This window comes from Rhododendron vialii, chromosome 3a (genome assembly GCF_030253575.1).
Source record: "Rhododendron vialii isolate Sample 1 chromosome 3a, ASM3025357v1".
Classification (NCBI taxonomy): domain Eukaryota; kingdom Viridiplantae; phylum Streptophyta; class Magnoliopsida; order Ericales; family Ericaceae; genus Rhododendron; species Rhododendron vialii.
In genome coordinates this window covers 2,508,748-2,580,375 of record NC_080559.1, presented here as the reverse complement: position 1 = coordinate 2,580,375, position 71,628 = coordinate 2,508,748, and the positions used below count along the sequence as shown (strand labels likewise).

At 37.1% G+C, this 71,628-nt stretch overlaps 5 protein-coding genes and 1 non-coding gene across 10 annotated transcripts in view; 1 reads left to right on the top strand and 5 right to left on the bottom strand.

The window, feature by feature from the left end:
* LOC131319030 (cytoplasmic tRNA 2-thiolation protein 2) overlaps positions 1-65 on the bottom strand; it is a 6,459-nt gene extending 6,394 nt beyond the window's left edge. Inside the window, exon 1 of one of the 2 annotated variants that reach the window (XM_058349129.1) lies at positions 1-65. This exon is cut by the window's left edge and continues 373 nt beyond it. The gene's annotated coding sequence lies outside the window, so the exon portion shown is untranslated. The other variant, XM_058349128.1, reaches the window with a different exon arrangement.
* A 563-nt stretch (positions 66-628) lies between these two features.
* On the bottom strand, positions 629-7,250 carry LOC131319027 (probable glycosyltransferase STELLO2). The gene is made up of 3 exons (XM_058349126.1): positions 5,240-7,250; positions 1,928-2,054; positions 629-1,328 (listed from the first exon to the last, which is right to left on the bottom strand). Exons 1-3 carry the CDS (start codon positions 6,955-6,957, stop codon positions 858-860), a joined length of 2,316 nt encoding a protein of 771 aa, XP_058205109.1. The 5' UTR covers positions 6,958-7,250; the 3' UTR covers positions 629-857.
* Positions 7,251-10,363: 3,113 nt separating this feature from the next.
* LOC131319377 (uncharacterized) lies at positions 10,364-13,732 on the top strand. The gene is made up of 5 exons (XM_058349603.1): positions 10,364-10,452; positions 10,539-10,707; positions 11,540-11,898; positions 12,931-12,997; positions 13,463-13,732. The coding sequence occupies exons 1-5, from the start codon at positions 10,364-10,366 to the stop codon at positions 13,469-13,471; spliced, it is 693 nt and encodes a 230-aa protein (XP_058205586.1). The 3' UTR covers positions 13,472-13,732.
* A 4,630-nt stretch (positions 13,733-18,362) lies between these two features.
* On the bottom strand, positions 18,363-37,207 carry LOC131319024 (insulin-degrading enzyme-like 1, peroxisomal). The gene is made up of 26 exons (XM_058349121.1): positions 36,963-37,207; positions 36,735-36,810; positions 35,908-35,975; positions 33,735-33,826; positions 33,580-33,653; positions 33,445-33,488; positions 31,972-32,023; positions 31,269-31,391; positions 31,065-31,177; positions 29,984-30,146; positions 28,232-28,324; positions 27,862-27,947; positions 27,250-27,336; positions 26,637-26,740; positions 26,333-26,435; positions 26,118-26,213; positions 25,844-26,033; positions 24,924-24,985; positions 24,380-24,484; positions 22,369-22,570; positions 22,090-22,298; positions 21,487-21,611; positions 21,351-21,402; positions 21,191-21,277; positions 20,498-20,620; positions 18,363-20,160 (listed from the first exon to the last, which is right to left on the bottom strand). Exons 1-26 carry the CDS (start codon positions 37,086-37,088, stop codon positions 19,909-19,911), a joined length of 2,907 nt encoding a protein of 968 aa, XP_058205104.1. The 5' UTR covers positions 37,089-37,207; the 3' UTR covers positions 18,363-19,908.
* A 6,432-nt stretch (positions 37,208-43,639) lies between these two features.
* On the bottom strand, positions 43,640-68,908 carry LOC131319023 (insulin-degrading enzyme-like 1, peroxisomal). Of its 4 annotated transcripts, XM_058349116.1 has the most exons (26): positions 68,580-68,908; positions 66,899-66,974; positions 63,782-63,849; positions 62,617-62,708; positions 62,451-62,524; positions 62,272-62,315; positions 59,721-59,772; positions 58,725-58,847; positions 58,529-58,641; positions 57,181-57,343; positions 55,888-55,980; positions 55,669-55,754; positions 54,427-54,513; positions 52,097-52,200; positions 49,949-50,051; positions 49,723-49,818; positions 49,199-49,388; positions 48,892-48,953; positions 48,003-48,107; positions 47,181-47,382; positions 46,877-47,085; positions 45,668-45,792; positions 45,546-45,597; positions 45,372-45,458; positions 44,364-44,486; positions 43,640-44,086 (listed from the first exon to the last, which is right to left on the bottom strand). In XM_058349116.1, the coding sequence occupies exons 1-26, from the start codon at positions 68,709-68,711 to the stop codon at positions 43,811-43,813; spliced, it is 2,937 nt and encodes a 978-aa protein (XP_058205099.1). In that variant the 5' UTR covers positions 68,712-68,908; the 3' UTR covers positions 43,640-43,810. The 4 variants fall into 4 exon arrangements, with proteins under 4 accessions (XP_058205099.1, XP_058205101.1, XP_058205100.1 ...); XM_058349118.1 differs by lacking the exon at positions 66,899-66,974 and having other exon boundaries at positions 68,580-68,720; XM_058349117.1 differs by lacking the exons at positions 66,899-66,974; positions 68,580-68,908 and adding an exon at positions 65,047-65,288.
* LOC131321462 (small nucleolar RNA snoR100) lies at positions 53,284-53,391 on the bottom strand. The gene has a single exon (XR_009198507.1). It is a non-coding gene; the product is annotated as a small nucleolar RNA snoR100 (small nucleolar RNA).
* Positions 68,909-71,628: the final 2,720 nt, after the last annotated feature.

The window sequence follows — 71,628 nt, the reverse complement described above, 5'->3', positions numbered from 1 at the left end:
TCTCTCACACACACACTAGGGTTTTGGACTGAAATACTCCCGTAGTAGATTTGACGAACTTCATTATGACCCCATGTTGTTTGGTTATATGCTGATTTACCCCCTCACAATTTGAAAAATAAAAACTGCCAATTGAATTTAATTCCATCTCTTTATCTATCACGTAATTTTTTTTATTTTTTTAACTGATAAGAGATTACAAGTATTTAATTTTACATCAAAGTATAAGTCCACAATCGCAATGAACTCTAAATAAGAGGGGACATAAGTACACAAAGAATCCCCATTTTTAGGAGTAGAAATAATCAAATTTTCATTTTGCCAATGATAAACCCTCTAAGCTCTCTTTCAACATATAAAGAGGTGGTCAATTGAGCTAAACTCAATTTAGTTAAGTACCTATTCTTGAACATATATTCATTCCTAGACTAGAATCATTTCAATCTCTAGAGAAGTTTATGCACATCCGATTGCCTACGCATACCCCCGACATTAGGAAACCCATAGGAAAGTTGTTTATTGCCTACCGAAAACACCCAATATTTGGATAAATGGGCAAGGATCAGTCAACAAACACCCAATTTCTCACTAGTACGAATATATCACCACTAAATGTACAAATTATCACAAGAGGAAAAAACTTACATTCCAGAAAACAGAAAGGAAAAATACAAAGACGAGATCGATTTTTCTCTATTTTTTCTTGCTTTTTTGTTTCTGTGGGAGTTGAAAATCTCCAACTAGTGAACAATTATACATGAAAAATCTACAAAAGAACCCCCACCCCACCTTCTAAAAGAATAGTACAAAAAAAATTGCAGAATCTGGTGTTAAAAAAGTTTATTTTCCCCCCCTTTTCAAACCAATTCCATTAGGAGAGGGTCACCCGCTGCCATAATTCTAACCAGCTTTATAAACTCTTGCTCGCTCGATACACCCCACGGGTGAACAGCAGGTACTTCAGGAGAATAGGAGGGCGTGGAATTCGTAGAAGGTTGGTCCGGCTTATAAATCATCGTGCCAAACACTGGGTCAAAATTCTGAGGCAAATCCATCGATAGGAAAATCATGGGTACAGCGACTTTCTGATGCATATCTAGATCGCCAACTAGATTTACGAGATCGATGAAATCGGAAACAAAGCGACGAGGAACATAGAACACCTCAGAACTGCATAATGTGGTGCTTGAAGGATCAGGCATAGATTCCTTGTAACTGACTTGGAAATGAACTGGCATTGAGTTCACAACTTTATTTACAAGTTCTGCTTGTTTTGTAAACCAATCAGAGTTGCCATCATCTCTCACAGGAGTCCAGGATTCGGGTACCTAAATGACATTGACTTGTCAGTGGGAGTAAGCATTAAGCATGAATTTGTTTCTGGCTTTATCTCAATCAATAGTAAGGCGCTGTTTGTTTTCATTTTTCACCATACTTGCAGCTTATTTATTTTAAAATCGGAATTCACAAGCTGATGTGAGTGTGCCTCAGAGACATAAGGTGTTTTGCTTCCACTTTTCAGCTTCTTTCAATCTCAAAATAGGCTCACAAAAGTAAACTTTCAAACATGGGTTTTGAATTTGTTTTTCAAGCCACAATCGATTTCACGTGAAAACATACACAGCTTGACATTAACAAAAGAGGGGAAAGAGGCAAAACTGACATGCCAAACACTAATCTCACTACACATCACTAAGGCTGTCTTTGGATCTTGAATTTATGTAAGGACTCATCGTCATCGAGTAAAAACAACAGGAAAGGGATTAGTGGGGCTACTGCTGTTTCTATTAACCCTTTGACTTTTCTTTTTCCTCAGCAAATCCCTCCACAAGTCACAGATCCAAACATAACCAAAAAATGAAATTGCCAAATATTTAGAAAGCACCTGGGTAACAGAGGGGAAAGATAATTTGTAAGTTTCTATTACCTTGTCAGTAATCCAAAGCTTAGTTTTGTCTGCCTGCAAAAGGTTCCAGTAATTAATAATCGTATCATCGTGAAGGAATAAAAACCCTTCCGCGCTGCTGTATCTATTAAATATGGATGGCAGCTGCCTGTAAACAAACAAGAGATGGACAATATCATCCACAATCATGGTGAGAGAAAACATGAAAAGGTTCTTCCAAAAAATTCAGATAACCATGAATAGCATGTCAACCAATATAACGATAACAGTTAAAATGTCACATTACACCTACCACTTTGCAATCACATGGCAAATGGAAATTAACACCTTAACAACTAGAGCTTACATCTAAGAGAAGGATCCTTCAGAAAAAGCAACAAAAAAAATGACATTACTCCAGCCTTGTTTGCAGATATTATAACGAAGAAAACGAAAGGAAAGAGAAGAAAACGAAAGGAAGAACTGAAGTAATCGCAGATCCTAAATAAACAAATGGGGAACGTCTAGGTTGGTAGCACATGGGGAAGGAGCCCAGATCCTAAATAAACGTCATCCAGGTTGGAAGTAAACTTTCGGGTTTCGCGGGGGAAGGGGAGGGGTAGGGTTAAATTACTTCTAGAAATCTTATGCAACCGAGTCCTAAATAAACAATACTATTGTTCCACTACGATATTATATACTCCTAGAACATAAACAAAGGAGGGTTCTTAGAGAAAGCTTCATGGGCTATTCCAATTGATTCATCTCTTATTTTTGTGGTTCTCGAAATGAAATGCATGAGTGTCATCTAAGAGAACTAAAACCCGTCTGTTCAAATCCAAAAAGCCAACCTGGGTAATATGCCATGTCGCAGCTTAACTGCGACCATTGTAGTTTCTCATGTTTGGGCAAACAAGGCACAATCAAGGTGATGGCAGTCAAAAAGCAGCTAGGTCAGCCGAACAGTGTGTGGCATGATATTACCATGTACTTGTTTATGGATGCCTCTTCAATCTAGGCTTGACCCCCAAAGCTCCGAAATACTGCAGTGGCTCTACTAAGACATTACATTTTGTGGTAGGTTTCAACCACACTGGGTTTCAGGTTTCACCTAGCCTCGTACCATATCAAAGGCAACCAACAAGATATTCTGGTAGAGAGCCTGATAAAGAGCACTACCACCACAAGACTTTAACCGACTCGATCTTAAGACACTCACCCTGGACCTGGAGTTGGGGAAAACACACTTAAACTGCTATGATCGACACATTTGCATAGTATCAAGTGCCAAAATGTCCTAAAGCATAAAGAATAATTTACCCCAACTTAAATCCCATAGTTTGTCTTCTGCTGTCATCACAACATGTTTTTCCAGTTTCATGCTCCCAACCCGAAATTGCACCGCTTGAAAAATAGTAGAAGAAGTTGGAGTGCACAACTAGCTTGGAAGCAGAAACGTGGGGAAACTATAGAGGCCTTACTAAAATCTTTTGAGAAAGGAATGACCAATAACAATTGAGACTCCCAACAAGCAGTCCACATGATGCAAAAGGAGACTCCTCCAACAGCCCAATAGAGCACTGATAGAAAATTCAAAGTTTCTCATCCGTAGGATGGCAAGCACAACCGAATACATATCCAGGCAGGCAAACCAGAGCACAGATCATTTAGGAAAGATGGGAGCAGAGCAAGTTGAGGAGCTGGTGGTGTGCGACAAATCCCCTCCCTTGGTCTGCCAATTTGTCTTTGAAGATGCCATGGGAGTCGGCGAACTCAGGGATTAGCATTGGGATTTTGACTTCGGTTTGTTTAGTCTTTGATCCCAGTATGAGGTACTATGATGAATATCTATCGGTTTAAAGCAGAAGGGTAATGACAGGACATATAGTGCCAATTCAAAAAGGTAATTACCCAGGTTTCAACGCTTAGAGCAAGGTCTAGGAGCCATCTATGTCAACAAATCGATGTCACCCAAGGAAACATTTCCTATCTTCGAAGCACACTATCAAGGGATTGACGAGAAAATTACCTAGTCCTCAACCTAATTCAGCCCTCATCTTTCTTGGTCCAGGGAGTAGCTAAATTTAAACAAAACTAGGTCCTCATATACATGAGCAAAGTATAAATAATTACGAGGATCCTGAAGGACCTAGTCTAAGTTTGTTGATCATCGAATCCAGTTGTCTTCTCCAAGCAAGAAGGTAACCTATTTTTTGTTTTGAAAGGTAATCAAAGTGTTTAGGGTGTTAATTAAACCCAACACAAACCACTCTTATTTATATTAAAGGATAACTCATTACAAAGCTTAGCTAACCAATGTGGGACAAATAATCATATTTTAAAACTATTGTTCTTTCTTTCTGCTTCTTGACCGAAACACAATCAATGACCTTCAGATTATAAAGAACACAAGCTATGAGAATCGCCTGAAGTTCGAATCCTGGAAGATAGGTATCAAAAAGTCCCAAACCTAGCATTTTCCTTAAGTTCGAATCTTGGTATCCCCCAGGGCACGAAAACCACAAAGTAGGTATGCATTCAATCGTGTAGTACAGGAGTTTCAAAGCTTTAAGGTTCCAGTGTAATGCAGATGAAGATGTTGTGAGGGCACTAATTGCCCAAAAGGACAAGGTTTTAGGATATGGCCCAAGAATGTATATCGAGCTAGTAGACATCCTCTCTTGTGTGGACCCCATTTTACACGTGAACATGCAAACATTAATACATAGAAAGAAATCAAAACTCTGATACCATATTATCCTAAAAGATCAAGCAGAGGAAACGAGCTCAACAACAAATCCTTAGCTATCCAAGGGAGTCAATAGCCCCTATTTATTGCAACCCTCAACTTCCATCCTACATCTTGGCTCTAACCTCCAATAGCTTTATACCACAGTATCCTTAATGATCACAGAGGCTGAACCATGTCACAAACTCGGCAGTCGGTGCAGTTACAATTGTGCGCTAAAACTTGTACCAATCATCTATGTAGCTAAAATATATTGACAGTACATTCCAGAGAGTAAAAGAGCGTATTTACTTCACTAGTCTTATTAGGTCCATAAATTTAAACATTGTGATCTAAACTTGAAAAAAATGAACCCGGTAAATAAATATGATGCCTCAAAATAGCTACCACTATATTACCCTACACTGAAATCTATCCATATCCTATATCACCATTCATGTCAGACATAATCTCACAACATTGTATCTAACCAACTTCCTGCTCCTTGGCTACCCAAAGTGATAAACTCAACAGATATTCAGCAGTCAATCAGAGATCATAGCCAAGACTCGAATTACATTGCATAATCATGAGAACGCATAAGGAAAAAGAAGTGATAAACTTACTTGTATAGATAGTCCAAGCGGCCTTCTTCGACAACAAGATCCTCATTCTTCTGCACCGCCAAGATAATAACAGTCTTGAATATCCTTCCATAAAGCAATCTCCATTCCAAAGCAGTCCGTTCAACAGGCCCACTGCAAAACATTATAAGCACCACATTCCCAAAAGTCTTCCTCCACCGGATCAAATTTCCAATCTCATAATTCACTGTACCAATTTCCTCAACCCCGAGATGAACAGAGGGCAATTTCTGAGGAACAAACTCTTTCCTATCCCCATGACCAATAGTAGCCCTTGGTCGGTCCAATTCAAGTGTCATTAACCTAGGTTGTTGATACCGAACAGCAAGCAAGTCCTGAAGCCATGCCGCAGTAAATTTCACATCTTTCTCACTCCAAAAACCTTCCTCCGCCATTGCATAACTTAACTCCAAAATTTTCTCAAACAACAATCTATGCTTCCCCGATCTCCACGAAACCAAGAATTTTGTTAGACGACCTACATTCACATGAAGATCTTTCTCTTCTGAAAATGGGTACCCTTCAATTCTATCGTATCTATGAACTGTGGGAGGATAAACAACAACAAAACCACCAATTTCCCACAAAAGCCTTTGTCCCCAATAGCCCCTCAATACATCCGAAGCCATGGTACTAACTGAAACAGGCAACATCAAAGCCCAAAATGCAGACGAATGGTAAAGCGTATTGAAAGAATTAACAGGCACCATCATACCTTGTGGCAATGCCACTTTTTGAGCACGTTCATCGAACCTAATATCGAATGCTTCCAAACCAGACTTCCTGGTAAAATAAAACACCGAATCAACATCCGGAAGCCCGTTCGAAATCCCCTGCTGTATAAACTGCTTCCCACCAAACACCTCCGTGTAGTAATCCTCGTGCCCAATTTCACCCACATTTTCCAACGGCATTCCCCTAGGCCAAACGGACCTCTGCCCGAAATGAACATACGGGTTGACAACGGTCCGGTTAGGGTTTTCATGACTATACTGCAAAATAACCTCTTGCCTAGCCCCCTCCCCAACCAATTCCACATCAAAGTGTTTCCCAATATCATTATCTATCACATCCCCGCGATCATCGGCATCAAAGATCTTCTTCGCACCGTGCTGGATCGCAAACAAATACCCAACTGTCTTTCTAACGTACGAGTCATAAGGCAAGAAATCAACAACCCTAAACCCTAACTGAGCCTGCTGTTCTAGAGACAGAAATATAGTACCTTTCAAACTCCAATCCGACGGCGTTTTGGAGTTCCCAATTGCAAGCACTTGCCATCCTTTGATTTTCACGAGGTTCTTAAGTGAATCGGAGGGGTAATCCGATACGGAGACGACCACCCACTTCTCGGATCGGAAATTGGCGTAAGGGGTAGTTTTGTCAACAATGGGCTCGATCGAGTTCCAGTTGATTTTGGGGAAGTGGATGGTTTCGAGCTGCTGGGACTGGGACTCGAAGCAGAGGAGCGCGGCCGTGTCGCCGACGTTGCGGAGGAAGAAGAGGGCGGCGACGGTGGCGATCAGGAGGAGGATGGTGACGATCTTGTAGAGGTTCTCGGATGCCCATGTGGAGAAATCGAGCGATTTGGATTCGGAGAATCGATTCGGGTGGACTGTGGGCAAGGCTCTGTTGCTGCTGTTGCTGTTGTTGTTGTGGGTTTTGGGGGATTTTGGGTTTGGACGATCTTGGACCAACATTGAATCAACACGAGTACTGGTAAAACTATACACGAATGCTGCTGTCCCTTTTCTCTCCCTCTCTCTCTCTCTCTCTCTTCACTCTGAAGTTGACTCTCTCGGTTTCTGGGTTTTCTGGCTATCGCTCCGAAGAGAAAAACGTGTGGTCTCTCACTCTAGAACTCTCTCTATTTCTCTCTCATCGAAGACATAACCACACTTGCAAGTTGCAACAGACTTGGGAGATCAGATGGTGGTTGCCGACAGACAGATGGTGACTGTGTGTTTCTTAAGCTTCAATGTAACTGCTTGTAGTTTGGTGTTGCGGGGACCCCATATTGTTTTTGCACCTTTTTTTTCCCTTTTTTTTATTTCACGTTAATTTATGAAAACGCTAGTATATATATGTAAAGCGAGTTAATTTATATTTTAATAATTGCAGATTAATATAAAACAAGAAAAAGGTTGCGGGATGTTCAAAAAAGTGCAAAAAAAAAAAATTCTGTCAATATACGGAGAAATTATCGAACTTGAGTATGTTCAATGGTATTTATTTCTCATCAAATTATATTACTAAATGTGGCGATTTTTATCTCGAAAAATATTTTAATGCGAGAGAAAATTTGACGAGCGCTTTTTTCTCTTTGTAGTTGGAAAACAATAAGTTTTTGTGAATTTTTAGGAATTTTTTGTAATATTGTATACCATACATGCCTATTCAAAAAAACATTTATATCATACATGCGTTTAGTACTATAATACAGTATATAAAAAGATTTCGTTGGGTGGAGAAGGCCAGAATGGCAATGGTTGTGACTTGTGACTAAAGAACAGTATTACAGTAGATTGATTTTTCATTTTTTCTTGCTTTAATTAAACAAGAGGAGATTGGACAGATTAACTAATCATTTTTATATGCGGTTGCGTAGGAAATTGCAGGTAAGCTGTGATGTGTGAGTCTGTTGAGAGAAAGCTGTAAGGAAGAATGTAGTATTATGTCACGTGCCCGATGTGGACTGGGGATTCTGTCAAGCACTCTTATCAAGCGGGTGTTGTGCGGTTAATCCGACTATTTATCTTGATACTGATGGTTTGAATTGAATCTGAGCACATACAGATATAAACAGCCCATTGTTCGACCAAGATCTGAGTCATCAATTGTCGAGATGAACGGCTGGATCGACCGTTCGACACCCGCTTATTTCCAACTATGAATAGGCAAACAAATGGACTTGGAGAACAGCATGCTCTTCTGTAACATTAGCACGGACTTATCTCGGACTAAAAATTGTGATCTGATTTGGTTCATTTAATTTGGTTCATTGCTTTTTTACACATACGAAAGAAATCATATTGATTGGGCATCAAGAACCACCTGAACATTTTGAGACAAATGTGTAACCATTTTGTTACTGATGTTTGCGATCATGGTGATTTTTGGTGGACATGACAAAATTAACGAGCCGAACAAAATAATTGATTGGGACCACTTTTCTAAGGCACAGAATAGTTTGCTATGCGCGCTCATAGCAGGCTCATCGTCTGGGCAGGAGTGTGCCTGGGTACTTCTTATTTAGTGTCGATGTCTTTTGTGTTATTCTCAAATATCTTTTCAAATACTAGTATATTGTTATGCTAACAACCAGTTATGTTTATTGAGTGTAAATTCCAACCATCAATTGTGAGTCCCACCGTGCATATATTATAGTAATATGAACCGTTCATCTTGTAGGACTCGCAAAATAGTACATCTTTACAAAAAATTAATTTTATCGGACATGGATAAGTGTATATAAAAAAGGGAAATGATAAAGGATATATTTGTAGTATGTGGTTTCCACTATGCATTGCGGGCTCTGTTGTGTATTTTTTTTCAGTAATGTGAACCGTTCATCTTGCAGGACCCGCATACTAGTACATTCATACAAAAAATCATATTTATCGGATACCGATAGGTATATTAAAAATTAAATCTTAATTTATAAAATAAACGGCTATAGATAGTTTAACTTTAACTTATCTACAGTTGATTTTTTAAACCAAACTTCAATTTTTTAAAGTCTTTATCTTAATTCTCAAAGTGATGAAGGTTAATCCCGGTTCTAATGTTTTCTTCATCTTAATTCTCAATGATGAAGGTTATTATTTTGGGTGAAAAAACGTTTAACATAAATACTGTTAAGAGTTCTTTTATATCTTATCTTATTCATTAAAAAGCAAGTAAAATATCGTTATATACTTAATGAATCTCCTTCCAAAAGCTTTTGGAGCCGCCACTAAATCTAATATTCAATCTTGCATGGCTCATCAAAAAACTAGTATAGGCCCAAGTGGAGTCCAAAAATCGAGATCAAACTCGACTCATTTAATATCGAGAGGTGTTCGAGCCGCTTCACTTTACTAAACAAATTAGTACTATGAACTGGTCTGGTCTCTACAAACGAGTCGGACTTTTACAAATGAGACGAGTTACAACTAATTCGAGCTTGACTCTTTTACTAACGAGCCGAACTCAAATCGACCCGAGCCTCAAGCTACCCACAAACAGTTTTGGTTCATTTGCACTTTGCAGCAACGAATTGAAGACACAATTTCAATTCTCTAAATAGGGTGAGAAAATAATCAAATTGCGAATCCGGTCTGAACCAGTTTAAATCCAGGAACCTTGTTTTAACAGTATTTTTGCAGTAGCCAGTAGTTTGGCCTCGTTTTAAAAAGGGAGAAAAAAATAAATTGAATATTTTAATGTCTTTTTGGTGACTCTTAATGGAATTAGACTCGTTTCGCTAAGAAAAATAAGTACTGTATTATATATTGTGAAAGAATGACGTGTCTTATAAAGCAAAAAATAAGTATTTAAAAAATAAGAACCTTAGCAGAACGGAGCCTATTTAAACACATATTTTGATTAGATTATTTTTCTGCCATTTTTTAGTCCTTTAAATGGTTTTTCCAAATGCCATTAAAAAAATACATCAAAAAAAATAAACGGTTAAACATAATAAATGATCCGTGGTTCGAGGACGGAACCGAGCCGAAGTTAAATGTTTGTATTGGTCTGATTTTACCAGTTTCATCCATCGATCGATTAGGTTCTCAAACTGATTTGATCCTTGATCTACCAAATAAACCGATCCAATTCGATCCATGCTCACCCCCATCGATCTCTAAAATGTTTGTTAGGACTAAAATCCTACCCAATCCAACTTTTTTACACTTCGAAAAGCACAGCATTACCATTGACCTCACAGCAGAGAAGTCCCACTCTCTAACCTCCACTCCGGAGAAACCGTTAAGCCAATACACCCCCCTCCGCGGCACCACCCCACGGTGCTTCATCGCGTGAGCGACACTCAAACAATTTCAAATTTTCGCAATTCGTTTTCGATCATCCCGCCAATTCTCAAAAAAACTGTTTCGAAAAACAATGGAATCGTTTCCATCTCTGCTCGAGCGCACAGTAGCCTCAGCTCTCCTCCTCCTCTCCACCCCACCACCCTCTCTCTCTCCTCCGACGTAATTTTATTTCACACTCTACACCTCACAGTCGAGATTCAAATCAGTTTCGTTTAAGAAATGCTTGTTTTGCTGAATTTTTGTAGCGGTGAAAGCAATTTGAGTGTGGATTCGGAGAAGAGCAGCTTGGCGTTGAGTGCTTCGAGGTCGAGTTCTTCGACGGTGACTAACGACGACGGTTCTTCGGTGGAGGCTCGGGCTCGTCCGCTCTGCATGATCGCTGCCGTTGCTCGGTGTCATGACATGAACCTCAAGGTGAAATCCGATTACGATTCGCTTGTTGATTTTGAATTGATATGAAGCTCTGGCGTACTGCATTTTGAAATTGATTTGATGAATATATTCAGCTAGACTAGAAGTAATTCAAATTCCCTCCGTTATTCCTTGCATGTAAGCCTCTGATGAATTTGATGTGATTTGATGATCTGTTTGGATATGATCAGTGATTCAGGATACATAACTTGAATATATCTGTTTGTAATAGGAATTTCTGCTGATGAAGAAAACTCAATGTGATTCCATTGTGATGCAAAAGTTAACTCTCTGTTTTAAATGATCTTCGTTTTTGTTTTTGCGATGTAACTGGTTAGTTTATGATTTGAGGCTCTGTTACATTCCTGTCGATAAATGGCGATCGACGTGATTCATATCCCTCTGTTTTCCAGTTTAATTGCAAGGCTGTGACTAGTTTGATGTGATTTGACGATCTGACTCATTGCGTTTCGAATTTAGAGCTTCATTTTGATGAATGAAGCTCAATGTTACTCGTAGTTTCACTTTGTTTCGTTAACTGACTCTCGATGATTTTAATTAACTCTCACAGTCGATCTTATCTCGAGTTTGATTTATACTTGAAGAAGCACTCCGCTGTGTTTGTTTTGTATAGTAGGAGGAGTTCAGTATCTGCTTTGATGCACTCTGTTCAGTTTCTATCAGGAACCGATTTGATGAAGTTCAAAAGTACTCCAACAGATAATGTAGAGATGAAATATTGAGGCCTTTCTCGTTTTTAATAGTAACACAGATTTCGCTAACTGTTTCGTTTATGAGGACTCTGAATCATTTACGTAAATTCATATACGCGCAGGTGGTGCGAAAGAGTCGATCGAAGAAAATCTGGAGATGCGACACCAGAAAACTGATCTCCATCGGAAAACCAATAGGAGTTTCATCGGAACGGGGATCTGAGACGACGTCGTCGTGTCTGTCGAGCAGCTCGAGCGCCGTTTCCACCGGGCGTAGCAGAGGAGGAGGTTGGAAGAAGGAGGGGGCTTCGTTGGCTGGGAATTCGAAAACGGAGCTGCCAAGGGTAGTCAAGCCGGGTATACTGCGCCGCCGAGCCGAAGCCATCAAACGGCTCTTGTCAAATGGATGCACTCCCACTTCTGAAGTGAGGATTCGTCAGCTGCTAGGCGATAGCCCTGACACCAGCAAAGCCTTGAGAATGTGAGATCTCTCTCTCTCTCAAATTAGAAAAAAGTTAGATGATCTCAACCGTTGATTAGATCAAAGGACACCACAAATATGTGTGATCCAAGTTCTGTGATCCTTATTGTAGTGGATTCACCTCACAGTCAAATGGATCCAGCAGTTGGATCCTAAATACAAGTTTGCGAGAACACTAGATAGGCCTTCTTAAGTGGGTTTTAACCAGTGTCACATGGTGCTTCAAAATCTTTTTTATAACACAATTATGTTTACTCTACCATAAATTATATGAACCTTATATTAGCGTGTAATAGATAAGAGTTATAGAGCAACACTTGACGGTGCTATAAAGCTAGCAAAGCCTAGAGAAAGTGAGATCTCTCCAGCTATAGGCACAATTGGAGGCCCACAAATTCGAACAATGATAAGTAAAAAGATGGTTACCGATTCCATATTGTTTATGTACTGTCTAAATCTAAAGTAAATCTCGCATTTGGATCCTAAGTTGACAGGACCAATAGAAAACTAAAGAGTAGCGGCTAAATAAGCAATACTAATCAAACCGCGATCAATTAAACTACGATTTACGAGAAAAAAGTGTGTAATAATATAAACTCTTTCTACCCGCGAGTGACCAATTAGAAATTCATGGGAACTTAAGTAAATGTGAATTTCTCATGGTGAAAATGTGCACTTCCGTATTTGTGTCCCCTAGCATTTTTGCTCTCTCTCTCTCTCTCTCTCCCAAGACCACTGATCTCTCCCTAGCTAAGATTAGAGAAGCTTTTTTTTTTTTTTTTTGAAGAGATTAGAGAAGCTTAGGTACTCTTAACTGTTGATCATACCAAAGGGCCCCACAGATATGGGCCATATGGCAGATTCAAAATTATATTGAGTGATCGTTAGTGCAGTGGATTCACCTCAGATGAAGTCATGGAGCTTAATAACAGTTGGATCAGAATACTAGGTTGTTGGAAAAGCTGGGGTTAATGGTGATGATTTATGGATTGAGTTGTCTGGTTTGATAACAATGTGAGCTTTTTTTTTCAGGTTGTTGAAGCATGAAGAGATCAAGAGGTCGGGGGCAGGTGGTCGAAGTGACCCCTATCTTTACATGGTAATGTTATAACTACGAAGATTTATTTGATTTAGTTATCATGCAATTCGACTTTATTTTTCGTTTAGTGAAAAAGGGTCTCTTAAGCGCCATAAAATAACATGGAAGTGATGAAAAGATATACTCGCACAAAAAGTGAAAAGAAAATATCATTAAGATTAATTAGAATGTCGGTCAAATCAAAACTGAAAACGAGAATCATCTCCAGGATTAGTTTGATCAAATTTTTTGTTGTACTTTCCGTACGTCTCTACGAATGACTGCATTCGGAGTGATACATGATGTCGGCAAATGCAGAAAAGTAATTGTTTATCTATTCTAGGATATAGATATTGTACATAATTGCACATGATACTCTTAAAATGTCAAAATGTTTGATAGGGCAATCGAGTATTTCTTTTTAATTTCTCTATTTATTTTAACCGTGTATTACTATGCTTAATTGTTTAATTTTATTTGCTGCAGATAGCATGAACAGTAACAACAAGGCATCATACATACTCAAAGGCGTAGTTATCCCAGTATCTCCTATGGAAAATTTTGGCTTTGATCTCAACAAGGTAATTGTCTGATTATAAATAGGATTGCTTGATCAGTATGTAACTCGGTATAGAGCTTTAGCCTTGTTCAATTTTCTTCTGAATTTTTTTTTGTGGCCGTGAAAAGAAAGGATCACAACATTTATACTGCAAAACTTTACCCGTAACATAGGGTTCGATGTCACAATTAATTGTTCTTAATACAAGAATATTATCACAAAAAATTTCAGTCTTTTAGAATGTTTGTACGATTGTAAACCATTATCTTGCTTATACTTTCTTCGTAAATGTGCTTGCACCACTCCACTACCACTAGCATGTCATCGGGATCATCAAATATATCGGTTAATATCTATGGAAAATGATAATGTTAAAACTATTACGAAAAAAACTTTCAATATAGATGAGTGCATTAGAAATGGTGCTAAGCGAACGGACTGTTGGATTAGAGACTGAAGGGGGAGGATTCAATTCAAATTTGCATCTTCTTGTTTTTTTCCAAACGATAACATATGGTATTATAATTCTTCCGAAAACATTATTACATCAAGAATGAGACTCGTTCCTAAGTAAGGGACTAAATAACCACGACTGTGGGGAACTAGTCCAAAGACTAGACCCCAAACCCGTCAAAACTCTACGCTAACTCCTGAGCTATTGTATTACAAGACCTCCGAACAATATGCAGTTATTATTACGACTAGTTATAAATGCTTTTTTGTTTACAAAAAATCCAATGTCCAAATGTCGGGGTAATTAATTAGGCTTAGATTGCTGTGTACTGTGAAATATTTAGCCTGATTTCATTAGTTGGTTAACGGCTTTCCCCAAGTTGGCTTTGCTTTGGTTGGAAGTAGGCGCGGATTTACCACGAGGCCGGGAGGCACGTAATCCCATTAACTTTTGAATAAGGAAAATTTTAAAATAGGTTATTCCGGGCCGGTCCTATGTGGTGGATTATGTCCGATTAGATCCTTGCGCATAAAAGCGCACAAGTATTTTTCCTATCAGAAAAACTACGTGCACAGCAGCTTGTACACAACAGCTGTGCACAGATTCCATTTTCTCCCGGCTCGGGTCGCACAAAGATGATCGGAGCCGCTCATGTTGTTCTAAATATGTCATTTAAGATTTCTGTAAAAAATGAGCTTCGTTCGATATCGTGAGAAGCGTTAACAAAACACCCAAAATCACTTCAAAACCTAAATTCTGAAGTGATTTTAACCATATTTTTTAATATATAAACTGAACGTTGAAAAATTAAGTGTTCCAAATTTTAATCCGTTTGAATGGGTGAGAATATTTTATTTATCTGATCATTTAATTTTAAAGGGTCATAGTTAAATTTTGACTCTAGGGCTCTCGTTGGTTAGTCCTAAGAGATATTTGATTCTACGACTTTCTTAGGGTTAAACAACGAGAGCCCTATAATCAAAATTTAATTATGACCCTTTGGAATTAAATGATAAAAAAATAAAATCTTCTCATCCATTTAAACGGATGGAAATTTGAAATACTTAATTTTAGAGAAAAGGCTGTGTCTAGTGGGACAGGAGAGAAGAAAACGCTTGTCAGTAGACATTTAAGTGGGAGGCACCTGCGGATAAAAAAAAAAAAAACAAAGGTGGGAGGCAACACCTGTCATTGCCCTTGGGGCATCGAATAATTTCTCCTCTCCTTACTCTCTCACCGCTGACCTCTCACTTATGTCAGAATTACTCTCCCTCTCTCCTCTCTCCTTCTAATCTTAAAACTTCAAATCTCATAAATGTTTATAACTTTTTTTGCACACATTTATTTTTTATAAAATTTATATTTTTAAAATCTATTCGAAGAACTCTAAATAATGAGACTAATATTGGATATAAACTTAAGAAAATGTATTTTTTTTAATTTTATTCAAAGCCAATAGTGTTTATTTAACATTAACAATGATAAAATTAATAATTAGCAATCTAAATGCACAACCAAACATTTTTATTTAATTATTAATTGTGTAAAAATTAATAATTAATAGTCTAATCTAATAATTAATGGTGTTAAAATTAACAATTTAAATAGTGTTAATTAACAGTATTAAGTTAACAAATAACAATGTAAATTTACAACTAACGGTGTAAGTGCACAAGTAAGAGTTTCTAATTAACCATTCACAATGTATAAAAACAAAAAAGAGACTACTCCTAAAAAAAATTACTTTTACACATAATTTCACATTCAATATTGTTATGTTTGATACATCTCGCTGAATAAAATATATTAACTTTATAAAAAAAATACTAAAAAATGGTTACAAACATTGTAGTAGTAGGAGTATAAGATTTTGAATAAAAAAAATAAAGAGAGGAAAGAGAGTGGGAATGACACAAGAGAAAGGAGGGGAGAGAGATGCCCTGTTGGCCTCTCCCATGATGACGTATGAGAGAAGGATACTACTCTCACTTTAAAAGCTGGGTGTGTGGGTTAAAATGGGCAGAGAACGACGCATGAGACAAAAGCTGGGAGTGCCAGTTGTGCGCAGTGCACACATGGGGTGGGAAAAACTTCTTTGAGCAAGGATCCACCCAGCCATAAATTAAAAAAGTAGGACCGGCTGGACAATATTCTATTTTAAAATCAGTCCAATGGACTGACAACAGTAGGTATGTGAATGTATATTAAAGAATGTAAAAAATAAATATAAATATATATTTTTCTTGCCTTCTAGTGTGTTTATTGTCAACTCAGTAGGCTGGCAATAATAAGACCGTATCAATAATAACTAAATGTAAATAATGAGTACATGCACCAACGGATTATTAGTAAACTAGCATATATTCGTACCTTTCACATCCTGCAAGCTTATTTGAGTTTGGTAGAAGTTTCATGTTTAGTAGGTAAATTAGTTATTGCGTTCTCTCCATCAAGCCTCAGATTTTTTATCTTCTTAATAAAATTTTCCTTAATTTTCCCTAATTTCATCTCTTGAAAACGAATTCTATAGAATCCGAAAGGGTCTTACGGGGCCACTTGAGTTGCATTTTTCAAAAATATTGACATGCCAATCAATTTTGTTTTACTTATTTTATTTGTTTATGATTTCTTAGCTAACTCAAAAGGTTATTAATCCAAAGATTACCATAAGATTAATGTGCGTGCATATGTTACTAGTAATATGTATTATTGGTGGAATATGTAAATAATTCATATATATTCTGTATATTGAGAAATTATTCAATTCTCGTATAGAACACTGTCATGTGGTGCGTAATGTGCGTTGAGCCCAAATTTCTTCACCACCACATATCATTGTGAGATTTATAATTTTAATCTTAGGCCCATAAAGCAACACAAGAACTTTTTCAAGGCATTTGACCGCACAAAAATTATTAAGTGCTCCTTAAAAACAGAACCCTTCACCACAACATAAGTTTTAAGTACATGAAGTCTCGGTGTAATTATTTAGTGCTTCCGGTGTTAGTACCCTAGATCCTTTCTTCACTATACATAGTGATAGGATCCATGCACTTTTTCTTGGCTCCACAATAATGCGTAGTGTAGATGATGTCTGTGATACCAAGTGACGATGCCCCGAAATAAAATGATTTTCGAAGTCGAGAATGAAGTGTGACAGTGGAGGTTTATGGAGCACCACACTCCTTGATTAATCACTCAGTGGACTATCGGAGATTTGTAAGTAAAGTGGAGTGCAGTTAGTCTCCCTTACATAATCTCATGCAAATGGTCAGGTTCAATCCCATAGACCTCATCTTCCTCTCCTAAGTTCTCTAATAATTAATGTAGATTAACGAATTGAAAAAAGAAAGAAAGAGAGAGATACTACCGGGGACCTAATCCAACCAAGACGCGGTCACGCGCCGAGAAAGAAAAGTAAAGCGTTGGACCGATGCTTCGCTGTCTTTGGACAGTTTCTCACAGCATATGTCAAGTTGTCAAACGGAGTGGTTCGAGAAGAACAAAGCATTGTGGACGAAACTGCCCTTCGGTTCCTTCCCCGTTGCTTTCCTATCCACGTGCTACTTGACCCTTTTACCTGATAGTGCTCTTTTTTGTCGTTATTCATGTTAATTACCCATGTTACCCTTGCATCAAAAAGTGAACAATATTGTAAATTCACAAAAAATTGAATTACGGAGTTATCTTTCATCACGAGAAAATAAATATTTAAGAATACTTCGCTTAATGTTAGCTCTATATTTTTATAAATAAATAGGGGAAAAGAGTGCAAATGAACAATAGGAAAATGTGAAAATCAATTCCCTAAAAGATAAACAAATAATCTCATGACTCTACATGTGATTTTCGTAAAGCATATAATTTTGAGAGATCATTAATATAAGAAAAAATGCAATGTTACTATTTGGCATGCCGGAATCGGTCTTCAAGCATGTCATATTTGCCTTCCAAATTTGAACAATTTTGCTAATCTGCTTTGCGTTTCCACTATTACAAATTCCTTGTTATTAGTAATCAAAGTCTAGCAAAATCTAAGGCATCAAATTGAGATGGAATTGACTTCAACAAGGAGGAGAATTATTATCATTCTTTCAGAAAAAAGAGCGTAAAGGGAAATGATTTTATTGACTAAATCAAGTCCGTTGGTCAACATTTGCGGCATAAATAAATAGGAGAATATTCATGAAAATGGGTCAGAATTTAGAAGCTTCAAATACATGGACCTAATTGCAATAAAATTCATGTTAAAGTGCTCAAATGAAAAGAGAACTGGACCCAAGAAAGAGAGAGGAAGGAAGAAAGTCAAGCTTCAAGGAAAGAGGCCAAGAGCCTTGGAGGGGTATATATACCCTTCTCACCTTTCCCCAAATACAAATCAGTTCCTCTCTCTCTCTCTCTCTAGGTGCTTCTGAGCTTCTCTCTCTTAAATCTTCCTGTCTCTATATACACAAACATATATAGTATATAGTGATGGGGAAGTATTTGGAGATATTGGATGCAGGGGTGAGAATAGCAGCCAGGTTCCACTCTCACTGCCCTCATACAGCTCGGCTGTACTACCACCCGCCGTCCAACGCCGACGACCACCACGATCACCACCACTCGCACGCCGGCGACGGTGGAGCTTTCGTGCAGATTCAAGACAATACCCGGATCCAGAGGACCAGTTTTGGAGTGGATACACTGAGTTTTGATACCACAGATGCCATTATTTATTCTTTGGTCTGAAAGACCTTTAGATAGAGATTTAGCACAAAGAAAATGATGTACCATTTTTTTTTAATTTTTTGATCTAATTGTTATTTATTGGGCAAACATGAGACATTGAAGAAAAGAAACAAAGGGTTCTAATTTATTTCGTTAAAATGTTGTAGAAGCAAACCAGGTTGAAATATGCATCTTTTACCTGCAAAAGCGCAAAACAAGTTGGCTTGAGAACATCTGCAACACGAGCCAATTCGGAGAATTGGAATAACATTTTTAATGTCGATCATAAAGCACGTAAGGCTATAAACAAACCGAGCTACTTGCTTCGTTAGGGCTTGGCTCGTTTGGTAGTTGAACCAAGCTCGAGTATTGAGCTCATTTAGTAAATAAGCCGAGTTTAACACTCCAAAGCTTGACTAAGCTCATTAAGAACTCTGCTAGTTTATAGCCGAGCCAAGCTCAAACACGAATTTTTGGCTCATTTAGTAAACGAGCCAAGCTCGAACATAACATAACATAGCTCAAGCTCGTTTGCAGTCCTGTACACATATTTTCTATTATTCGTATAGTTTTGGGGAAAATAAAATTAAGAAACCAAGCTTTAACACAGCTTTATTAACTTGATACTCTTAATACCGTACGAAGAAACCAAGCTCGACTCAAGTAAAACTCATTTCAAACAATTGGCACAGATAATAAACAAATAAAACTTGAACATACCTTTAAAATTCAATAATTTTCAAATCCAAATTTACCAAACTCCAACCCGATACTACTTTGACTCAACTTGTTTACAGTCCTAACTAAAGCATCCATTACTGCATAAAACAAAGTAGTAACAACAATTACAAAATCAACTTCATTACTTAGTTCCATGGCCACACAACTGAGAAATAAAAAGAGAGCAGCCACTTATGCATCAAGAAAGCAACAATGATGCTTCATTTCACTATTAATGCCCGAATGCAATTATTAAAAAAAAAAGAGAGAGGAGACTCCTGTGCTATAAAATCAATGGGTGTCCATGTCTGGAAACACCGGGATGGTACAAGTTTTCTAGCTTTTAGAGATCCCAGTAGATGGAATTTAAAATCCTGGCTAATTCCAGATGCCCTCAATGGAATTTCGAAGCAACAGTAGTTCAAGGTCAACGACACCATTTGCAGTCTTCCGTTTTCTGCAGAAGCCTATCCCAATTGAGATGATTCCTTACAATTTCATATGAGCAAAACCTCCTTTAAATGAACCATAAAGAGGGCGTGATCTCCGGAAACTGAAAATATCATCTATCCGGACAGAATTGGGTTCGTTTGGTTCAGTTTGGTCTGTCTTGTATTCGGAGTTGTGTAAGCTCCCATAGACTTGAATGCTTAATGCCTTCTTTCGAGGGGCACCGACTTTTACATATTCATCAAAGAAATCTATCAATTCCTTTTGAGTCAACTGCTTTAGAGCTGCAACCTGTCACATCACCACTAGCAAGTAACCAACGACGACATGACAGATAAAAAATGTGCTAATGTTGACAAGATGTGGAGGCTAGGTTTGGATCTTGAAATTGAAGAAAAAAAAATGTATGGAAAAGGAAAAATAACTAAGAGAAAGAACCAAACATATTACTGTCTTGTATGGTTGGTTACTAAATGAGAGCCAGGGGTGACAGATTGTTGACCTTGTAGTGCAAGATCTTCAGTTTTGAATGGATTTGGAGGGGTAGCTTAATTAACCGTTTAAATGACAAATAGATGGGTGGAATTTAAATCTAATCATGGAAACCAACATTGATAGAATGTCATACCTCACATGCTCTCCGATCAAATTTGAGGGTGCCGTCCAATATCTCTCTCCAGTAAAATGCAGATTCTTCCCTTAAATTCTTGTGCTTCTCAAGCTTCATGTCAATCAGTGCTGTAACATTGCTCTGTTTAACCAGTACAGAAGCAGAGAGTCAGATGGCCTTGATGATTTTGGATAGGTAAGAAGGCCAAGATTTTTAAATCAAAATTATTAGAGAGGCAATTAAGAACTCAGCCAAATTGTGTAATTACATAAATTTACCGAACAATAATATGGAATGAGAATGCAATTAAAAGACGAAAACTTGAAACGTATTGCATAATAATAACAAGATCAACAAAACATAGCTTCCTACGTTTCCCCATTCTTTCTGCTGGGGTAGGGCTAAACAACTGTTTAACTAAAATTATCTTGCATGATCAAGGCTAAGAGACACAAGGGTGAGGCATAAGATCAACAATCAATGTATTCTGCAAATGCATATCCACGAACATGTATATATAAAGGAAAGCACATATATATTCTTCAGCCCGAGCCTCCTACGCTAAATTTTTTTATTCCACATTCGTGATAAGTGATAGGCCTTTATCCTCACAAAGGTGAAGCTATTGCATTACTCACCGCCAATCAAAAACTCAAGTCGGGTCATAAAGATAAGCAAAAGTTACTGAAAGACAAGCACTGCTAAACACACCTTGAATTCATCATCTGACATTTCATAAAGTTTGCTCTCAAACATTTTGAGAAATGCCTCAACTCTTAAACCAATATTTCTAGGACCCTGTGAAAAAAAACGAGTGTTTTAATTGAGGTGATGAAATAAATGCCTAATAGAGTAGAATGATTCTATGTACCTTAGCAGTGGATTGAATGATAAACTGCACTCCCCGGATTCCAGAGTCATACCTACATCAAAAATAAAATTAAAACCACAAAACATACATAACACAACACATCCAACAATATCAAGGGAAAAAAATGTTAATATACCTTTGCATGAGCACAGTAATGTACCCAAGTTGCTCAACTGATCTAAGTTGGTGGAAGGCTGGTTGCTTTGCAATTAAAGCAAAAAGCTGGAGTTTAACATTCAACAGGAACTCATCTTGATGAACCTAAGCAAATTCAACATATACAATTCAGCAAAAGAAGCTTAGTTCAGCAGATTAAAGGCATTGTAAAACAATGGCCCAAAATGAACAAATCGATCACAAACCTTGAAAATAGTACAAACAACAATTTGATATTCTACACCAAGACCTTGCTAATCCATCTATCCACAAAAACCCTCATAAATTTCAGTCTTGTTATAGGAGTGGAACACATTAGAGCATCTCCAATGGTGGGTGCCAAACTCAAATTTGGCATGCTACAGTGTTTTTGGCACCCTAATTTGGCCAAACTGCTCCAATTCTTTTTCTTAACAATAAACATCGAAAGTAAAGCAAAAAGAAACTTGAATGCGGTTAAATGGTTTGTTGACTTTGTACACAATCACTTTTTTTTTCTTGACAATATGTACACAATCACTTGCACACACTAATTACAGCAAACCAGTACAAATCTGATTTTTTCAAGTCTCTGAATATATACCTGAATATAGTGGACAAGGGCAGAATTTTCATCACTTGGATTCAGGCCTTCCGCCAGATAGAAGTAACTTATGCCCCTTTCAAGCTTAATAACTCTATTTGTCAAATGCTGAGAAGGGAATAGAGCTTGGGATATAGGCTGGGGACCCTTAAACAAAACATCTTCAATGTGCTGAATCATTGACTCTGCTTCATTTGGTTCCATGTTTCCTGAGAAGCAGTAATCCATCAGACAAATACGCCAGGACATGATATACAGTGTTCTGTGTAATATAAGAACCTGAAATGTAGCACTCCAAGAAGGTCCTTGAGAGCATCAGGGGAAAAAATTGAGTGAGATTATCAGCTTGAAGATGAGGAAGAGCTTCAAGTCCATCATTCCAAGGCCATGTTTGATCCTCTAATATTAATGAGCAGTAGTACATAGCCTGCTGATAAGGTTGTTGAAACTTGAAATTTTGATAGTCCTTTGCAACCATTTCCTAGAAGGGGCCAAAAAAATACGTTATAAACTATAAAATGGATTTAAAGAAAACATCAACTATCAGCTTTTCATTAGCGACATCGTAACCATAAAACAAAAACGGTGAAATGTCAAACTATCATCTATGGAGTAGAAATTGTCAAGGATGAGAAAATCATTAGTCAATCAGATGATAGTTTCAAAGCTAGGCAACACCTACATTACGAAACATCAGGAGATAGTACCTATAACAAGATCTTAAAGCACAAGGGGGTCCCAGTTATATTTCATCCTTCTCAATTCCTTAATGAATTCTTTGAAGACAAGAACAACGAAAAGAAGATGTATGAAAAGATTTCAAGAAGAAGCTAGGGGTCCTGGCTACATAATCCTCAATCAAATCTGATAGGTGCCGAGTGGAAGGGCCGTCGCTCAATGGATCACCTGGTGGCCCTATTGAGATAGGCCTTTCCACAGGTGTATTATCATTATTAGCCCCACTCGATGGATCAAGTTGCCCCCACCGAGATTTGGCTTATAAGACTTATAGGATGTTGTTGTTGGGGCCCTCTAACTACCCTAGTTATCCCCAAACATAAACAAAATAATATACTCCTTGAGTTGGAGGCATACACTATAACTGATGTTACTGCACCAGATTTTTACCACTGTCAGAAGAAGTAATAAGCACATGCGGTAGAGAACATTTTCCATGCGCTGGAAAATTGATCTAGTGGATCTGACTAATATACTTTGATACCAACATTGCAACGAAACAAACAATGATAAGGTAATATATGGTGGTACAACTCTGGAAAAAGAACTAATGTTAACTGCAATAATTATCGACTTCACATTTCCTGGCATAAACTGCTACCATAGACTTCCACTCGCCAACAATTGCAACAGAGAAATGCAAATCATGCAAGGATGTCTCCCAAATATTCCAAACTTATGCAGGACAAAGATGTCTAACTACATGTCTTAGATAAGAACACCTAACAGTTTCTTTTTCTGGTGGTGGATGTAGTCTACAACCATACATCCATTCAGATCTATGTTATACTTCAATCTTACACACAGTTTGGTTCTAGAAGGCAGTGAAGGTCAAGAGTAGAAAATCATAGGAAGAACACAATAACAAAGGCACTGTTTGTCAAACTAGTTACTAGTATATCAGAAGACCAACAAACCCATTAATGTAGCAAAACTTGAAAAATGAGTATACGAAGTTGAAAAACTTGGCTTCCAAACTAGATATAGAGTTCACTTCATGCACACATAATTGCACATTAATGCCCAAGGCATTAGGCATGCAAAGGAGAGGAGGAAGTATTAGAGATAATTAGAACTCTAAAAGTCATAAACACCCAACAATGAAAGATCAACCTACAATGTTGGGCCCATTCTGTCATATCTTAACCAAAATACCAAACATGGTATTAGAGTCAAGGATTCTTAGGGGTCACAATTCCAAGAATGAACTTGTTTCCCATAATCTGTGCCTTCGTTTTGTCTGGCTCTTCGTGTGAGAGCACCGTGCCACATGTAAGGAAGGGTATGGGAGCTTGATACACATTGTCTGTTCCGAATAGCTTAAGCTTATTACGGAAATCGGTTACCATAAGCCAAGCCTATGGAACAGAATGACAAAATAACTGAGCAACATTAGAAAACAAATTTACTTACAAAATAGCAACAAATATCATGATCTAGACTGCAATTTCATATTTGGACTCAAAGTTAATTGCAGAATGCATATAGATAATCTTCATGGAAATAGCTTCTAGCGGTATGCAACGGACCGTGAAGGCCACTCGATCGTTACCTTGATCACAGCAAACCTTTCGGGCTTCACTTCAAACTTCGCAATCTTCTCGATTACTGTTTCCACTAAGATCCTTAATTTGTGATTATAACCAACCACAGTCACCTAAGAGAAGTGAACAGAAAAAAAAGAGTTAAAAATTGAAGTATTAGGTATTTTATTACTAATAAACATCAAGTCTGCAAACAAAGCAGGTATTAAAATATCTAAGCTCTTCAGCAACATTCCAGAGCCAGATAAATCTGCAAAGAAATTGCCAATCGTCATCATCAGTACACGAGCTGCTGACCAAGTAAACAATCCATCGAAGTACCACCCCGAGGGAAAATGGAACATGGTCACTACGTAAGCCTCAAAACCATTGGAAATACCATCAACTCTCATCAATCTCATTGCTCGCCATTACAAACCCCATAAAAAGTTCATGGACAAAACAAAGTTAAATGGACACTGATGTAGCAACCCCATAGTCACAAGACACTGACACAAAGTTAGAGATCATGGAACAAGAAGGGAAGCAGAGAGGAAAAAGGACCAGAAATACCTGAAAGCCATCACCAGTGTGATTTATTGCATAAGAAAGACCAGCAACCTGAGCATAATAAGCTGAAAGATACAAAATCCGAATAAGTGATGCACAACACTGTATAAACAGAGGAGCCAAGATGCTCTCCTGTCCAGAAAAACCACTATTCAGATCTTAAAAGCTATGAAATATAGGCGCTTCCCCAAAGGTCGACACTTGTCACACATATACCACCCTCAAATAAAAAATGTCCTATTTTTTTCTCAACTTTACCATCAGAACACTTTGAGGATACACTCAGGACACTCGCATTACACGTTGGGAGTGTTGAATGAAGAATTGGCTCCTGTATACGCTTCAGGAAATTTCCTTTTTTATGTGTGATAGACCGATTACTGACTATAAAATCTATTTTGGAAAACTTTTGCTAATGGTGTAACGAGGAATTCGAATAAAGGCATATATCAGACTTAAATACAATTATAGCATCCTTATACGTATTTTGTTTAGAATGGAATCATACGTATATTTTCGTAAATGTCTCCCTCACGTGTCACGCCACGTCCTACAAGTTTTGACAACTTGCATAGTGGAGAAACGGTGTCATGTCCATGTCATCGCATATCCGTGTCCATGCGACATACCTTAAAAGCAGTCGGAGAAGGTTAGACCCAATTTGGTTAGATTTCAAAATCATTTTAGTCTCAAGTAGGAAAAAGTGAAAAGACAAAGAAGCATGCTCAGATGAAATGCTTTTCCAAACCATTTTTTAATTTTCCTCCATGCAACTGATAACCTACATATGGTTATCAGTATTTACAAATTACACATGTTTTTCCACACTTCACATCATATTTATGTTTGGAATCTCAGGAAACAAAAGGCGCAAAGGGCCCTAACTTTATACTTTTCAATCCCTATAAAATTTAGTGGCTCACCATATTCATTCAAGTAATCCATCAACAGGCGTGTGAACATGTCAGTAAGAACTTCTGCTTCGGGGGACTTGCCAGCATAGGGACAGTTAAAATCTATCTTAACATATGCCTTAGGAGTGGAGAACCTCGTATCAGGCTTGTACCACAATCTTGAATAGGATGATTTCCTTAATAGAAGGGGAAACTCAACCTGTTACAAAGGTCAAGCATGTCAAGAAGCCCAAGGATTCACCAGATAATCACACTGACTGAAGGGACTGATACGAAAACATACCTTCCCTAGAACATTCCTAAGAGATAAATCAGTAGGAATGAACACATTGGGAGCAGGTAGATGCAGATGTTCATCAGGGGCTGATTTCATCCATTGCTTTAGAAGACACATAAATTACAAATCAGAATATGTTGTTGAAAATTGGCCTAATTTCAGAACCCCAAGCATCTATAGAACTTAATGGCATTTCGTATGACTAGTGTCTGACAGCCAACCTGAATTATGGAACCAGTGATTTTCTCGATGGAGTAGGCAGTTCCATACCACGGCTCAGTCTTGTCAGTATGCCCTTCAAATTTTGTTGACTCCCAAAAAATTCTGTTGGACACAGATTATGAGATTACAAACATTGCTGCTACACTTACTGTATCTTTGACTTAATATAAGGCAATCAAAATAGAAAACAAAGTCATAATTTTCCCCCAAAATGGTAAAGAAAGCAGTCCGAAATTTGTAGGACATGAGAAAACATTGCCCAAATACAATAACTTAGGGCTTCGTGAGAAGCAAACAAATCACCTGACATTGTTCGGGGTAAGCTCGCTGAGGGTTGATTGAATGATGCTTGGGCTGAATATAGATGGCAAGGATGAGCCCACTAGCCAATCTTTAGGAGGATACAACTGAAAAATTATCAAGCAGCAGATGCCAGTAAAACAATAAATTGATGAGGAGTCAACATCTATTTCACTCAACCTCCTCATTCACAGGTTGAAAAAAAAAAAAAACACTCAATAACTAGCTTGGACATAAGTAATGCGCAATACCTAGTGTGGGAGAACCCTCACCCACCCAATAGCTAGGCTTTGGGGTTGAGTTTTGACCTACAACGGGTAACTGGACTTGTGACAAAGCACATGACAAACTTTCCCAATCCAGAAAAAATCTTACAATTGAAAGTAATATAATGTAAGCACATTTCACACTATTTTGATATTTCACATTTTCAATCCAAAATCTCTATTTTTGACTTGTGAATTATATAACTTCTCAAACATTTCATATATTCTGTCCAAGTTACATCAATTTCCTATCTTCAAGGATTTCTTGTGCTGACAAAACGTTACGGTGTTGTATCCGGGTCTCGGCATTGTGTATTCTACTAAATAGGAACAACGTCTACTTTAATTACCTGCATGTTTGACGCAACATTAACCACATAATGAATTGGTGAAGTTTTGTCTTGATAATGGAACACTGTCTCACCAATGGCTGAAAGCTTCATTAACAAAATAAAAATCCATTAGAATCACAAAGCCAACTGCAAGTTTTTGATGGTTAAAATATGAGAGGTCAAGGTATTGACAATCAGAAACAAAACAGCTAAATGCCTTCCAGATGTTATTTCTCTAAAGATACACGAAGCCCCTTCAACCCTAATTGCAGCAAGTCTGGCCCCGTCCACCAACTTCTAAACATACACAAGAGTAGGGAGATCGTCACAATTTTTCCACTAAAGTAATACTTCTCCAGATAATCAACGACTATAAATCCACATTGGAAAAAGGTTGCACATGCTACTTTCTCGTTCAAGAAAAAAAATTACTAGTTGTGTATTCCTTCAGCATAAGCAAAGCAAGAATTGTTCAACCACCCCCCCTCCCCCCCCCCCCCCCCCCCCCCCCCCCCCCCCCGGTTACAACCTGCAAAAACAGGCTCCACCAAGTGCACATGACTGCAATTTACAACATCTAAGCACTTATTAAGAGTGTAGAGAAGTCAGATTGTAACGGTGTCTGCATACCTCATCAAATATCCATTTGCAAGGACCAGACTGTTGCAAAAGGTGGACATAATTTAACACCAGCCCCACAATATCCTCAACATGCTCTGTAAGTCATATAACTAAGTAAATCAGTAGCATTCTACATAATCAGAGGGAACGGAATATCCAAGTGTATAGCTTCGCAACCTTAGAACGAATACAAAAAGTCCAATGGTTCCTCTCTGTGTGTGTGCGCGCACGTGTGTGTCTATAATATAGGTATCTCTCCATATTAGCGATAAATAGATGTCCATATATATATCACACCCCCACTCACACTAGCCAGATGGATCCCTGCTATCATTCTTGACCCAGCCAGAGAGTAAAACGAGGGACTAAAAAAACTAACCATGCCCAGCATCAGTCAGATCAATAACTACTTTGAAGAAAGAGAACTCGCAGGTCCAATCTGATTCGCCTGCTGACAAACTAGTAGCCCAACCTGCAAAGTTTGAAGACTAACACCATCAACTGAATTTTCTAGGGGTGACAATACCAAGGGTACCAAAGAGTGGAAAAAGAACCACCCATATATCCGATTTGTAAGAAGTTATATATGAACTGGAAATAAACAAAACAACTTCCTGGCGAATTTCCAAGGTCATGAAAGACACTTATGCTAAGTTCACCCAATAGTGCCTATTTACCTCTCTGCCTAAGTCGTCTTAGGTGACCTGGTTTGTAGTGTAAACCTGCACCATATCGCTGCACACTATTTTACATGGATCCTCCTAAATGTAGAAAATACCAATGTCAAACACTCACAACTTGGAGAACAGAACCGGATCCTTTCCAACACATTTAGTAGGACACACACCTAGCAAGCACATTTTGTAATTCATATTTACAATGAACTATGCCCGGAACTCCTATATTGGCATGAAATGACCTAAGGAAGTTTGTAAACACTATTTATCCGAGAGAATAAAAGAAATTTGACTATTTTGGAATATTCCTGTATCCTTGAGGTGGAAATAGGATGAAGCAGACACATATAGGACAAGCCTCAAGTTGCAGCAAAAAGCAACAAAACTCCACCTCTTTACAAACATCATTTGGAAAGAACAAATTCGAACTACTATTAGCTCGAGTAGTATCTCCTACAGTCACCAAGGGGAGGTGCTGGGTTTCAGTTAAACAAGAGTGCACGTAGTACTTGTTAAACCACACAAAGACATACCTACAAAAATTGTATCCAGATGTCCAAAAATAACAAGTGACAAATGAAAATTAAAATGATTGATTGAAAGATGATGCTAAAAAAGATCTTGAAAAAAAATTGTTGTGGAGAAGGTTTGAACGTCACTGTTTGAATTACTCTGTATATGGTAATCAACTGAAGCACGGACACCATTACAAGCAAGACGTGTCTGTGTCCCAGGAGTGTCTAAAAAATTCCTGACACATGTCCAAATATGTCCTCTATAAATTCAAAATTCTGAAGACCAAGACATGCTTCGAAAACTTGGGGCACACATGTCCAACGTCTAGACACACAAGATACACCTTACAACTTTGAAGGTATGGATAGGGATCGAAGGACAAAACATAAAACAACGTACATATGATGGAATGACATACATTTACACCTACAAATCGCTCCTCCATTAAATTTCATAAATTAGGGTTAGGCAACATCTTCTTAATCTAAACTCATACATGACCTACTTCTTTTAAACTATTTATGTTGCGCATCCCTCACATGTGTCCTGTATCTATTCATTACAGTTGTGTCCACATGCTTGTGTCATGTCAAGTGTCCATGCGCTTGCTTCTTAGGTAAATAGAAACAAAAACATAGTGCTCATGCACTAACAATAGATTGTAGCAATATTCTTACAAGTTGTTTCACCAAAATATTGGTACCTAAGGTAATGGAAGGCCCATATATAGGTGGGACAGACCTTCATCACACTCTAAGTCCTTAAAAAATGATAGCAGCTGACTATTATATTCTTGTCAGAATTAAACATTCATTATATAAGTAGAAATTATCTCCAAATCAGGATCTCAACCCTGCACCACCCTCGCTGTAGGTGGATGGCAGGGTACACCCCACAAGCTATTGCCGGTGGTCAAATGAAGGATATTGAAAACCCACCCAAAGTTTTCAAAACGTAGAACACAGAGCCTTCTCCTTCATGGCCAATCAAGTGACTAAGATACCTGCTTGGCCCTTCCTTATAATAGCGAATGCAAGGAGTTATTGGCCAGATGATCCTCAACTTGTGACCTTGTTTAATTGGGACAGCTTTGACAAGAACCTAAAACAAAATGGAGCACACAAAGAAACTAAAATGATCACTTCACAAATGGGTGGAAAAACATAGCAAAGAATGGTTTCAGAATTTTGATATCAGTAGAAATTTCACTAATCATCATAGTATAAAGAAAATGCCATGCACCAGACACCTGAGGCTTGCCCACAAGTGAAGCTCAAGGAAATGCCTCAGAATGTTTCACAAGTAAACCAGGGATCGAGGCTGATTGTAAAATGCCTTTTTTTCTCCCGATACTACCAACATATACCTTCTCCGTGTCGACAAAGATAGTATCTCCTACGACAAACACAAAAAGGAGTGCCTACTACCTATAAACAGCCTGCTTTAATCAAGCTGGCAATTTTTTAGGATTTCACTTGTTGCCTTGATGACTGTGAAGAACAGCTACTGCTACGTACAAGTACCTCAGTACAGAAAAATTCAGAAATACAACAAAATTTAGAAAACTACGGTACGGGTACGGCTATGGGGCGTCTTTGAAGGAAGGCATTATGTATAAAAATTAGGAAACCGAACCAAAAAATTAGTTGAATTGCTTAATTGAATAGCATACAAACAACATGTTAAGGCTAAGAGTAGGATACAAATAAGAACTTTATCTTGTTACCATAGAAACTACACTATGAAGCTTAATTCTAAGTATGATAAGCATGACAAGCGTTATTAAGCTAACTTGTATGCTCTGGTTTGTACTTGGTACCTTTGGGGTACAGGAAAATCTAAAGGGAAAATATAGGAATGTTTTTCATGTACCCGGTATGCATGTAGAAGTATCCATGTCAAGTACTGGTACCCAATAAACACCCAGTACGGGTACAAGAAGTTTTTTGAGGTACCCGTCCTTCATAGCTTGATGATCATGTCCTTAAAAGATTGCTGCTACAACAGTCATGGGAATACCTGAAGGTGTTCTGATGTGCAAGGATGACCAGGAAAGCTGGGACAATTTCGATCAATATTTCGAATTTCCTGGAACTTGTACTCCACCATGCTTTGAATTTTATCGAGGCCCTCTGAATATAAGGATGTGGAGAATTCTGATACTTGATAATCCAGAGAAAATATTTTGTGGCTAATTAACCACTGGCTAAATTATTAGCTTACCTTTAGCATATACAACCAGATGCATGAGGTTGGACGAATAATTTTCTTCATATAACTTGAGAAGCTCGTGCCTTGTATCCATCCCTCTTGCCTTTGGCTTAACCTCCAAAGTATCCCAGTTCCCTAAGTTTTTGGCACTGTATCAGAAATGAAAAATATTCTGGACCATAGCACTTTACAAAAGGAGTTCGTGAAGGGTGAATGGGTAAAGGAAAGAGGCCCAACTGCAATGGAAGTTGGGTAAAGTATTTCCTTGATTTTTCAATGGTTCCTCCAATGGAAGTCATGGGAACTCAAGAGAAGTAAACGCCGTCTTTCTTCTTTTTGTTTCACTCAAAAGAGTAATTAAGTGACCAAGACATTAAAGTAGGTGGTAAAAGTGTTTTGTAATTCTTCAAGTAGTCTTTTGAGGCTCCTTTATGTCCATATCATTTCCTGGGGTATATATTTTCAGGGTTTGCTTTATTAGCAGGAAAATTTGAGAACAAGCAAAAACAACCTAACATTGTGGCATAAAAAAGAACGGCAAAAAAACAAAAAAACAAGCATCTTCCTAAAAAAGCACAGGTTGTATGCCGTTCCAGATGGAGATGGGGAGTCAAGTGAAAAAAGAATCATCATAACAACAGATAAGCATGCCTTGTAAGTAAAACCAAACAAAAGTAGCATTCATTGTGACATAATAAGAACTGAAAATACCAACCTGTACTGAATTTATGATAGGGGTGACTCTCAGCACTTACATGTTTCTGAAGCTGCAAAGGAATAATTTATGCAAAGCAGAAAAGACAGTAAGAGGTACTTCTCCATAGAAAGGAAATTTTTTTTGGATTAATTGTTTGTCTCGATGAGAGGATTCGGAAAAGGATAAAAATAGACCAAAGGTGAAAAAAGTTCACTAACGAAGGGAAAAGTTCAAAAAAGACAGTCTTTTAGTATCTATAGCGTCATCTTATGTGGAGTTTTTTCAACTTTGGTAAATATTTTTATACTTCTATGATTTCCCTTGTCGAGACGAAAGATGAGATGTAAAATTATGACGAAATAGTAAAAAAAGGCAACTAAAAGTTAAATAATACCAACTGTCTTTTATTTTTATTTTTTTGGTAGAAGACTGTCTTTACCAAAAACTAATTAGTCCAAACGCACGCTAACTGATGCCTATTAGCATGTGTCGCTATTCTGTGGGAAAGTAGAAGCAAAAAACTGTTAATGGAAGCCACCTGGAATAACTAGTACTGAGCAGTTACTTAGTTTGAGGTATATTTAGAACAGGCAGACATAGGCAAGTGTTCGAACTCCTATGGCCTTCACATGCATTGTGGTCTTCCACCCTTTTCAAGGTTCTGCCATTATCATGGTTCGAAATGTCGGTATCGGTCGCCCTAGTATCAGTTGCGATGTCACAGTTTCCGGGTGTAACAGTCGTAGCGTAATGGTTTCGGTCACCAAAGACGTGAATTTTTCAAAATTTCACACTAACATGGAAAAAATTACCAATACCATAGAGACCATATTTTGCCTGTATCGGCTGTAAAGGTCCATTACTGCCGTTACATATCAGCTGATACCGTTACATATTGGCGATACATATGCGATTTTCCTTCACACTGCAATATCAGCAGTAACGGTACTCGGTACCTAGTACCTATCAATACCGATACTACTGTATCACCAATATTTCAAACCATGCATTATATCTGATGCCACAATTATCTTAAAAAGTTGCTCCAGTTTTCTATTCATCAACCTCTGCCACTGGATCAAATTTTTATTCATCAACCTATTTCTTTGAATTCAATTTTTTAGATGCTTGAGATTTAATTCTTCAACCCCTCTCAACAGCTTAAGTATTTGATTGCAAACAATTACATGAATGATTCCCTGAGATTTTTATGGGACACACATCACGTGCCTACACCCTCTCTTGAGATAGAATATAAGGGATGCATGCAGTGACTCTGATATGATTTAGGTTTTCAAGAAGGATGGAAAGAGATGTGAACATTCTGATCTGCTTACAAGCCAAACTCAAAACAATAATTTATCTAAGGAGGGAGCAAGAGCCTAGGAGCATTTTGATGATCTGCTCACAAGCCAAACTCAACTAGTTGGCGGATTACTAAAAGGCCAGAAGTATGTTACAACAGGCAATAAGTGGAGAAGTAATTCACACCTGGTTCATTCTCCAAGCATCAGAAAGTAAATTATTTTGGTTCTCTGCATACAAGAGGAAAGACAGTGGTAATCCACAATGATTCCAGATCTACCTAAATGACTGCATAATCAAGCTGCTAAAGGGAATGCTAACCAGAATCAACAGCTTTTATTTCCCTAGTCGTAGCATCAGCCGACATCAACGGCTTGATAAAGAACTGTGCAAATCTGAACAGTAAATCCAGGAAAGAATCATTTGAGAACCCAAATTGAAAATCAACATCTAACTTGGAAGCAAACAAAATCTACCTGTCCAAAGCTTCCTCGAAACAGTCAACATTAACATCAAAATAGTAGTTGGTGTGCTCAGAAGATGTGAAAGCATTCGTGCTACCACCATGCTGTTAACATTGAATAGAAATCACATCATGGCTGAATCCTTATCGAACAAGGATCACTCAACCATTATTAAGGATCACGAGGATCAAATGGGAGAAGTCTCTTTGTTCCATAAATAAAAAATACCATGCCACAAAAAATGGAAGTGAAAAGGGTGCAAGCATTCAGATAAGAATGAAGTACCCAACCTACAACTACGTCCATAAATATCAACTAGAACACAAAATCGAGAAAGAAATTAGAGTACTCATTATATGAAGTGAATTACTATCCTAAAAGGTCTACAAATAAAACTTTCCGGTGGATATTCAAAATCTGACTATAAGTTTCCGTACTAACAATTAACAAGTTACTACAGTGACACAGGCCAAAAAATAAATATAACAATAAATTAAAATAAAGTAGAGAGAGAGGAGGAAAGAAGAGAATCGTATTATTTGTAAACTGCAATGACTACATCTATATGCTCCTAAAAAAATAGCAACCTAAAACTCACATATAGAAGGGGAATGCTGCAAGTATGAATCCACCAAAAAAATTAGCAAGAGAAAATTAATGAAGTGGTCTGCAACTTATTTATGTAATGTCAATGCCTTGCCCTGTACCTTCTACCTAGGATCCAAATATATTTAGCTCCTTGATGACCACTGACCCTTTAACAAACATGAGATGAAAGCCCACTGTCCATTTCTTCTTCCTTGGGTTATATCTTGTCCTACCAAAACTCCTGAATGATTTAAGACATGACAGGACCTCTATATCAAGAAAACACTTGAAGCTGTCTCTTTGTTATTCATCGTAGTCTATGAAGCACGGGTACTTCAGAAATGTCGCCGTACCCGTACCGGGTACGGGTACGGGTACGGCGCCGGTACGGCAAAAACGTACCGGGTACGGCATGGGTACGGCAAAATTTGATCGGGTACTTTTGATAATTTTGGGTACGGCATGGGTACGGCAAGGGTACGGCATGGGTACGTTTTAGCCCAAAATGATTTTTTTTTCAAAATTTCAGGGATTTTTTTGTAAATAATTATAAAATATGGGCTTATTGTGTAATTTTTTTGTCTTTTATATACACATACACGTTTACTATGTCACTGAGAGAGGCAGCGGTCTAGGGCTCCAAATCGGGACAGAAGACGTAAGTTCTCTCTCTTTTATATACACATACACGTTTACACTGAGTCAATGTTTGCAAGTACTGTTGGTATGTAAGGAACAAGGAACTCGTCTAGCTTTGATCTAGGCACGTTGAACTTGATGTATGAACTTCGAACTTTTATCTATCTTACATTTTGTTGGTAAAATGGGTTTATATTTCATTTAAAGCAATAAAACATAGAAAAAAAATTATATATCTATTCACCGTACCCCCGCCGTACCCGTACCTGTACCCTACTTTTTTGGGGTTTTGCCGTTTCCCGTACCCGTACCCGTACCGCGTACCCGTGCTCCATAGATCGTAGTATTGTGATTATACAAATAGCACAATACTCTCCGTTTGCTGCTTTTCAAGTTGCTGCACTACTTCTTTCTCACAGAATTGTAATCACAAATCACAACTTCTGTTGTTTTTCTACCAAATCACATTACCTCTATATCAAGAAAAGCCTTAAAGTGCTCTCCTTCGTACGCAAAGTATTCTGATTTTACACACATTACACTACTCTCCGTTTGATGCATTCCTTGTTCTTCAAGTTGGTGCACTATTTCTTTCTTGCCATCTTGCAATCATGTATTTCTAGTTAATTCCCACATCACTCCGTCCAAGATTTCTTAAGCTTGGAATAGTTAACTTTTAGTTTTTCCTACCTTACTAGTGATTCCTATCTGTTAATCTTGAGCTCTGTCCAAGACTCCAACGCACGATTTCAGGGAAAAAGTGCACATTTATAATTTCTTAATTTCTGGTTCAACCAGGTTTTATGCATTCAGTTAACGGACAGAAAAAAGGTTCTTTAGACTACTTTTACAACCTAGAAGATCAGGTAGCAACACCTCTAGAAATGGATGCTTTAATAAAAGTAGTCATTTATATGCCAAATTAAGAACAAGATCCAAAGGAAGACAAGTTAAACACCTCCGTAATGTACTTCGAGTAACTATCCTCCAAGGGATACTTCTCACTGGCATAAAACAGCATATGCTCTGCAATAATCGAGGTCAAAATCAACAAATAGAGCCCGTTTGGTGCACAATACTAGATCAAAATATGAGTATATATGTTTGGGAGTTGGAACCACTTAGTAGCCCCAGCATTTTTTGAATCTATTTTGTTTTTTTTCTGAATGCTATGAAAAAAATCCCTGATTCAGCTCGATGAGAGTTACCAGTACAGTGGAAAAAATATGAACCTGTTTCGCAAAATGGTTTACCAGGTAAAAAATAACCGAAGTTTCAGTTTTTTGGCCAATTATTCCTTTTCTATGCACTGAAATTTTCTTCACACTTGACGGAACTTTTTCCTTCTTTTCCCATTACTCTAGGAGACGGCCCAAAGGATTGAATTTTTTTCAAAAGAAGCTAAAAAACAATATGGAATGTGTATTAGGAAACAAAAAAAGGTGCATGTCAAATAGGCCCGGCATTTTTTTGAATCTCTTTTGTGTTTTCTGAATGCTATGAAAAATCCCCAGATTCGGCTCCATGAGATTTACCGGTACAGTGGAAGAAAATATGAACCCAATTTGCAAAATGGTTTACCAGGTAAAAAATAACCGAAAGTTTCAGTTTTTGCCCAATTATTCTTTTTCTATGCACTGAAATTTTCTTCGCATCCCGGCAGAGCTTTCTTCTTCTTTTCCCATTATTCTAGGAGACGGCCCGAAAGATTGAATTTTTTTCAACAGAAGCTAAAAAACAATATGCAACACGTATAATGGAAACAAAAAAGGTGCATATTCTCACCAAGGAAATGCGCGAGCCCTTCGAGACCATCGGGGTCGCAAAAAGAACCGATTCGAACATCCATGGAAGCAGCACACTGAATAACAAGAATTTTCAAAATTGACCACAAAATATCAAAACAGGAAACACAATTGACCGAAGATAATCAAACGAGAAACCGATATGCTACGTGGGTAAACCATAGTTTCAGTAAACGGAATTGAACAGAACCAAGTGGAATTGAGAAACCTTGTCGGTGTCGGGGTCGCTAATGAGGAGGGCTTCAAGGAAGTTGTCGAGGACGATTCTTCGGTACTCTCTGTTGTCAGTGCGAGGCTTCAGAATCTCCCCCACGTCTTCCTTCCCCAAGGCCATCTTTCTCCTTCCAATTCCGATGAGAGAGAGAGAGAGAGAGAGAGAGAGAGACCTGGGGGGTTTTTTTTTTGATCCTCAGACTGGAGGTTTATGACTGGAAAAAGACTCGTTTCGATGACCGGAGAGGCTGACTTTTGTACTACATGTACGGGGGATAGTAGCGGGCCTGGTTGATACGGGTTTGCCGTGCTCCAGAATCCAGACCCATATTCTCCCAATTTCCATTTGGATAACTCATATCCCAGGGACGAGCAATGCTACCAACACATTTTAAAGTACAACTCCTGAAACAAATGAATCGGGAACTATTAGAGGTACATGTGTCCACATACATTTAATAATTCCGGATATGATAGTGTCCGGAATTTTGTTCTAAAGATTTGTTCGTGCTCTAGAATCCAAACCCATATTGTCCCAATTCCGATTTGGATAACTCGTATCCTAGGGACGAGCAATGCTATCAACGCATTTCTAAAGTACAATTCCGGACACAAATGAATCCGAAACTGTTAGAGGCACATGTGTCCATTTACATCTACAGAAAATCAGCCTAAGATCCAAAAGCAGGTGCCTAAAATCACATTTAGTCCGACCTAAGTTTCTATAATATTTAGAGTCCATTAATGGAAATACTAGTTTTAGGGGTGTACACGGTTTGAATTGGTCCGGTTATCTAGAAAATCAATTATCGGACCATTTCAAACGGTTCTAGAAAATTGAGAACCAGAACCTAACCAATATATGCATGGAACCTAACCAGAACCAAACTGCAAGACCAGTCCGATTTTGGTTCGGTTCTGATTCTATCTAATAAGCATCTAAACACTTATTCACAAAATATGAACTCATAAAATTAAAAAAATAGGAATATAATCTGCTGGAATAAGAAAAGAAGGAAGAAAATAAAAGCTTTCCTAACAAATGAGATTTTATCTCTAAATAAATTAAGTTTAGCAAGGAAAAGATTAATCTACCAAATTTAAATACATATTTAATTACACATACATGTGTATTTTTATATTTATCTTAGTTTAAAACAGTTCGGTTCGGTTCTAACCACGGTTCATTAATTGAGAACCAATAACCGAATCAAAATTAATGGTTCTTATTTTTTTGAACCATAATCTGACCATAGAATAACAGAACTGGACCAAATAGGACAGTTCTGTCCGGATCGGACCGATTTTACAACTCTAACGATTTTCTTAAACACCTCTACTCTAAAGTCTAGAGTTCGTGAAAAGACAAAATTGCCTTTAATAAAAATGCCACCTCAGCACATGGGATACTTGGCCACCGGCACCTTTCAAAAAATTCCCCCTAGATTCTTCTTACTTCCAACATTTTTCTCTCTATCTCTCTCAACTTATTACCCGTACTATTTTTCAAAAAAAATTTTAAAAACCAATCCAAACAATTCATTGTTTACGAACGGACGGAAAAAAAAAAACTGACGCATTCCATGAAATGATAGCCTCTCTCTTACTTTTGTCGCAGGTGCGCACCTCTCCCTCACGCCTGACGCGTGCCCCTCTTTACCTGTCTGTTTCTCTCTGCTATGAACAGTGCTCTCCTCCTTCTCTCTCTCCACTTTAATTGACTTCTTGTTTTAGAGCATCCATAATGGAATAACCAAAAGTCAATAATCAAAAATTGTCACATTATCTTTTGATTATGCATTTAAGGGGTTGCTAAAGTTAGCAATATAGAGATCCACAGTGGTGCAATTAAAATTGAATAACCAAAACTTGTCACATCACATTTTTAATTTATAAAAATTTAAAAATTGTGAACGAAAACAATTTTTTAAAAATAGGTTTTAAACTAATAAAAACAGGTTATTAGAAAAAGAGAAAATAGTTTTTTGAAAACTTTGATTAAAAAAAAACAGTTTTGGGGAAAAAGAAAAAAAAAAGTTTTTGAATAAAAAAAAAAGTTTTTGAAATAGTTTTTTTTTTTTTTTTAAAAAAGAACAGTTTTTGAAAAAAAAGTTTTAATAAAAAAAAAGTTTTTGCAAAAAAGATATAATCTTTTTAAAAGTATTTTTCATAGAAATAAGTTGAAAATGGAAGAGAGATAATGTTTTTGTGTAATGATAATGTACTTGATTGAGAAAATATGGAAACAACTAAATTTGATTATTGGCACAAAATTGTTAGTTTTGATTATCAAATGGCCAAAATTTGATGAGTTGCTAAGAGGTTGCTAAATTTGATTATTCCACTGTGAGCTCTTTTTTGAGCAAATGTTATTAAGCTTAACAACATTTTAGTTTTGATTATACCACTGTGGATGCGCTCTTAGACTGTCAACAAAGTACAGTAGAACATTTACATTTAACTTAAATTATTTTTGTCCTACTCTATTTACCATTTTCAAATTCTAATTTTTTTTTTCAACAAAGTAGTTGGGAAAGGGAAAGCTGAAGATTAGACTAAACTTTCTTTTCTTTTTGGAACAAATAACCATATCTGTTGAGTTTATTATGATTGTACAGAGTACAAATTTACATAAATAATCTTATCTGTTAGTCTTTTGGAATAATATAGTGTATAGATTTGATAAATAATTATATCGGTTGGTTTTATTGTGATTATACAAATTTAGAATTCGCAAAAATAACCTTATTTATTGCTATTAAAAAAAGATAACGTTATTTGTTTGTCTTTTTGGCAACTGTGAGTAAATAATTATAAAAAAAAATTGTGTTACAAAAAAAATTACCTTTACATTTTTACAACAAAAAATTGGCCCATAGTCAAAAAGTGAAACACATATAGTGGTTTGGACAGATAACCGTATTTGTTAATATTTTGGGATAATAGATTTGAATAGATCACTAATTTTTTTTGATTTTATTGCGATTATATAAATTTCAAAATTCGCAGAATAACATTATCTCTTGGTCTTTTTAAAAAAAGTACATAGCATAAGTTTAGATAGATAACCATATCTGTTATTGCGATTACACAGAGCATAGATTTTGCAAAGATAACATTATCTATTAGTATTTTTAGATAATACAAAGTATCGATTTTAATAGATAAGCACATATGTTTATTATTGCGGTTATACAAAGTACATAAACCGCAAAGATAATCTTATCTATTAGTCTTTTTTAAATGATAAGGAATATATATTTGGATCGATAACTATATTTGTCCATTTTATTATAATAATACATTTTAAGTTATCTATGTTTTAGTTTGGTGCCACACATAAAAAAACATGTAATATTATCTGTGTCCTTTATGTGCTACACATATGTTATTAACCTTATATGTCATCACTCTAAAATAATAGAATAACAAAAATAAAGTCTTCCAATTTTTTTAGAAAGTGATGACATTAAACAAGCAGAAAAATTAAAAACAAAAACAGAAAAGGCAAAGTTTTTTAAATTTTTTATTTTGATCCTAAGAAATGGCAATTTTTTTTTTTTGGTTAACAAGAAATGGCAAATTTACATTCCTTTTTTTTAATGAAACTGATGATGAAAGCAAAGTCTCCACACTAGGCTCTCTCTCACAGTCAAAATAATACATTTTCATTGATTATCAACCCGGTTAAAAAAAGAAAAGATTATCGAAGACCAAAGTAAATTGACGAACAAAGCAAATTGATGAACAAAGCACCATCAACATCGTCAACAAAACCACTTCGCCGGACAAGTTTTACTAATCATCGGAAACACTTGGACGGACACCAACGACCACCGGCGAGTCTTGCCGGTCCTTCCATGTTCTCTGGTGAGCCTTTTCGAAAGCACCAGAATATTGAGAGATAGATCAGCTCCGGAATCGCACTATCAGAGCATGTCCTGTATTTGTTGTCTCCCGATTGTGCTCGTCGGAGACTCACCGAACTTAGACAATCAAAGCTGGAGCTTCTACTGTCACTGGTGACCATAGTCGTCCTTTTCACGAGGGGCTTGACGAAACCGCTTTAGGATTGCGCCCCTTTGTGTTTGGTTTAAAATGGGGATAATTTTGGAAGGCGGGGGAAAAATGTCCAGGAGGCTCGTTGAAATTTTTTGATGTCCTAATTACATCATTAAACCCTATACTATGTCCTTCTGGCCAAAGCTCCCTTTATTTCCATTTTGTCTTTGTAATGTGCAAAAGTTTTTCCAATTCTTACGCATTTGTCTGTGTCCATATCTTCCACATTTACTTGGAAAAGCATGGTTGACTGCTGGAAAAATCATAATCTTCTAGCTCAATAATGTGACAGAAGTCTTTCTAAGTCTCTCCCATTTGTCTGTTTCCATATCTTCCTCATTTACTAGGAAAATTAAAGCATGGTTGGCTACTAGATCATAATCTTCTAGCTCAATGGATGTGACTTGACTAAGAAAAAAATAAAAAAACAGAAACGAAAGACGATTTGAACGGATTTCAACCATTCAAGAGGGTTGATCATTAGTTCCATATAAGAGAACAACATAATTCTATTGTTTGTGAACTCTATGAAGATTTGGTTTTGTAATCTTCTAGTTGAATGGATGGCATGTGGCGTCACTTATTGGAAAACAGGAGACTCCAAACATTGCCTAAAGCTAGTTGATCAATTCTGCATAAGAACAAGACAACATTTTCCTCAAGGACACAGTCACACAGCAGTCATTTTGATAACTTAAATAAACACCATTATGTCATGCAATTATTACATCGAATGCTACAATAAACCAAGATCATTGAAGAAAAAAGTAGTTCCTTTAATCATTTCATCCCCCAACCACGCAATTCATGGAACGGGGATTGTCTAATGAGGCCCCGTTCTGGAACGTAAAATAAATTCTTATTTTTTAATAAGACAATTTTAAGCTCAAAAATAATGGATTTATTAAAATTTAAAAATATGCAATATGGATCTTATTTGAAAGATCTTGATGAGATCTTTTATATGGTGCAAAAAAATTAAAAAATTATTTTTTATTTACATTATTTTTGAGTTTGAAAATATGAAATAAGTACTTATTTTTTAAGAAGGTGTTCTGGAACGGAGCCTGAGTATCACTATGGTGTCCGACACAACAAGCCAACTTCTTAGAAGTGTTCATGCATCGTAGAAGTGTACATATTTTTAATAATGACTTTAGCTTGAATTGAATGGTTATACCATACTTCCAATCCAGAGTCCAAATGACTTCTTTTCTTTTTGTACGAATTATGCAGGAAGTTCGAGCCAGTTTAGGCGATAACAAAATCACGAGGAACCAATTCCACCATCCATTAATATGAGCGCAATTAAATCGGAGCAAAGCCTTGTATCCACAAGTCTAACCCACTGTTTTAGAGCTATGGAGTCTTTCTTCCAAAGGCTCCTCCTCTCCCGGGATTATTGAAGCTTTGGGCTTTTCATTGTGCTCTGGAAACAACCTTGATATGGAACTATTCTCGGATCATAATAGAACGGGACGCACTGCAAGTTATTCACGCTCTCAACCAATCGCACGATCGGAGCATGTCCTGTATTTGTTGTCTCCCGATTGTGCTCGTGAGAGCCTCGCCAAACTTGGACAATCAAAGCTGGAGCTTTTACTGTCGATGGTGACCATAGTCGTCGTTTTCACGAGGGGCTTGACGAAACCGCTTTAGGATTGCGCCCCTTCTTGTTTGGTTTATAAGGGGGATAGTTTTGGAAGGCGGGGGAAAAATGTCCCGGAGGCTCATTGAAATTTTTTGATGTCCTAATTACATCATTAAACCCTATATAGTATGTCCTTCTGGCCAAAGCTCCCTTACATCTAACGATTTCAGATACGGTTTTGTCCGAAATTGTGTTCTACAAGTTTGTCCCTAGACTTTTTGTTAATTATAAAACTGGACGAGTTTTGCATCAATTAGCCCAACATAAGAACTACTAGCACGTGAGTTTTGCAAAATTTAACTACTACTTATCGGATTTTCAATTATTGGCAAAGATTATTGTAACATGTGAATAACATAAATACTATTACAACTCTAGCCGCGTGTCGTTTGTTTCTTTTGTTACTGTTTTCACATGTGTACTTGGTAGATAGATATTTCATCTTATGTTCACTGGTTTGGACACTTGTATAGGGGAGTGATTTTGCCACTCTCCTTTTTGTCAATATCATTCTCCTTCTCTCACAAAACAAATCATCTAATTTCTTTCACAAAACAAATCATCTAATAAAAACACAAAGGGGAGTGTCATTAACAAAAAGGAGAGTGACAAAATCAATTCCCCTTGTATATTACATAACTCAAAATGAACTGATTTTCCATCATTCAACTTTAGCTTATTGGACCAAAGGACTTGTAGCCAAGCGGTTATCTCTAATCGATTGGTCCTCTCACAAGGGAGGCGGGTTCGAGTGTCGTCAGAGACGTTTGGGGGTCATGGCTATGGACAACTTTTGAATTCCCTGTGGATTAACTAACTAATTCTCCTGCTAACCCCTCACTGATGTACACAATATTGACCAAAAACAAAAACAAAACTTTAGCTTATTGTTGCTTTAGCTACCTACACAGGCAGGATGACGAACTTGGCATACTAAAAAAACATGCAAACAAGAATCATGGCTTCAGAACAAGCAGTATTCTTCACTTGAAAACAATCATATTGTTCAGGCGTCATGATAGAATTTTGGAATACAAAAGTTCCCAGCAATACAACGGAAAAAATGACCAGGCATCGTTTCCTTTCCGTATAGATACAGAAACACCATCTACAGTCTTCTGTTTTCTGCACTAGCAGTTACCGGGGAACAACTCTTGCAGTTTCATACGACCACAGCCTCCTTGAAATGAGCCATACATAGACTGGGAGTTTCTGAAACTGAAAATATCTTCTATTCGAACAGAGTTAGGCGGAATAGGATCAGATTTTTGTGATTTATACTCAGACGTATGTAAGCTCCCATATACTTGCACGCTTAGCGTCTTCTTTGTGGGAGCACCGACTTTGATGTATTCGTTGAAGAAATCTATCAGTTCCTGATGGGTCAGCTGCTTTAGAGCTCCAACCTGTTTCATTGAGAGAGAGAGAGAGAGAGAGAGAGAGAGAGTCCAGCTGGTCAGCTATTTTCTTTTCTAGAAGTGCAAATGACAAGCCTTAATAAGAAGGTTTTTTGATTTTTCCTTTTCCATTAATTTATGCCTATTTCCAATTTTTTCCTGCCTTCCCTTCTCCAATTTCATGTTGAAATTTCCACCACCCTAATGTGAAAACATTTTAAAATGGAAAGAGAAATTGACATGACTTGTATCTGTTAGTTGTTGAAAAATGCAGTAAATTTGATACCTCACGTTCAGTCCTATCAAACTTGAGGGTTCCGTTGGAAATTTCATGCCAGTAGAAGCAAGATTCTTCCCACAAATTCTTATACTTCTCAAGCTTCATATCAATCAGTGCGTTCACGCGGCTCTGTACAATAACCAGTGGAGCAATAACTTGAGTAAAAATACTCAAACTTTCATGTGCAGAAAATTGTACATCCATACGTTAATTAAAATCAGTTGAAGTACATTTTATATTAGCCAAACTAGCAAGTGGAGAAGCCAAAGAAATGCTTCTGTTCCATAGCAGAAATGGGAGAGGAAAAGCCACTAGGTACCATACTTTGCAGTTGAAAGCAAGGCAGGTTCACCCATAGTACTTCAATAAGAGTAAAAAAGGTTGGTGCATGTATTGGAGAGTCCAAGAAACTAGAAACTTTTTTGGCAAATGCACAAGCATAACCACGAGTTGTGCAACTATGTACCAGATTTCTGAAACGAAGCTTGGCTTGCAGCTTCTAGGTTCAAGGTCAAGCCCAATTACTGAAAAAGAGAGGATAGGTGGAAGGCAAAAGGTTGCAAAAGGGTCTTCGAAAAGTTAGATTCCATGGTTTTGAAATAAGTTTTGCTATTCCCACTTGTCATGCTATCACGAAAATTTTACTACTCAAATGGTATTATTGAACCCCAAGAAAACTAATATGCAAGTCACACTTTAAGGTCAGCAAAACAAACTCTCACACTGCTAAAGCTTAGTTAACTTACCACACGAACCTGCAATAGAGATCTGGCATTCTCATGGCAATTCCATAGAGACTCAAACACGTGGTATGTATAGAACTTCAATGTTCAATTGTGGATTTAGAAAATGAGGAAATTCAACATTCAGAGGGCTAGAAATGCAATTAGCATTAATCAAGCAGAGTTCTTTTCCAACTGAAGCTAGCAATGATTAAATGCTTAAATATCAAGGGTGTTCAGCAGTATCAATTCACCATGGAGAAGTTAGTAGCACTAATGATTAATGTCTCACCTTGAATTCATCATCTGACAGCTCACAAAGTTGGTTTTCGAACTTCTCAAGGAATGATTCGACTCTCATGTAGAGATGAATAGGATCCTGTCAACCTCAACAGTTAGCATTTACAGAATGAGGTGAAGCATTGGGGGAGGGGGAATAAAAAAAGAAGGATTCATTTCTTTATACCTTTACAGTGGACTGAATACAAAACTGCACTCCGTGGATACCAAAGTCATTCCTAAGTTTGAGAAAAAAGAATAAGTACATTGTAATTGAGGAGAGGAAGAAAACTATAATCAAATACAGACCTCCTCGACATTGAAGTAACATAGCCAAGTTGCTCAACTGTTCTAAGTTGGTGAAAAGCAGCTTGTTTTCCAATGAGACAAAAAAGCCGAAGTTTAACATTCAACACAAAATCATCCTGATGAACCTGAATAATTAACAAGATGACCAGTCTGTTAGAACTTGTAACTAAAGATAGCCTATCCAAGGGTTAACTGTACCAGTAAAACAATATTCAATGAAGCTCCATTTTTGAGAGAATGAAAAGAATCAAGAACTAATTGTTGAGTTCCATACAAGGTAGTGTAACGGCCAAGCAAGTTCCAAAAACATTCAGCTTGTTGCCTTGACAAATTAACCCCATCCCTCCCCTTTTCTTGCTTGATTGAGGTTCAAGTTAATAAAGCAAAACCTGTGGCAGAGCTAGGATTTGGATTTGAGAGTGGCGCTGTTGGATGGGAGTCCAATCTGTGTTGTTTCATGTTGTGTGTACAAGGTTGCAGAGGAAAGTTAAGTGTAAAGTCATATAACTTGTCTTTGTCCTTGGCTTTGTTTTTTCTTGAAAAGAATAAGGACTTCGTCTGACTCTAATGTGGTATTCAAATGACAGCCATTGAAATATTATTGTCCGAACTGTTCGGCTTTGACATTGTGATCTTTGCATAATTGGTATAAAATATCCCGTTGTTCGGATATTGGTAAGTGCTTAATCGAATTACATTAGTGTAAAGAAATATATGTTTGAAATTGGGGGTCACACCACGCCCACCCCCCTCCACATAACTCCATCAATGAGCTACAAAACGGAGGCACATTAGGTGAAGGCACGGTGAAAATTACTAAAATAGATCATAAACAAAAAGAAGATGAGGAAAAATGTCCTATACACTAACCCTAACCCTCCAACTTGTCCCCTTCTTAGTCCAGTTTACAAATCCACAAGACTACATCTGTCTGAGATCTTTTGGCTGATATCGTTTCAATGAAAAGCTTTTGTGCATTCTCATAAAAAATAATAAATACATGTGGCCCATCCCAACTCATTTTAACAAAGCACTGAGTTTGGTTTGATTTCACTTGGAGTATTTTGTAAATACAGTTACCTGATGTGTGCAAGGTATGCCAGGGATCAAGCCACACAAAACCCCAACAACTAAAGCAAAATAATTCAACAACACTAGTTTCCTCGTTTTCTCGTCTCCTTATTTATTGGTTTTTCACAAATACAGTACCTGGATATAGTGGATGAGGGCAGAATTCTCATTGCTTGGATTCAGGCCCTCCACGGGATAGAAGAAATTGGTGCTGCCTGCAAGCTTAGCCACTCTATTTGTCAAATGCTGAGAAGGGAGTAAATATTTGGATATAGAATGGGGACCATTAAAAATGATATCTTCAATTTTCTGAATCACTGACTCCGCTTCAGTAGGTCCAATATTGCCTAGAAAAAAAAACCAGAAAAAGTAAATGAACTACAGAAAGTAAAATGTTGACAAACATTGGCTGATCTCAAAAAGTACAGTGCAGCATAAGAACCTGCTATGTAGCACTGTAAAAAAGCCCTTGATAGCATCAGAGGTGCGAATTTAGCTAGATTATCAGGTTCAAGATGTGAAAGAGCTTCAAGCTCATCAGTCCAAGGCCATGAATGATCATGCAGTATTAAGGAGCAGTAGGACCCAGCCTGGTCATGAGGCTGTTGGAACTTGATATTCTGATATTCTTTTGTGATCGTTTCCTATTATATGCCAAAAAGATGTGTAGGGCATATCAATCAGTCAGCCATGAATAGAAACAGCACCTATGGGACTACTAAAGCAGTCTTATACATCAGTCTTGATTCAAGCAGAGCGATGGAGACATTACAAGCATAAACACACACCCACCCACCCACAGACACCTTTGCATAAATACACACATAGGTATCAACAGAAGTACTACAACTACATAGAGCATCAAATGAAACAAACTTGATCCAATCATGAAGCCAACAGCTTTAGTGTAGAAAATTATATCATCTTCAATACGTGTATAATCTATAGGGAAGTTGAATAGATTATACTGCATCCTTTTGGCTATAAACATGACAGTATGAAGTGAGTGGATACCTATCTGTAAAGGGTAATGGAGAGTAAGGTAGCAGAAGAACAAACCATCAAAAACCTAACAATCAATATTTTGGTTTTTTATTTGTGAATCATTCCATCACTACCAACATCGTGAACAACCACAATATACCTTTATTTACCACCGTTTAATTGCAACGTTTGACGGAATGCAAGAAGAAAATATACTAACACAACTGATTTGTAGATGGCGATATTGAACCTGGTGTGCAACAGACCAATTCACAATTACCTTGATCACATAAAACCTGTCAGGCTTTACTTCAAATTTCACAACCTTCTCAATTATTGTTTCCAGTAAGATCCTCAATTTGTGATTATATCCACCCACAGATACCTGAAAAAGAAAGAAAAAGCAATCAATGCGTGAATATAAGAACAGTTGCATCTTTCTCTACAACACATGCACATGCTCGCAGTCACCTAACAGTTTGGTTTGTGATCCTAACTGGAGTAAAGTCCACAGCAAAAATCTGTATTTTCTTCTCAAAAGGTCCCCTTTTTTTAATATCAACCCGCCTTTTAATAAAGTCAAGAAGTTTTTTCAAGAAGCCAACTAAAAAATTGCACATAAATCCAGAAGAAGACGAACTAACACCTCAAAAACCAAGAATTCCATTAAGTCCTAAGTACCAAAACGAAAAGACATCCTGCAATGTCCTCATTCCGAACCATCGCTATATTGACCACTTCTGGTTATGCCCTGAATCCTGATGGTAAAACATGTCACTTTATGAAGGGATGAAAACCTACTCATATAACCCAAGGTTTTCCTGTTTATTGACATGGGATGAATATACTGCATATATATCCGACTACAAAAATCCCTAACCATCTTTTATTTATATGGCGGATCAAAAAAAAAAAAACTTTTATTTATATGTGCTTGCTTCTTGCATTAGTCAGTGGAGCCCAGACTGAATATATGGAACCTATTAGGAGAATCAGAAGTGGAAACAAAGACAAATGCAACTGATGTCTATGACTATGACTCTATATAGGCACCAGTTTAGGTATCTTGCGTGAATTATTTATTTACCCAAATAACTATTTACGTAGTAGCCCAGCCAAGTGGCTCTGGTACATAATAGAAACCGATACGAGACCAAAACAAAAAATACCTGAAACCCACTCCTAGTGACGTGGATGCTATAACCAAGACCAGCAATCTGAGCATCATAGGCTGAAAGATTGCAATGTATATGATCCTTTCAGAAAAGTTAGTTTCAATAAGAAACAAAATAGAAGTGAAGTACTGAAGAAAAATTCCACTATAGAGAGGTCCAAGTGTTTAAGACACCATCAAACTGTGTACAACAAGCTATAGCACAAGATAATGAAGCCACCGAGGTGACAAACAATTTCCATGTCTTTGTAACTGTCACAGAAGAATAAATTACATTTCTATCTCCATATCCAGCAGCTTACCATATTCATTTAAATAATCGACCAGCAAATGTGTAAAGATGTAAGTAAGAACTTCTGCTTCAGGGGAGTGTCTGGAATATGGACAATGGAGATCTATTATAACGTATGCCTTGGGCGTGGAGAATAATGTATCAGGCTTGTACCATAATCTTGAAAAGGATGAGTTCCTTAGAAGAACAGGAGATTCGGCCTATATGGAAAATAAATCAAGTTAGAGGAATCAGATATTAAGAGCTTGTTTGTTTGGCTGGATTCAAGAAATTTCATTGGCCAATAAATCCAAGGGAACGACATAACATACACATGGTTGAAACTTTTGTGGTCACGATTAAATATGGATCAGATATGAAATCCCAAAAAAACAAGAGACATCCAATATCATGGGGTATTATACATTTAGATCACCAATTAGTAAGAGGGGTTTACATATCCTATGGAATTGTATATCCCTTAACTACTATTGGTCCAGTCAAACAAACCAGCCCCAAGAGCTTGCATATTGTATGATTTAGTACAAGCTGTACCTTTTTTGCAACACTCTTTAGAGATAAATCAGTGGGAATGAACACATTGGGTGCTGGTAGATGCAAGTGTACATTAGGAGCTCTCTCCATCCATTGCTGCATCACGGGAACTAATCAAGATACATCATGATATCATAATTTTTCACTGAAAACTATTCAATTTACCCAAAACTACCCTTGATAAAACAAAGAGTTCCACATTAAAAGATTAACGTATGAAAGAAACCTGAACCATGGACTCTGTGATTTTCTCCGCACAATATGCAGTTCCATACCATGGCTCAATCATCTTAGCATGTCCTTCAAATTTCATCGATGACCAAAATATCCTGTGGAAATTGATTAGAAGGATTAAAAATGAATTGAGGGCTTCCATTCAAGCACAACTAGATATTTGCCGCTAGATCCTGTGTTAGTAATGATAGGGCTCAAATGTAAGACTCTAAGTCATGACCAAACATAGCTGTTAGAAATGGAAGGTCACCAAAAATAGAACACTAAGTCATGATCACCAAGAGGGGTTTGAAATGACAGCTTTCCAAAAAGGCCCGAAAAAAAAAATCTAAGAAATGACCGTATATGTCTAATGTCTGCAAGAATAAATTTCTGACATGCTTGAACAGGTCTATTGTCTGCAGCTATGACTGCACATTTTCACCAAGGGATAAAGGATCTACAGTCAGTGTGAATAGTCAGGATCTATTCGATAGTTTTCTAAACATTGTCAGACTGGGGACAGGTTATCCCTAAAGGTATAAAAAGCTAAAGTGCATTATACTTCAAGTAGGCAAAGAAAGGAAATGGAGCAACATCCTGAACCTGAACCTCAAAAATGAGTTTTATGATTTGACCCTTGTTCAAGGTCATGGCAACTTTTTTGGGGTTGGAATTCTAGGATTGGTTCCTCCCTTTATCAAAGACTTATTTGCATATCCATCCCGGTTGACTCATGACTGACTTTGTGTTCTTATATAACCGAAGGCAAATGATGAATCAGGCGAATCTACAGATACTACAAAAAGGCAATACCTGTCAAGCCTACACTACCAGCGGATGCAAGCAACTTAAAGTTGAATCAGATCTAGCAGTGCTCACTACTCACTTTGACGTTGAAGTATATTCATGGATCGCAAGAACACCATTCAACGGAATTGGAAACTAAACGGAAAAGAGAAACTGTGATGTAGCTAAAATGTTTTACAACTTACAACACTAAAGAAATTGAATACTGCCTTAAGTTTTCCTTGACATGCATGCTTTTTATTTTTAGGTTAAGTGAAACACATGCTATTTATTAAGCTCCGTAGATTGACATCGTTTATTCTGTCAGATGCAAGTAGTTATAAAAAATTTAACTACTTGTACGTCATGCAACAATATACAAAAGATGTAAAAAAAAAAAAACCGTGTATATGCACAATTTCACTAGACACATTACTGTTACTTATTGTTATCTAAGGTCTACTGTTTCGAGAATTGAGGCGAAAACTTAGAATGTAGATCCGAATAAACAAATCTAACTTTGTTGTTGTTTCAGGGAATAATATTCAAAAATTAAAATGAGAACAGTCCGCAGCATTTATTAAAATGGAACACATTACATTTGTGTCTCAATTCAACGACAATCTTTGGAAATTACAACATTTCATAGTTTGGACAAAAAGTGAATCATCAAAATGGTTAGCCAAATAACTGTTTGGGACAGAACGAAAAGGTGTAATCACCACTGTAATATGCAAAGAGTGAAGAGGGCAGCAAGAAAGACATTGAAAAAGGAAATTTGCTTTTCAAAAGCAAGTCTTTTTTTTGTTGTTGTTGCAAATCTAGACTTTTTTTTTTTTGATCAGACGAAAATGCGCAAATCTAGACTTTCCTATGCCAAATTATGTATATCACAGAAGTAGGACTATTCTCTTATGTTTCTAGTTTCTACTGAGTTGCTCTAAGCAAGAAGCATGTTTCACATCTCCATCATCAAGCCATGCTTATTACCCTTTTTTTTTGGTTTCTAACGACTCATATGCATTTCTTATGCTTACCATGGAAAATAACCTGCTTAGGCTGAAAGTATAAAGTTGGCATCATTATAGACATCTATTAGGATATAGCACTGAATAATGGGAACATGGAGCAAGCTCCATTACTAAATGAAAACCTAATGTTTGTTATCTCATGGTAGTACATAATTACAGCAAATAGTGTGCCAATGAAATTGGCGAGTCCAGTCAGCTAGTTTGCTCTACCGCAGCAGAAAAATAATCCATTACAAAAGAGATTATAATTAGGAAAGAAGTGAATTCATAATAGGAGTTTGCATAATGTCTCATATCTCATATCAACAATTAATTACTTTTCTGAGCAGCAATGATCTCACCTGATATTGTTTGGGTTAAGCTCATCCAGTAAAAGTTGGATGCGGCCTGGATTGAACTTAGAAGGCAAGGATGACCCCACCAGCCAATCATTGGGAGGATAAAACTGAAGAAAAATTTGAGATAATTGTTTAAAGAAGTGAGAAACAAGTAACGGATAGAAACGTTCATTAGGTTGCATCCCTGATTCACGTTCAAGAAATATAACTACAGATCAAACTCGTTCTTCTAGTTCATTGTATGACTGTCTCCATAGATGTAAAAAATTACACAGAAGGCCCGTCCTCTCCTTTAACTCTTGAAAGAAAAATGGCCACTCCAATTCATTATGCAATTAAACATATCAACTGTCATGGGAGAAAACCAAAGGAAGCAATCATTTTGCAAGAATCCTCCCCTTCAGCCACAAAGGCTTTTCATGAGTATATAAACTGAGAAAGAAAGACAGGTAAGCTGTCATTTGCCCTGGGAATGGCTTACAGTCTCCACCTTAAATATATTTAATACCCACTTGAACCTTGTTCTTCAAAACGGGTAGAGTCTACAGACTTATATTGTGATTCCTCATACAACTAACAGAGACTTGATTAGATGACAAATCATTACAAGCTCTGGAGCATTCGTGTTCAATTGGATTTCTGTAACTGAGGCACTGCCAGTGCAACAGTAGAATAAGTTCTTCTATACATTTCTTGATTCACTTTCTTAGATAAAAATGTCATTCCCTTTCAGATTCCCTAGTGTTGGTCAGTCTAGCCCTCATGTCAATAGCTAGCTTTTGGGTTGAGTTCTTCCCAAACTTGGGACAGCAAGAAAACACTCACATAAAAGGTAAGAATAGATATACAAGGATTAGGGGTGAGCAGATTACCCGGTAACCCATGGGTCCGACCCAACCTGAAGCGTTTCGGACGGGTCTGAGCAAGGTACTTCGGTCGGGTACGGGTTGATTTCCTTTGAAAAATCTGCTTTCGGTTCAGGGTTTGGGTTTGTATGTGTTGTGCCCGCCGGGTCCGACCCGACCATATATATGCGTATTATGCCCTAGGTATACAACAACAACAAAACCCATGTAGTCCCCAATCATTGGGGGTATAGGCAGGGGAGAATTGAAGACAGACCTAACCTTTGGCAATATGCACAAAATGGCTGCTCTCAAAATACCACTGAAACAGTGGCCCCCTATACCTGTTTTGCTGCGGAACCATGCCCCCAAATTAAAGCCGAATGGCATCAAAGAGGGCAGACCTAGAGACCCAATTCAATTTATGTGCACATTACCGTACTTCCTTCATTGATAGTCCGGAGCATCGGTATGCACAATGTATTATGCCCTAGGTATAAAAGGGGAATACCAATACACTCTGTTCAAAACCCATACTCCAGATCTGAAAGATGATGTCGCCAACTCACTGCACAATCCCTCACCTCCAGTTCCACGGTAACCCTCCGCTGCACCACCGTCGCGTCCACCATCTCTCTCTCGCTCAGTCGCTCTCTGTCCCGCTCTCTTTCTCTCGCACACAGTCCGGCGTCCACTACTCCACCATCTCCATATTGCGGAATCGGTAATCTCATACTTATACTTTGAATCGGAATGGATCTCTCTCTCTCTCTCTCTCTCTCTCTCGCTTTCTGTCACACTCTCTCTTGTAATTTTTTTGTTTTTTTGTGAGTTTTGAGTGATGATGGTAACTGGTTCTGTGATTACTCCAGTCCTAGTCCAACCCGACCCAAAGTACAGAATCGGTTTCCCGGACGGTTTGTACCAGCTATGCTGTTCGGTTGCAGACCGAAACTTTCCTACCCAAGATGGTCGGGTTGGGTGCCGGGTTGGGGCCGAACCCACCCTGCCCCGCCCCGCCCCGTGCTCACCTCTAACAAGGATTTACCTGTGCCTTAAGTTGAGTAACCAGCTAAATAGAAAGAAAACTAGATGAAAAAGGTCCATATTCAAATTGCTCAATGATGAACCAAATGTTGTTAACCAATAATTAGACAGCTGAATAGCATCCCTAGTTGGGTTGCTATGCCAACGAGCATTCCTTTCAGCCCAAATGTAGTAAACCGAAATGGTGAGAGACATCAATATCTAGCTTTTGGGTTGAGATCTTCCCAAACTTGGGCCAGCAAGAAAACAAGCGCATAAAAGGTAAGAATAGATATACAAGGATTTACCTGTGCCTTAAGTTGAGTGACCAACTAAATAGAAAGAAAACTAGACGAAAAAGGACCATATTCAAATTGCTAAATGATGAACCAAATGTTGTTAACCAATAAATTGAACAGAACTTACTTCTGTAAAATAACAGCAAATGCTTACAGAAATTACCTGCATATTTGAAGCAATATTAATCACATAATCAACTGGATGTACTTTATCCCGATAGTGGAACCTTGTCTCAGATATGGCTGAAAGCTTCATTAAGAATAATATTTGTCTTCAGAATCCGGGAGAAACTACCAAAATGACTAAATGAAAGGAACTTGCTACATGATACACAAAGCAACTTACTCAAAAAAAATAGTAAATGCACTTTATAATACATTGTGAGAAGGAAAATTTATTCAAACGACAATGAGGGTTCCAAAAGAAAATAATAGTAAACAAATCACACCAGCCATTACTGGTCCAAGATTCTAGAGAAATATATGCTAGTACATTTTGTAACTACTCTTAACTCCTTTTGTTTATCCGAACATCTAACCAATCTACGTCACACAAGCCTTTCCTTCTAGTTATTTTGGACAAGATTAAAGCAGTTGACGAGCCATACAGTATTTCTCTGGCTCTTTAATATATTTGTTCCTATATTGATGGGAAAGTGGGAAATAAATCAGCTGCTAACACCTCAGAGCGACATTGCCAACAATATTAGCTCTAAAGATGCAACTGGAAATCAATCACAGAGAGAGAAGATTAATTTTATAGCTTCCAAATCATGGGCTCAGCTAGCCAGCAAGTCTGTGCAGAAGCTGATATTCTCAAAAAACAGGAAAATTGGCTAAGGTGCAGAAGCATAGAGTAAGAACAAAGGAGCAGCTGCTCAAAAACATCTTTGGATATCAAGCACTATTCTTAATAGACCATACATACGGAACCAAACACACTAGTGTGGTTGCAGTTTAAAAGTAGCAAGCCATTTACATAACCATCAGACCAGAGATTAATGTGTGCAAACATATGAGAAGATACTTTTAAGCATGGTCCAGCACATACCAATTAACAGAGAATATAGGAATCTGTGCTAGAAGCCCAATGTCTGACGTAAGCAAAATGGTCACTACTTTCACAAACCAACAATCTTAGGGCATCAATGCCCTCCTCTCCAGGCGGAGAAGGGCAGACATTACACAGCATAACTTAAGTCTAACCAAAGTGATGGCAAGAACAAGTGAGCTCCATGAAAAGCAGAAAATGCAATATACAGAGTTTGATAGCCCAGAAATATAATTTGTTTTGGCATTGTAAAGAAGACTCAAACAAATACTGGTAGACAAATAGTTTGGTGAATGAGTGTGTGTGTGTGTGAGAGAGAGAGAGAGAGATGAAAGTGTGCAGGCAAATCTATACCTCATTGAATATCCATTCGCAAATGCCACACTTTTGTAAGAGGTCAATATATTTGAAAAGCATCCCCACAACATCTTCCATATGCTCTGTCACTCAGTTAAGCGATCACAATCAGGTAGAAAGGTTCAATGCCATAAAATCAAACGCATAATAGCTCACACATAAATAAAACAAACCATGACCAAGCAAACAAGTACAACGAAAGAAAGGAATGCTAACCGTGGCCAGCGTCTGTCAGATCAATGATTACACTAAAGAAGGAGAAGTCATTAGTCCATTCAGTTTCGCCGGCATATAGATAGGTAGCCCAACCTGCAAAATCATTAAAAGTAACCAACAATGAGATGTCATTCTGGAATGGAAAAACAAAGGATAAGAAGGGGACTGGCCCCAGGGAGGGACACTAGTTCTCCCAAGACATAGTGAAGAAAGGCATCAAATCTTGTCCAGTGCAAGACTGCAAGCATATTTTTGTTTTTGTTTTTTTTTATCGTCACGTTCACTGTTAAAACACATAGTAAACTATTTGAAGTTGGTTCCACTACATCCTTTGTCAGCAACAAAGACAAGTTATGAGATCGTCCAAAGGGGCATCATCCTTGTGCAATCAAGAAATAAAACACGAAAAAAAAAAAACAGAGGAAACAAAAGAATGGATCCAACCCCCTAAAACATGTCCCTCCACACATTTCAAGAGTTTTGTAAACTGTACACTCGTCACAGTTATCTTTTCTCGTTCTTCTCAGCCTGTGCCATACTGCCATGTAGCGTATTTTCTCAACATTTGGCTTTTTAAATAGTTTTCAGCCCTATGTCAGCTTTATGGACTTTCGGGGGAGAGGAAAAGTCAAAGGAAAAGAGAACAAAGTGAAGAAGCTAAATTTCTTTCTTTCATTTCCCAGGTAGATCCCACCATCAATCCATACACATAAAATACTTTCATTACTTTACTTTTCCTTCTTAAATGCAAACTCAAAAAAATGCATTCTACAATTCTATTAACTAAACATGCAGACAACAATGATCTGTTGTTCTAGAAGGCCTTAGTTGATAGGAGTCATGGGTCCAAATGTGTCTACAATTTTTTTTTTTGATATATCAAGATACGGAAAGAGTATTTTTTTTGTTCTTTATTTCTCTAGCTCACAACCTAAAATCACCACGCATTATGTATTTAGAAACTTCTCTTAATTTCCCTTGGGAGCTTTGCAATGTTGTGGCCAGAATCATCATCTCTCCTGAACACGTTCCCAAAAAAGTAACATGCTTATATAGACTCATGGCTGCACTCTACGCCAACATTACACAATGACTCAGCAAAACATCTTTTGCATATGGCATTCTAAGAAGCACATCCTTATAATTTGGATATAAAAATGATTATTCGAGATGTGTCAAAAAAGTCATTTGCTCAAGGTGAGATATATCTACAACATGCACCAAGTTCCAAGCAAGCAGGATTTCCTCAGTGAAGCATGTTCTAAGATGGTAGCGGCTATGCTAAGAACCCACCCATTTTCTTCAAGCTGCAAAACAGAGATCCATTTCCTTCATGGCCAATCAAGTGACTAAGATAGCAGCTTGCCCCTTCCTTATAATGCTGAATGTCTGGCGTTGCAGGCCATACAACTCTCAATTCGTGCCCTTGCTTTATTGGGATAGCTTTCACGAGAATCTGAAAAAAGAAATGCAACACAAACAGTGCAAAAGACAATCACCACCACAGAATAAAATCCAGCAAAAACAACGTTTTGCTGCACCACACAAATCAAGGCTCAAGAGAAATCCCTCAAGGGAATGAATCAAGTCTGAGTGAATTCATAACAAGAACGAAATTTCATTTCGTTTCCATCAAAACAGCTGAAACTAGGAAACAGGAAATAAAAATGCAACAACGGTGGACTGCCAGAACGCACGGAAACACATGGAAAAATAGAAACATGATATTGTCTTTTGTCATATTCATTTTGTTTCTGAGATGCTTCCGTTTCCTAGCTTACCGAAATGAAATTTTGATTCTCGTCTTACACATGCCTCAGTACATGGAACTTGCATATTACACAGTGCCGGATCCACAAATTTTTGTCAGGCAAGACATCTATTACTGTCATCTGATTTCAGTAAATCCACTAATTCAAATCCAAAAGTCATGCATAAATGACAAGAAAATAAAATGTTACTATTGATTTAGCAAAACCAAATACTTTGGAAATTTGGAATTAGATACATTGACTTCTATAATTGCGCCCTTGAATCAGTACTGGTGCAGGATTAACTTTGAGCATTCAGAGATACTTAGTTTAATTTTCATTGTCGTATGAAAAGGGAAATGGTTTTGGTGAAGCCAAAAACTGAGGCTAATTGTAATGCTGGAAACTTATCCAATAAATTTCCAATCATGCAACTGTTTTAATTTACTTTTGTTGTTGCAATTTTGAAAACAGTCTTCCAAGCTGTGCTCAGTCTTTGGAACTGCTGAAGGATTTTGACAATAAGGTTCAACTCCAAAAATAATACTACCAACTTGTATTAATCTAGCTTGGTTCCCAGGATTAATGGGTACGACCGTACGAGGACTGGGTAATGACAATTTTTTATAAATTTTCATAGCAGGTTGCCTTAGAATTTATCACCCTATAGAACAGTAATATATAGGAAAAAAGAATTTTTTTTTCCAGATAAAATTAGTTATGCAAGTTTGAGGAAACAAAATGATAATTCATTCTTTTAGTTGATCTCCCTTGTTTACCTTCACTAAACCCACAACTTAAGCTGAAGAAAACATTCCACTTACACCGTCAACCTTTTTTCCATATGATGTGAAGTCCTTAAAATATGACTTCGGGATACGCATGAGTACCTGAAGGTGTTCTGATGTGCAAGGCTGACCAGTACAATGCCAAGAACTTCGCTCCTTATTTGGAATTTCCTGAAATATGTTCTCCACCAGGCTTTCAATTTTATCAAGGTTCTCTGTACAAGTCCATGTCAAAGAAACCATATGGATAAGGAATAGTCACAAGGTCATCACCCTAATGTCAGAATTTATAGTTTACCTTTGGCATAAACAACCAGATGCATGATATTTGCTGAGTAATGCTCTTCATAGAAGCTGAGAAGTTCAAGTCTTGTATCCACACCTCTTTCTTTCGGCCAAACATCCAAACTATCCAAGTTCCCTGCAAATGAAACAACCTCTGTATCCTAGTAGGACGGACATAGGGTCTAAACTGGGAGTACAATAGAAACCTATTTTGGTCCACAAAAGTCTGTTGAAAACTAAGCATAGAACTATATAAAGAATAAAACCACACTAAAATGTTGACTCTACAAAGACTCCAAACCAAAACTGTTTCGGGAATATTCAGAGAAAACAATATCCATACGACAGGCAAGTGGTTGCGAGACGGATATGATGGTTATAAGCTTCTTGATATGATGAAGATGGCTTTAATGCAAGCTTAGCAATCAAGTAAGGACATGTATGTGGAAATCAAATGGTAGGATTAGCTTCCACACCCTATAGTTCCTTCGGGCAGGTGATCGCGAGGTTAGCTTTAAATAGGACAGTTTGTTGCACATCTTTGCAATATCCACAAAGTTTAGGACATTACAAGTGTCGTGAGAGCTAGTTGTATCACCATACATTTTTTTACCCAAGTTTGCACTCTGTTCTGCACGTCTGTGTGTTTTTTGACAGATGGGTTTGAAGCTAAGAAAGGTTGTTAAATCTTGAAAATGGTTCATTTTGTATAATGATAGAATCTACATAAAATGATAGAATCTACAGCACGATTGACCATAAATTGCTTCTTTTTGGTACTTAACAAGTTTATTGAGACTCATCTTTTGAGCATTATAACTACTACTTGAGACAAATATCTATTCCTTGAAGATTCTTTTTTCCCCGTTCGTAGTTCTTTCATGTTGATCTTTGATTGTCCTTCATTCCACACCATTGAGCTATTACCCAACAAATTTAATTTTAGGGCCCATGGTTGTAAATAGAAGTAATGCATAACCTCAAAATAATAAAAGTTTAAACAAGTTACCCGTACTAAACCTATGATATGGATGGTCTTTCGAGCTTAGATGTTTTTGAAGCTGCAAATAAAAATAAGTTTGAACAGTTAGATGTGTTTGCCACAAAAAATTGCTAGGTGCTCAGATTGGCAGCAGAAGGAAACAATATTACCAGTGAAATGGGAAGAGATATTAAGTGCTATCCCAACACATGCAACTGAAGTTTATTCAACTTTTTATTGAGCTCCATTCTAGTTTTGATTTATATATACTACTAATGCATGTCAACATTATGTTCCTTCATTCGTTGTGATGTAAGTTGAAGCAATCAACCTTCTTCAATTAAGCTAGATGAGAAGTGAGGACTCCGGTTAATTCAAGGACTTTGTGTATCGTGACCTTCCTAAGATGTTCATGCAAGCTACCATTTGTCATCCTCACAACTGAGTCATCATTATAAAGATGTGGCCTTTCATTTTTTGTCATTGTTGCCACAATTGGTTCGTAGTCTATTCAAGTCCCACTCTATTCTTGGGTTAAATTAAGTGGAGATCTATTTTTGCAATATTTGTCATATACTATGACCTTGGGGCAGGTTACTTGTTCCACTAGGCAACAGCTTGTGGTTCATGGGTCAAGTCCCTAGAGGGAGGTGTGACTAACTTTGTAGAAAGCATAAACACCTCCTCGTAAGGATCATGTTAAGAGAAGCAAATTTTATGTCTAAATCTTTAAGAGGTTAGCCCTTCACAACTCCAAGCAATAAATCAAGCCATTAACGTAGATTCGTAGAAGTACTGTAATCAGTGTAAAGGTTTGACTGAATTTTAGAAAGCTGTCACGATTGCGCTGGTGTGACAGAGGATGTAATGATTGCTACTTTAATGGTGAGACGTCAAATGAATTTTCCCCTTGTTGATTTTGAACTCAAATGGAAACTTGCTTTAAAAATTTTATTCCATAACCACAAGAAGTTGGATTGAACTGGTTTTCTATGTTATTTGCTCAGCTTAAAATCATGAATTGGCATATAAGCAAAGCTGCCCCTAAGCTAAAGTCTAAGGGGCGGCCGCTTTAGGCCCCCCAAAATTTACAAATTTTGGGGGGCCTGCCTATTTTAGTACTCCTTGTTACACGGTCATGAGTAGAACTTAGCCTCAAAAGCTAGGTATTGAAGTGAGGGTGCCCTCAAGCTTATATGCTTCATATTACTTTGTTGCCCAAGCGATATGGGACTTTGCTTCACCCCCTTCCTCACACGCAATGTGCTCACTTGTCACCTGTCGCGTGCAGGCTAGAGACACACACCCTATCCAACTTTGGTACCAAGCTCCGATACCATGTTACAATCTTGGGTAGAACTCAACCCCAAAAGCTAGCTATTAAAGTAAAGGTGCCCTTACGCTTATATACTTGATATTACATCAGTACCCAGGCGATATGGGACTTCACTTCACACCCCTTATAATTGCCCCAAAGAAAATTTTATATACCTATATTTATTGTTCATAAACATTCATAAAAGGGCCCCATCTTTAATTTTAGCTTAAGGCTCTTGAAAAGTCAGGGCCAGCCCTGCATATGAATAAGCTTTTACGAAGTACTGCCTACTTTATTAGGTAATTACCGCTTGTAAGATTACAAGTGGATACCCATGCCTTAAGGCATGTTGAAACATAACAGCCTCAATTTAAGTAAACTACCCGCTCTACCTGACTACTCCGCCCGACAAATGTAATCAACACATAGCGTCAATTACTATTTTAAGATATTTTCCTATTTTTTTACATAAAAAAACCAACATTTAAATTAGGATACATTGCCTTAGAATTGAGGAGGGAGGGGTGGATTTATTAGGAGAATATTCTCTGCCTTTTAAGAAGTAAATGATCTAAGTTTCTAACAGCTATAACTCAACATGAACATATGGTTTGACGGCCGTGTATGTTACTTTGTTTGTTGAGTTGCTATAAAAATCAAAATAGGATTCTGAATGTGTACGTGCAAAGTGTATCCTTTATTGATTTGGCACATAAAATGGTTACCAAAACTCGTCTCCGACATTTTAGCACCCCATAGACCATGAACAATCACTTCCCCCGCCAATGATGGACATGTCTTTCCTTGGTCGCGTTTGTATACAAAACATAGTAGATGATGTAACTTTAATTTTGGAGAAGAGTTCTAACCAAGATCGTAAAACATATTAGAGCACGAGAACCAGGTGATGGGTAGGATGCTTATCCCTGGCCTGCGCATGGTTGGTGTTGAGGGAGAAGGAAAAGCAAAGTCCCGCATTGCAGGGTACAAAAGCAATGAGATGCGAAAAGGTAAAGGCTCACTATAAATTTTCAACTGCTGGTACCACTCCACTTCTCTCACATTACGTGTAACATCAACAGTGCTTGCATTTCAGATAATAAAATGCAAAACTTTTGGGATATTAAAAGGATGTGCTTTAGCAGTTATTAACAAATGCAACTTAATAAAAACCTGCTACAAAGTACAAACCATAACATACACTACTAAAAATCCCAAAGTAATCTTAGCAGGGAAATATGGTGTTGAAAATACTTATACCTGGTCCATTCTCCAAGTATCAGATAATAAATTCTTCTGATTCTCTGGAGAGAGAGAGAGAGAGAGAGAGAGAGAGAGAGAGAGAGAGAGAGAGAGAGAGAGAGAGAGAGAGGGAGAGAGAGAGGTTATAACAATCTGCCAAGAAATAAAGACGGGAAGATACTCAAACGGAAGTTTACCAGAATTAACAGCTCTTATTTCCCTCATGGTAGCATCTGGTGACATCGATGGTTTTATAAAGAACTGCGCAAATCTGAACCATATGTTAGATATCAACCTGCCCCCCTGACGTTAAGAGGACATGAACAGGGAGTTAAAAGCTGAAGAAAGCAAAACAGCATTTACCTGTCCAATGCCTCTTCAAAATTCTCGGCGTTGACATCAAAATTATAGTTGGTATTCTCATTAGATGTGAAGGCATTGGTGTAACCTCCATGCTAAGGATCATGAAAAGAAAATCATGCAACAAAAAAGACGACGTAGTCATTATCCCAGGAAATAACAGTAATTAAAAATCCAGGTAAGGGTCTGTGGTGTGATCCTAATTCCCAGCCTACGACTGAATTTCATATGAAATTAAAATACTTACTTACCAAAACACAAAAAGGAAAAGAAAAGAAAGGCATAATGATGTTGGAAGCCAAACCTAATGTCCCTTTGCAAAGTTTCCAACTGACTACCTCAACAAAATAAGTTACAAAAATTGTGCCCAACATTTCGAAAGCCGGTTAAGGTAAAAACAAAACAATATTAACCATCACTCGCCAGATTTGATCATAAAATGCATCACCAAAGACCTCAAGAAAAATTTAATCAGTTTCCCCAATATCTAATTACAAGAAAACAATATTAACCCTAACGTAAGCTATTCGGCTTACGCTACAGTTGCAAAATATGGTATCACGTATAGAATGCAGCAATCAAAGTTTGAATGTTGTTCTCATACTCAGAAAGAAGCTGATTATTCCTACAAGGTAACTTTCAATGTTTCCGAGGCTTCAAAACATTCCGCTTAGATACTCAAGCCATCTTATTGTATATCAGCAAATGGTATAAAATTGATCATGAATAGACACTTTAAATCGCTCTTCCATGCTTGTCACTGCACAAGTATATCATACAGGGTAGGGTAGGCTTTGCTTCACATTTATTTGCACTGAAGCTTCTAATTTCCACATTAACTAGAATTTCATCTATTTGGTTATCTCACATTACATAGAATCCTACGAATTGTAACTCTAGGCACTTAAGAATCATAAAATCTTTGACAAAGAGGGAATATACACCAACTCATTGAATCTTCTAAAACAAGCGAAGTAGAAAATTCCCCTCAAATTAGTAAACACATATTCCGTATTAAGAGTTCTTGGTACTTCTTTCAATATTGAAGTATTCCACAAGAGACAAACAAAGACGAATTTCAAGAATGGATCCATAAAACTAGATCATCGATAAATAACAAAATCAAAAGGAAGAATCAGCTATCTCTGAACACAATGAAAAGCTTTACCTCTGAAATGTACTTTGAGTAACTATCTTCATCCGGATATTTCTCACTCGCATAAAATAGCATGTGTTCTGCAGAAATGGCATACTGAATTAAGATGGCAAAAGTATAAACAGAAAAACTGTTTTTTTTTTTCTTTTCTATAAGATAGGCGGTTTAGGCACCACCAATCGCGAATTCCCATTATAATGCTTTAAATGTTAAGAAAAATGTGTGTGTATGTGTGTGAGTCTGAAGCAAATAACATCTTTCTTTAGTAGTCAGTCAAAGATTTATCGTAACAAGTGCAGGTCGAGCATTACACACTCATTGGAGTTTCAGAGCTTGTCCCTAGTGATGTGGGACATGGTAATTATCACCTCCAAAACTAGTGATGAGCATGTAAGGCATCTTCAATCATTATTAATTGATTTTAAGTTGAATGTTTAACATAGTATTAGAGCTAGGCTTCCGGAGACTTTCGCAGAAGAACTCTTTTGAGGCTTTATGGATTACCCATTTGTTAGTGACTTTAATGCACCTTATCTTGTTGTGATTTTATGTTATGGGTCCTTTTTTCATCTCTTCGTGTACAAATCTACGGTCACACCAAACCATGAGTTTCAAAGCTTGTCCCCAATCCCACCACTCGAAACCAAACACAGAGCATGGCTACCTCTCAACTTGTTATCAATTGGTTTTGGAATTGATGCTTTAACATGATGAGAATCAGATCTAGGCTTTCAGAGGATTCTGAACAAAATTCTCTTGATTGATTACCCCCTTTATTTGTGCCTTGAGTAAACCACATTTAATTGTGATTTTTACGTTAATAATCCTTTATCTACCTCTTCACAAACGAGTCTTTGTCCCCGACTCCCCCGTCGTACATTTCAATTATAACGTCCGATACATGAGCCTTAGCAATCGTCCCAGTCATTGATTTTGAGTTGGATGCTTAACACACTCTAAAAAATAGGCGGCTGTAAGTGTGTCGATGTGATAACATTACGTGTGATTACTAATACATTCAAATGCGATTGTCAAACTGTGATTTATATCAAATTAGACTAGCATGCTGGGTTTTCACATGATCAGCTGTATGGTGTTTCCGAATAACGGATCACGAAGGGATTCAAGAAGCAAACGAAACAATGAAGTGAAACCCATGATTTCCCTTCCGCTTGATAAAACCCGAATAGTTCTCGCAACATGAAATTGTAAAACATAATAAAGAAAAAGAGAGGAAGCAATTGAAACGGTAGAGAACGAGAAAGTTGAGGGTTTACTGGGTAAATACAAGTCAGCAGTGGCCGAGACATGTAGAGCGAGATTAGACGGTGATGATAGCAAGCCATTCGAGGGGAGTCTGTCTCGCAGCTCTCGCTACCGCGGTCACCAGAGAGAGAGAGAGAGAGAGAGAGAGAGAGAGAGAGAACGAAGGCCAGTTTCACGGCGACGAACAGAGACAGGGGACGTGGAGACGGGCCGGCGTTCGTTTAGGTTACCGGCGACGGCGTTCGTTCGTTCGTTTAGATTCACTTTTTGGCTTCTTTTTACGGCTTTAGTATTATTTTCGTTTATGAAAATAATTTAAATGAAGGAAAAAAAGAAGAAGAAAATGAAAGAATTCAGAGAAGATAAATAAAACAAAATTTCATCTTGTTTCTTGTTTGTATTGAATTGTTTTCAGTGTATAAGGAAAACAAGAATTTAATTTCAAAATTAAGAAATTAAATAAAAATAATATTAAGCCCCAAATGCTTGCTTAAGGCCCCATTTCAGAAACACAAATAAGTTCTTATTTTTTAAGAAGATAATTTCAAGTTTAAAAATTATGTGTTTACGCAAATAATTTTTTTAGCAATATGGATCTTGTTTGATAAATTTTATTGAGATATTTTAAAAAGTGCAAAAAAAAATTAAAAAATTATTTTTTAATTACATTATTTTTGAGTTTAAAAATATAAAATAAGCTGTTTATTTTTTAAGAAGATTTTTGAAACGGAGCCTAAGTGATGCCAAACACATGCTTGGTGCTGCAAAAAGGAAGGGGGAGGGGGGGAATGGGGATCCTTAAACTGTTGTGAAGAAAGATAGATTTGAGAATATTCCTAAATTATATGTTTATGCTATTGAAAAATATTACTAATAAGAAAAAAGATACTGCTACATACATATATTATAACTATCATTATATGAGAAAAACTTGTTTTCGGCTGTGCTGTGAACAACAGTGTACAACACTCAATCGTGATCGTTCAAAAGTGTTCTGAACGGTCCAGATATTAATAAAACTTTTCCGGAGAAGAATTAAACTTTTCTCCGGAAAAATTCATTAAAATTTGGACCGTTCAGAATACTTTTGGACGACTGTGATTGGTTGGTGCTGTAAATAACATGTTTAAAGCACAACAAGAAACAGGACAATCTCATGTTATATATGCCCATAAAACTTTTTTTTGTTAAAGCATATACAAACACATATATTTTTTTTTTTAACCCAAAAAAACATATATTTTTTTGGTCTTCTATAACTCTCTCAAGGATTCTTCTTTTTAAAACAAAAAGCGGAGCATATGGCATAGAAAAAGGTAGTTGATTTTTCAAATGGCCAACACACAACCTAATCACCAGTCAGCCAATAATTAATTTATGTGTGACGTATTATGTTATGAAAACTATAAATGGATTAGTTGGACAGACTTGAAAAATAAAACTTTATTGGACCGGGCTAGGAAATATAAAATGAAACACGATTGCTAATTAAATTCTGGCAAACTTGAGAATGCATTGTGAATGATGGTTCATAGATTTGGTCAATGGGAAGAAACTTATAACATCGTAGCAGCTCGTGGTTATTGTGGCCGATTGATCTACCAATAAGCTAGTTTTCACGACTCTCCTTCTTTACATTTGAAACATTTGAATAAGTGTCCCTATTTTCAAAAGTCAACTCTGATAAATGATTAAAATCAGTTCCAAAAGTACGGAATAAGAAACACATAGTAATAATCGAAATGTAGTCAAATTTTCTAAGAAGACATGTAGGATGGAAAAGTGAAAAACTGAATATATGACAAACAAATATAGGATGGAAAAGGATTTTACTATGATTTAGCAAAGTCAAAGATTTGTTACCTAGAAAATGGGCTAGGCCTTCAAGACCATCAGGTTCGCTGAAGGAACCAACTCGGACATTCATTGAAGCAGCACACTGTAATAGTACACGCGGATTGAGAAATTTTTTAAGCCCAAAGAAAATATTTTATTGGAGAGATTTGAGTGGTAGTTAAACTAGCATTAGCTAAGGCCCCGTTCCCGCTAAGAGAAATAAGTAATGTAGTTGTACTTATTTATTGAATTAAAAGTAATGAGTTGTGAGAGAATGACTTATTTCATAAATCGAAAAATAAATACTTGAAAAATAAGAACCTAGCGGAACGAGGCCTAAATAGTTTTCACATTTTATAGAACATTTCAACGGACTTATAACTACAAGTACTGAATAGTTTTCCACATTTTAAGTCACTTCCAGCATCATATGAACAGTGCTAAATTATTGAAGGCCATACTCAAAATTGGCTCTCACTGCTGCTAATTCCTAGTGCAGCTAAAAATCAATACAATTTAAATTAGAAATAAATAGTTTATGAATGAATCAATTTTGTCTAAACTGAACGACCTATATACTGTTGAGGATGGCCCTGGGCTGCAAATGAGCCAGCCGAACTTTGTCGAGCTCAAACTCAGCTTATTTACTAAACGAGCCAAAAATTTGAGCTCGAGCTCAGCTCTAGCCATAATGAACCGAGTTTAGTCATTTACTGAACAAACCTATTTAATCGAGCCGAGTCTCCTTTAACGAGCTGAGCTTTTGTCAAATAACCGAGCTCCACTCGGCTTGTTTACTATACAAGCCAAAAACTCAAGCTCGAGCTTGACTCGTTTACTTAACGAAGTAAACGAGTCAAACTCGCGAGCTGCTCAATTCATTTGCAACCCTAGCCCATGTCAATTTTTTATTTTTTGAAAAAATAATCAATCATTTAGTCCATGTCTATTTTGTTTTCTTTAAAAAATAATCAATCAATTAGTCCATGATCTCTGATCAAAAACTAGTTCTTTTTCTGTTCTTAAACGGATGATCATCCCCAATGCAGCCCTACACAATGGATATTTCTCAAACGAATTGGATTCTCTGCAGCTCTGGATTAGGACTGCCCATGTCTATTTTTTATTTTTGGAAAAAATAATCAATCATTTAGTCCATGTCTATTTTGTTTTCTTTAAAAAATAATCAATCAATTAGTCCATGATCTCTGATAAAAAAAACTACGAGTAGTTCTTTTTTCTGTTCTTAAACGGATGATCATCCCCATTGCAGCCCTACACAATGGATATTTCTCAAACGAATTGGATTCTCTGTAGTTCTGGATTAGGACTGCACCGGACACTACAAATTCTCGATAGTTCATCTAGACAATAAATGATTTAGATTCGTTGATAGTATCTTAGCCATAAGATTGGTCTCCTACGGCTAAGAAAACAGAAAACTATAAAAAATTTTGAACCTGTAATTGTCGAGATGGACCGACGATAACATCAATATTCGGTCCAGTTCAAAATAAGCACGGGAGACAATCCAACCCTTTTCTCAAATTCAACTCTACTAAGCAAACAAAGCCTATGCTTGTGATCGATTCCTTTATTCCGGTCCCCCGGCCTTAACAGTACTCGACCAGAATAAACGAATGGATCACAGGTTTGGGAAAATTTAAATGGAAAGAGTGCAGTGAACAAGATTGTTTTTTTTACTGACCTTATCGGTTTCGGGATCGCTAATGAGCAAGACTTCGAGCGAGTTTTTCAGGACAATCCTCCTGTATTCTCGCTTGTCTGTACGAGCCTTCACTATTTCCACCGCCGCCTCTTCTTTTCCCAAATCTCCCATTTGTTTCTCTCAAAGATTCGTCTTCCACTGCTGGGTTTTTAGAAGGAGAAATCTAACTCGGGGTGTGTGTGTGTGTGTGTGAGAGAGAGAGAGAGAGAGAGAGAGAGAGAGAGACGACTACAGGTCTATATCCAACGCAGAATATTCATCGACGGCTGCTCATTGCGCACATTAGTCTTTTTATTTTGTGAGGCTCCTCTCCGGGTATGAGAATAACATGGCCCTAGTTTTGTAATGGGCCCATCTAGGCGCATTCTTTATGATCCAAATTGTTTACTATTCTTTCCTTCTCATTTTCATTTCTATTATTCTGTTTATCTCTTTTATGTATTTTGCTTATATTTTTTAGTATAGATTTTAAAAAATATGCAATATAAATCTTATTTGATAGATCTCAATTATTTCTATAATACAAAGTTTTCAAAATTATGAAAATCATTATAGATTAAAAGATATAAATAATTTAAAAATGCTATGCAATTCAAAAATGAATAATGAAAATGAGATGGAGGGAGTACTTTCTAGAGCTCTAATTCACAGGTTTAACAGTGCTGAAAATTACACTAATCAGTTGAAAATCAATAGTTTCTCGAAATGTATAAATCTAATATTAATGGTTTTGGATCCGGCGCGGGTATAGTCTATTTTTCTCGTAAGATACGTGTTTTAAAATCATATCCATATATATGGAGTATTTATGTGTGTGTTTTAAAATCGTATCTATTGATATAGAGTATAAAGTGCACGTTTCCAATCATTAAAATAGGTCTGGAATGAGCACGAAATTTCAAATTGGATTGGTCTAGTTATTTAAAGAAAATAGCTTTTCTGCACGGGGTGTCTCCATGGTCCGGCAAGGTCTGACCTTGTTTCGAGTTCATTTTGATTTCGACGATGCGATTTGTTCACATTATAGAGTTTGTTGAGTTCTACGGTCACATAAAAATAAAGTCATACCGAATATTATTTGATTGGAGCATATTCATATAGGAAAAAAAAATTGTAGCTCTTTAAGTTATAATCCAGTTTAATCCAGTGTGTTCAACTCATTTTGTTTTTATATAAATGTGTTCTGATTAGATGTTACTCGGTATCCGATTGATTTAATATTTTATACGATTATATTGTAGTACTCAATGAGCTCTAGCTATAATGTGAACAAGTCAAATTATCGAAATGAACACACAACAGGTTGAAGTTGGCCAGACTACGCGTGGTGTAGTCCACACCCCAATAGCTGACAAGCTGTCTCCAGGAGAAAAGCCTTCTCCTAATCTTTTCTCAAACCAAATCCTCTCCAGTCTCCTCCAGTTGGCACAAAAACTACACCAGCTCAATTTTGATATACGGTATCGTTATTGTCAGTCTATTGAGTTGACGATAAGCACACTAGAAGATAAGGAAAATACTTATTTTTTTTTACTCTTTTACACTCTTTAATACACATTCACTCACTTACTATTGTCAGTCAATTGGGCTGATTTTAGAATTTCCTTTGATATATAAGAGCATCCACAATGTAATAATCAAAACTTGCCACATCAGCTTTTGATTATTCATTTAGAGGGTTGCTAAAGTTAGCAATGTAAAGTCACACATTATTACTTTTGATTATTCAAATGCTCAAATTTGATTATTGGTTAGGAGGTTGCTAATTTTGATCATTACAATGTAAGCATTTTTTTAAGCACACATTGCTAACTTTAGCATTCTTTTGATTTTGATTATTACATTGTGGATGCTCTAAGATCCCAAATCTTGAAAAATTTAAACGATTGGAGCGGTTCCACCATGAAAATCACGTTTAATTAAAATCACTCATTGAGATCGGGATCGTATTCATTTTAGATTAATCTAGTGTGCTAATTTAATTTATTTAAGAGATAAATTTCTTGACAACTCTACAACATGAATAATTATGATCATTAAAACGAATCCCCGACGGGGCTCGAAGAGCCAAAACTTTGTTCTGTGCTCCTTCTGCTCCATGGGACATGTCAATCGCTGAGCGACTTAGGCAAGCAAAGGGGAACTTACTAGGAAAGAAAGTGGTGATTGTTATTTTTCTCTGTCTTTAATTTTTCTAAGCAGACTTGGAAATTAGTGGTTGAGACCTTTTTGAGTCAACTAAAAGAAATCAAACGAAGTCGTTTACGAGTGTGAGTCACATCTCCAAGGTTTTAATATTTTGAGTTGGTGAAGAATTAACGTCCGCAAATTTCCCGGCGGACTTGTCTCGGTCGTCGTTTCACTAGACGTATGGGTTAGATATCATTCTAATTTAAAATACGTGATTTTGCTTTAACTCGTTGGGGCGTACGAGCTATTGAGTCTTAAAGAAAACGATAAACACACCTGTGACGCACAAGAAGTTGAGGTAACTAAGGGGGAGGAGCATTATTATAGAAGGATTGAATGAGTTCCCAATGAGAGCTACGTAGATACTTATTTATAGGGTAATAAATAAATTCTATTTTCGTAGGAATCAAATTTGGTAATCGGTCGTCGCTCCCGGAATTTCAACGCCCTCCCCGATCAAATTTTTGTTTTATCGACTCCATGTATTATTGTTAGGGTGTTTATTAAAAAAAACTTGTCAAAGAACTGTAATAACTCATCTCAAAATGATGAGCCATTGTAAGTCTAGTTTGAACCTTAAAAATATTCTCTGAATTATTTGAAGATACAAATATATATATATATATATATATATATATATATATATATATATATATATATACATATATATAGAAAAAAGATGTGTCATGCTCTTTTTCCTGAATAAGCAGCCTTTGGACCAATTACAGAACACAAAATATGCACAAATTTTCTATTTGATAGTCTATTTATCGTCCGTTGGGGCTAGTGAGGCTTATGATTATTGTGAGGATATGGCTGTGCCAACCTAGTTCAGATG

Coding starts and splice junctions, on each gene's coding strand:
- LOC131319024 (XM_058349121.1), bottom strand. CDS start 37,088: ATGGCCTTGGGGAAGGAAGACGTGGGGGAGATTCTGAAGCCTCGCACT. Junction 35,976..36,734: donor AGGGCTCGCGCATTTCCTTG/GTGAGAATATGC, acceptor CGATTATTGCAG/AGCATATGCTGTTTTATGCC. Junction 26,436..26,636: donor CTTACCCCGAACAATGTCAG/GTGATTTGTTTG, acceptor TGTGTCCAACAG/AATTTTTTGGGAGTCAACAA.
- LOC131319377 (XM_058349603.1), top strand. CDS start 10,364: ATGGAATCGTTTCCATCTCTGCTCGAGCGCACAGTAGCCTCAGCTCTC. Junction 10,708..11,539: donor GTCATGACATGAACCTCAAG/GTGAAATCCGAT, acceptor ATATACGCGCAG/GTGGTGCGAAAGAGTCGATC. Junction 11,899..12,930: donor ACCAGCAAAGCCTTGAGAAT/GTGAGATCTCTC, acceptor TTTTTTTTTCAG/GTTGTTGAAGCATGAAGAGA.
- LOC131319023 (XM_058349116.1), bottom strand. CDS start 68,711: ATGGGAGATTTGGGAAAAGAAGAGGCGGCGGTGGAAATAGTGAAGGCT. Junction 47,086..47,180: donor TTTACAGTGCTACATAGCAG/GTTCTTATGCTG, acceptor TTTTTTTTCTAG/GCAATATTGGACCTACTGAA. Junction 45,793..46,876: donor CCCTCATCCACTATATCCAG/GTACTGTATTTG, acceptor TTAATTATTCAG/GTTCATCAGGATGATTTTGT.
- LOC131319027 (XM_058349126.1), bottom strand. CDS start 6,957: ATGTTGGTCCAAGATCGTCCAAACCCAAAATCCCCCAAAACCCACAAC. Junction 2,055..5,239: donor CGCTTGGACTATCTATACAA/GTAAGTTTATCA, acceptor GTTTGTTTACAG/GCAGCTGCCATCCATATTTA. Junction 1,329..1,927: donor AGCTTTGGATTACTGACAAG/GTAATAGAAACT, acceptor AATGTCATTTAG/GTACCCGAATCCTGGACTCC.